This window comes from Rutilus rutilus (assembly GCF_951802725.1).
Source record: "Rutilus rutilus genome assembly, chromosome: 8".
NCBI lineage: Eukaryota > Metazoa > Chordata > Actinopteri > Cypriniformes > Leuciscidae > Rutilus > Rutilus rutilus.
Window position 1 is genome coordinate 15,207,201 of NC_140222.1, and position 72,089 is coordinate 15,279,289.

Sequence of the window (72,089 nt, forward strand, 5' to 3'; positions counted from 1 at the left end):
CCTACGCAAGTATGCGTTTCCCCCAGTGAGCCTTCTTGCGCAGACCTTGCGCAAGATCAGGGAGGACGAGGAGCAGGTCATTTTGGTTGCCCCATATTGGCACAACCGGACCTGGTTCTCCGAACTAGTACTCCCTAGCTCCCTGGCCAATTCCTCTGAGGAAGGACCTCCTTTCTCAGGGACGGGGCACCCTTTGGCACCCTCGTCCCGATCTTTGGAACCTCCACGTGTGGCTCCTGGACGGGACGAGGCAGGTTTGAGTACCCTACCACCTGCGGTGGTGGCTACCATCACTTCCGCTAGAGCATCGTCCATGAGACATGCCTATGCGTTGAAGTGGAACCTCTTCGTCAACTGGTGTTCTTCTAAACATCAAGAACCCACGAAATGCCCGATCAGTGTTGTGCTTTCCTTCCTGCAAGAAGGGTTGGAGCGAAGGCTGTCTCCCTCCACCCTGAAAGTGTATGTTGCCGCCATTGCCGCACATCACGACGCAGTTGATGGTAAGTCTCTGGGAAAGCACGACCTGATCATCAGTTCCTGAGGGGAGCGAGGAGACTGAATCCTCCTCGTCCTCCCCTCGTACCCTCTTGGGACCTCTCAGTGGTTCTAACTGCCCTGCAGAGTGCTCCATTTGAGCCTTTGCAATCAGTAGAGCTTAAGTTCCTGTCTATGTAGACAGCGCTCCTGGTTGCATTGGCCTCCATCAAGAGGGTAGGGGACCTGCAGGCATTTTCGGTTGACGAAGCATGCCTGGAATTCGGGCCGGCTAACTCTCACGTGATCCTGAGACCCCGGCCTGGATATGTTCCCAAGGTTCCTACCACACCCTTTCGAGACCAGGTAGTGAACCTGCAAGCGCTGCCCTTGGAGGAGGCAGACCCAGCCTTGGCACTGCTGTCCAGTACGCGCCCTTCGTGCTTACGTAGACAGAACACAGTGTTTCAGGACCTCAGACCAGCTCTTTGTCTGTTATGGTGGGAAGCTGAAGGGAAAGGCTCTCTCAAAGCAAAGGTTATCTCACTGGATAGTGGATACCATTGCTTTGGCATACCAGCAGCAAGGTCATCAATGCCCCCTTGGTGTGAGAGCCCACTCCACTCGTAGTGTGGCTTCCTCTTGGGCTCTAGCGCATGGCGCCTCGCTAACAGACATTTGTAGAGCTGCAGGCTGGGCGACACCCAACACATTCGCGAGATTCTATAATCTCCGATTAGAGCCAGTTTCTTACCATGTACTCGCTTCAACCAGCCGGTACTAGATTCTGCTCAGGTGTCTTCGCTTGCTCGCCATTCCTCTCCACGGACGGGATACGTGCGATTTTCTTCAGGTGAGTCTGATAAGCTCTGAGTTTCCTCCAGCACCGGTGACGTCAGCGCCTGAGTTATGCCAATCTGCCATAACGCAGCTTTTGCGCTTGACTAGGTGCCTCCATGTGCATGGCCCCCCCTCTGGGCGACCCCCACATGTGTATTTCCACTGTAAAGGGCCCTACACACCGGGACGAATATCGGCGCGCGTTATTCGCCAGCGTTTTTCAACGCGTTTTTTGTGTTCACACCCAAGCGATTTTCGCTGACGATGTGCCGAGTGAACATGCAAATTCATTCCCTGACATTAGATGGCGCTTACTGTAAAACAGAAACCACTCCATAACAGTTCTCTTTTATCAAGATTTTTGTAGTCGCTGTCGCGTTTGTCATATAGTTCTTTATGTTCCGACACCGAGACCAGCAGCTCTACATTCATCTTGCCTTGCATCTTCCTCGTCTTATTTCTTCCCGGCAGTGTAGACGCTACTTGGTGTATATCTTCTTCGCCGTTACGTATGTGTGCTTGGCAAGTCCGTTTTGTGTTTGAGCGCCCTCAAGTTGTGTTTTACTGTAACTTCAGAAGCTTCAGACACGTGAACAAAAGTGCCAATCTCATTGGTCAGATAGTTTTTGACGCGGCGCGTCAAACCAAAAAAACGAACCCGAGGCGTTTTTAAAAAAATGACGCTTTTACGCGTGCCGTTTTTCGCGCCGGTGTGCACACTCACATTGGCGCCCTTTGTTTAGTCACGAGGCGTTAAACGTCGGCGAATATCGCGCGCGAAATTCGTCCCGGTGTGAACAGGCCTTTAGTCTCTTTTGAGCGTGTGTCTTTCCCTTGGCAAGCCACCTTGCCACCCCTGGGGTTTAAATATTCCACCTGCGGCTGGACACCTCAGTGATACTCCATATGCATCCCTCTGGGTCATATGTGTCTCTCAAGTCCCCCCCTTAATGGTTGGGCATAACTGCATATTTCTCCTGAGATATGCTTCCCAGTGTACCTTGGTATTCCTGTGTTAAGTAGGACTCCTTCGTTCGTGCTAGTCTCACAACAGGGAGCTCAGACTTACGCAGGGCACTGGATGACAGCCGAGGTGGCGTGATTAGACTGGAACCCCAATCGTCGTCATCCGACGTAACGTCTCCGTTCCCTACTCAGGGAACGAGGGTTACATACATAACCGAGACGTTTTGTGGTGGTGTAACAGGTTTTTTTATTTTTTTATTTATTTTTTTTTTATATAAAAATGGTTGATCAACGGCAGCTTGCCGGTTAAAATAGTTAAAGGCCGATTTGTTCCAGAAACTTATTATTAGAGTGTTTGTTGTATCATGCATCACATTTGTGTAGAAAGCTGGTGAATTCGGGTTTTGTGGTGGTGTAACAGGTTTTTTTATTTATTTATTTATTTTTTATAATATACAGTGAGGAAAATAAGTATTTGAACACCCTGCTATTTTGCAAGTTCTCCCACTTGGAAATCATGGAGGGGTCTGAAATTGTCATCGTAGCTGCATGTCCACTGTGAGAGACATAATCTAAAAAAAAAAATCCAGAAATCACAATATATGATTTTTTAACTATTTATTTGTATGATAGAGCTGCAAATAAGTATTTGAACACCTGTCTATCAGCTAGAATTCTGACCCTCAAAGACCTGTTAGTCTGCCTTTAAAATGTCCACCTCCACTCCATTTATTATCCTAAATTAGATGCACCTGTTTGAGGTCGTTAGCTGCATAAAGACACCTGTCCACCCCATACAATCAGTAAGAATCCAACTACTAACATGGCCAAGACCAAAGAGCTGTCCAAAGACACTAGAGACAAAATTGTACACCTCCACAAGGCTGGAAAGGGCTACGGGGAAATTGCCAAGCAGCTTGGTGAAAAAAGGTCCACTGTTGGAGCAATCATTAGAAAATGGAAGAAGCTAAACATGACTGTCAATCTCCCCCGGACTGGGGCTCCATGCAAGATCTCACCTTGTGGGGTCTCAATGATCCTAAGAAATGTGAGAAATCAGCCCAGAACTACACGGGAGGAGCTGGTCAATGACCTGAAAAGAGCTGGGACCACCGTTTCCAAGGTTACTGTTGGTAATACACTAAGACGTCATGGTTTGAAATCATGCATGGCACGGAAGGTTCCCCTGCTTAAACCAGCACATGTCAAGGCCCTTCTTAAGTTTGCCAATGACCATTTGGATGATCCAGAGGAATCATGGGAGAAAGTCATGTGGTCAGATGAGACCAAAATATAACTTTTTGGTCATAATTCCACTAAACGTGTTTGGAGGAAGAAGAATGATGAGTACCATCCCAAGAACACCATCCCTACTGTGAAGCATGGGGGTGGTAGCATCATGCTTTGGGGGTGTTTTTCTGCACATGGGACAGGGCGACTGCACTGTATTAAGGAGAGGATGACCAGGGCCATGTATTGCGAGATTTTGGGGAACAACCTCCTTCCCTCAGTTAGAGCATTGAAGATGGGTCGAGGCTAGGTCTTCCAACATGACAATGACCCGAAGCACACAGCCAGGATAACCAAGGAGTGGCTCTGTAAGAAGCATATTGAGGTTCTGGCGTGGCCTAGCTAGTCTCCAGACCTAAACCCAATAGAGAATCTTTGGAGGGAGCTCAAACTCTGTGTTTCTCAGTGACAGCCCAGAAACCTGACTGATCTAGAGAAGATCTGTGTGGAGGAGTGGGCCAAAATCCCTCCTGCAGTGTGTGCAAACCTGGTGAAAAACTACAGGAAACGTTTGACCTCTGTAATTGCAAACAAAGGCTACTGTACCAAATATTAACATTGATTTTCTCAGGTGTTCAAATACTTATTTGCAGCTGTATCATACAAGTAAATAGTTAAAAAATCATACATTGTGATTTCTGGATTTTTTTTTTTTAGATTATGTCTCTCACAGTGGACATGCACCTACGATGACAATTTCAGACCCCTCCATGATTTCTAAGTGGGAGAACTTGCAAAATAACAGGGTGTTCAAATACTTATTTTCCTCACTGTATAAAAATGGTTGATCAAAGGCAGCTTGCCGGTTAAAATAGTTAAAGGCCGATTTGTTCCAGAAACTTTTTTGTTATGCATAGTTCAGTTGAAACCTTGCCCCCTGTTGGCTTGCAGTTAAACTGAATTTACGAGACAAAAACTGTCTGCTTAAATAACACGGATCGAAAGATAAACAGTGCATTCTTACTTCAGTTACGGGTCATTCACACGCATGTCAGAGCAAGTCTAGAGACGTGTAGTTGAACTTACTTTAACTTGAGCTCTGCATTTTTAGAACACTGTCTCATTCACGAGACACTGCCAAAGTATGAACACGGGACTGTCAAACACGTCAGTCTAACACGATTTTTTACATTGAAAAAACAATGGAAAAGTTGCATAGTGAAATGGGAAAAAATGTTCGTGAGGCCTACTACGGTGTTTTCTTTCAAAATTGTCACTTCACAGTAGAAACGTGAAAATGGTAGAATAGTGACCATAAGATAAAAACTCATGAGCGGTTATATAAATTTTAGGCATAAGAGTTTTTTAATAGTTAAGATAGATAGATATTCTTTCTCCTCCACATCACACGTCATCAGTGCGTTACATGCTATGTAGAGTTAGACAGACGTCAGCACCGCAACAGAAACAGCAGCTGCCTTTGATAGTTCCTCCCAAAACAATGAGCTTATGTAGCGTTCACACCATAACTACTGTAGTTTGGAAGAGACAAAAACCCGTGACTCGGAGCGGTCCGCCCTTCGTAGGAGGCGTGGCTTTGGATACGCTCTGAAGGGAGGGTGGGATCTCGTGCTTTCAAAGCTTTTATCTAAGCTTTTTAACGTTTACGATTTTCGTACTTAGCAACATAATATTCGTTTTTTTTCTACTAACAGCAACAATACCAGTAACACTTACAGTATCAGTAGTACATTAGTGCACAAGCTCATTTCTGTGTAGAGCAAGTGTTGCAGCTGTGTTCATCTTGGCAACATATTCATGTAAACAGTCAGTTCTAACTGAATGTCCCCAAATGGGACAAAAGTAGTATTTCAGTGCATTAACAGATCTTAACAGTGCTCGAAGTGGACTGGAATATGCACCGGTATGCAGTACTGTCACTTCTGTGTTTTAATCTGTAGCGTACCCTCACTTCCCCTGGGATATGATTTCAACCGAGAGACTACCAGCACTTTTTTCCCACTTTGAGCACTGGGTCTTATTGTGTAAACGACAAAACAAAACAAAAAAAAAGTCACTTTAGCAGCTTTAACAAACCTCTACAAATGGCTGACCAAACCAACAGGCCAATTTTTATCATACAGATGAATCTGATCGTTTAACCGTCTGTAGACGTTTTTCATACATTTAGCATTATGAATCAGCATAATTATGTAGAGCTGATTAGAGTGTTAGACTTTTGAAAATTATTTGGAGATGGCAAGGGAAGACAAATCTTTTAAATTACTTGTTACCTTTGTTTTGCCCTCATGATGAGAACGTTGATTATCAGATTATGTACAATGTTTATTTTTAGTAGTTTATTATTTTTAGCAAAATACAAAATACTTTTCTTAAGAGGTAAACCTGCACCCCCTGTTTTTTCTCAGTCCCAAGGCCTTCTATGGTGTCTAAATGTAAAATTAAATTAAATAATTAGCCTGTTAAAAAATTTGATCTAACCTTTTTATATTCATATCCAGCTGGGAGAAATATTTATTTTTGGGTATACTGTTTTTTTGGTAAAGATTCTTAGACATCATTGTTTTGGCTCTCTGGGCCCAAGATTCTCATCTTTTTTTTTTTTTTTTTACGGCTGCCTCAATGGAAATCTGTAACTGTTCCTACATAAAAGTCTTGTCCTGACCGCCGCTGGGAAGGAAATATAGAGACCGGACCTCTTGGAACTTTAGTGGAATACCCCTGATCTTTATACTGGAAAAAATTCAACAACTCACTGTTCTATTGCTTGTAAATAGTTTTTTTGTTCCTTGTGTTATTACTGGTATGTGGTTTAATTGTCTTTTTTTTTTTTTTATCCGTGTAACCTAATATTTAATGTTTTAATCTGTTAAAAAAAATTACTATTTTTTGCAGTGTTGAAACTCGTGTTGAGGTGAAACCTCACTGGTATTGGTACCAACTACTAAAATCTTGACATCAAGATACTATTTCTCAGAGCAATTTACAATGAAGAGAGGATAGGAAACAAAAGAAAATCTCTCGTTTCCCATCTTCTCTTCACTTTCCTTCTCAGTTAAAGTATCAGAATAATTATAAATGTTCCATTGATGTCTCACTGGCAGCTTCAGGCTCAACCTCAGTCTGATTCGGGGACAAGCCTTTAACACCATTCACCTGTAAGAAAACAGATTCATAGAAGGTGAAAGAAATTAATTATTCAGTTACACACACAAAAAAAAAAAAAAAAATACTAGAGACTAGAAACAGTAATTGCTGTGCATTTCTTTAGATTTTTGCAGAATGTACATCTGATAAACTGCATTACACTGTCATCTTCTATACTACAATAACACTGTCATGGTCACAAATATTTGCACCCTTACACTTTTTTTTTCAAATCCAAATTAACCCTAAAAATAAGTTGAAATTGAACAAAGTATTTGGTATCTATGACTATCTCCAAAATGTTTGGCCACATCTGTATAGTGTTTGCATTCCGGTGCCTGAAGCATTAAGGTTTACATATCACATTCAGAACGAATTTGGGTGTTTTAAAAAAAAGGCATGAGTCACAAATTGTTACTATTAATTTTGCAGTTGAAGATCCACATTTCATCTGCACATCTAAAATGCTTGAACTATTGTATTGGTAAGTATTAATATGACAGTATTGATACTTTTACTTTCTACAAAAAGTTGCAATTTTTATTTTTATATAATTTAGTTTATTTTAGAGATGTACTGATGCATTGGTCAATAATCGATATATATTATTGTTTAAAAACAGCCAATGATCAGGGCCGATTATATCCTGTCAATCAAAAGGGTGTGGAAATACATGTTTAGACTGCAACTCTTACTGTGTGTGGAGATAATATGTCTTGCGTTTGATTTAAGCGCTGTCAAATTAACGCATAGATCCTACAGCAGGGTCATATAACAGCCTACGGTATATAAATAAAATTGTGATAATATAATCAAATGATTCAAATTATATAAAAATATAAATGTATCCATACTACTGTTTATTATAAAGTAAAATGGTCCAAGAGCAGTGCTGTCCTGAAGAGTCAGTTATTATTGGGTTAATGTAGTGATTTCTGAATCTAACCGAGTAAAACTCTGCAAGCTTGCAGATCTGAAACTGATTTCTGTAGTCAGACAAATTCAGTGAGTATCTTACCTGATCATCGTGCTGCGCCCTGGTGTCTGTTTGAACAATTAAAAAACTCAATTAAACACACATTACTAGGGTTATTTAGAATAATCTATTTTTTTTTTATATATTTACACACAATTTCCATTTTGTTAATTCAACTGCATATAATTTAGTGATGGCCAGTTCATTAACAAATAATTCTTCTGAACCAGTTCTGGATGAGCCAGTTCCCCAAACTGAACTGAATTGTCAGAAACAGTTGTGGCTCAAGTCAGCACTGATGCACAGTTATTACACCGAAACATTTCGTATGTGCCTGACAGTCACTCAGACTCAAGATGAATGAATGTGACGATGATACTGTTTCTTGACCAACATGAAGAGCTTCTCCGGCACCAGAACAATCGTTGATATTGCCATGACTTAAAGGGATAGTTCACCCAAAAATGAAAATTCTGTCATCATTTACTCACCCTCAAGTTGTTTCAAACCTGTATGAATTTCTTTTTTCTGCTGAACACAAAAGAAGATATTTTGAAAAATGTCGGTAACCAAACAGTTGATGGACCCCATTGACTTCCATAGTAGGAAAAAAATATATACTATGGAAGTCAATGGGGTCCATCAACTGTTTGGTTACAGACATTTTTCAAAATATTTTCTTTTGTGTTCAGCAGAAAAAAGAAATTCTTACAAGTTTGAAACAACTTGAGGGTGAGTAAATGATGACAGAATTTTCATTTTTGGGTGAACTATCCCTTTAAAAACTTTATGATGTTTGTACTTTACTTTAAAGGTACAATATGCAAGAATTTTGCATTAAAATATCCCATAATCTCAAGGCCAGTGTTATATATTTTGTTAAGTTGATTACTTACAATATCCCAAATGTTTCCAACTATTTTTAAATCGTGAGAAAATTGCGATTTTAACCAAGGAAACGGGGCGTTAGAGCAGGGGGAGCTGGGAGTCGCCAGTCAATTGCGTCATATCCGCGTTACTCTCGGTTTCCGCTCGTACTGCTTGGAGTCCTGGACAAATGCGGAAGTTGTAGTTGTAGCGTCTATCAAGCAACAAACGTTAGCTTGTTTCTTGCAGTCGTTATGGAACACAATTATTCTTTACTGATTGCAGCTGGTTCTGTCGACAAAGCATGCTTAATTTTATATTTTCCAAATGTAGCATTCGGTAATAGTTATGTTTATGTAAGGGAAGTATTATTGCTTTAGATTTGTGTTTAGTTTATTGACATTGTTTATCACGTCTGGTGTTTATGGCCATGTAAATAAATATAGCATGTGTTATACATAAAGATTAATCAGTATTTTGGCAAATGATGTGGGTATGTTCGAATGTACTTTCACAACAATTGTTTAGAACACATAAAACTGCGAAGCGTTATCACAACAATGAATTCGACATACAGTAACATCTATGATAATCAATATAGTATTAGCTAAACCTTACTTTTCTTGCGGTTAATTCATTTTGATGAAATAAAAGTGTGATGAGGTTCAAGAGTCAGGAAGGAAGAAGACAGGGGTCGGCGTGACTGGGACTCGTACTTTATTAAGATAAAACAAAACAAACAAAAGTCGCACACAACGCGCATTCACCGTGGCAACCGCGACGGCACAAAACAGTTCAAAAATGAGAGCTCGGATCCACCGGTTTTCTTTCTCTGCGTCCAATTTTATCTCCAGTCTCTCTCTCGTTCCAGCGCGCGGCTTATAAGCGGTCTCTCCACCGGATCACGGCAATAAGACACAGGTGTTCGTCATTTGCACTTGACCTACTTGCTCGTCTCTTCTCTCTCCCATTACAGACCGTGCTGAACCACGCCCCCCTCGCCACAAAAAGCATGTCATTATAAAAAAAGAACTTAGCCTCATCCATGAACATGATTTTTCGATTCCCGTCTGACTGATTTACATCCACGGTGGAGTTTAAAACGACAGTTCCCATCATTCCACGCTCCTTCACATCGTCATCAAGCTACGCCGTTGTTGTTGTTTGGAATGTAGCGCCCTCTAGAGGCCAAAAATTCTTGCATATTGTAGCTTTAAGCTACAATCTGTATTTTTTCACTGCCGGGGTCGCTAAGCTCATAAACAATAAGAAAGGCGTAGATTGATGACACAGTATGTAAATGAGCGTTGAATCATTGAACTTGACGTCATCCCGATGGATCTAATAATGTTTATGGATGAGTGAATACATTGATGTTTTTAACATGACTGTGGTATATGATGCAGGGCGCGATTGCTGATGAGAGACAGATATCAGCGCAATACACGAGTCCCACGGATATAAAGGAATGAGGACATTTCATTCTACCGAACTACCCGCAAGTGCTGAATAATACTCACTCAGGTCATTTTATTTGACCTGTTTTGACCTGATTGAATTAAACTTGTGAGGTAACGCAGCGCTGTTTCAGATGGTCTACACCAGTGGTTCTCAAACTTTTTTGGTCACACCCCCTTTAAACCTTTGAAAACATCTGGCTTGACAGTAGCCTTGAATTCTGACACAAGCTTCCTGCTTTCTAACCTTATATCTGTTTTTTTTTTTCACATGTTCTGCTTATTGTACTGACATACACTGATAAATAAAGTATTTATCAGTAGTCTCAAATTCACACATTTTGTTTACAGTGTCTACATTGTAACATGTCTACAATCTATCTGAAATAAACAGTTCACAGATAAGTATCAGACTTCCAATCACTAAAGTAATACTCACTTTTCCTTCTTACTTTACGGTTCCAACAAATCACAGCAGCAACTACAGCAGCCACCAGCAGAACAACAGCAACACTTATTCCCACAACAGCAGCTGAAGACAAACCTGAATCTGGAACAGCTGAAGACAGACAAACATTATTATTCAACAGAGAGTGACTCAATCAATTTTACCACTGTCTTTTTCTCATATTTACACTTTTCTGCTTTGGTCATCAGATGTATGATATTGATTAAATTGACAGATGGCGCCATCTGGTGGGTTTCTGAAGAACAGCAGCTAAAACAGCGTCAGCAGCACAGAAAAGCTGACTTAACGTTTGTTCATGTTAATAACATTAATCTTGTGAACAGCATGTGTTTGTTGCGTCACTTGATGTGAACTCAATTACGAGGTCAAAGCTCACTTTTTCAAACATTCCACAAAGAAAACATTAACTTGGTCGATTTAAAATGTTAAGTTTGCTCAAGGGAACTATTAAAGTGTCCTCACCAGTGACAGAAACACTGAAACTCCTTTTGACGTTGAAGCTGCTGCTACTGATGTCCAGTTCATATTCTCCAGAGTCTGTGTTTGTGGAGTTTATGATGGTCAGAGATCCAGTCTGATGATCCAGCTTCAGTCTGTCTCTGAATCTCCCATCTCTATGAACATCTGTACAGATCTTACGGGGTTCTCCAGTGATTTCAACTATACGAGTGTCATTAAAATACCACGTCATCACATCATTTGGGTGTTTTATTACACCAGAATCTAAAGTAACAGATTCTCCCTCCATCACTGACTTTTTCTTCAATTCATCTCGTTGTGAAGCAGGAACATCTGAAACACAAACCAACAGCTGATTAAAGGATATGTGTGCCAAAAACACACAAAATGTGAAAGAACTAAAGATAAAAGCAACTTTCTATTTTGCACACACTTCATAAACTTTTACATTTTACATTTAATCCTCATCCAAACAGTTGATAAATGAATGTAATCATAGATGTAAAACAAAACTAACCGTTATAACTAAGTGTGTGTATCTGCAGGTTGGAGTAATGGAAAGGTTGGGGCTTGGAGAAAGTTCTTTGTCATTGGTCGTAAAACCTGTCGGTCAGTGTATAATGTAGGATTTGGGGTGTGCAATATATGTAGTCTATGATATTGTACCGGTAATTGTTTTAATGATGTGCAATCTGACATTATGGAGTACGTCCCTAATTTAGCAAAAAACAAACAAAAACGCATCTAGAGAGTACATACACTAAACCTTTTTCGGTTTGGGTTGACTGCAGCACGTGCACATTAAAAGTGCATGTTTTCTACCTGTTTTACTCTTATTTTTTTATTATTTTTTTCACTTAAGGTTTATTGTTGATTTTTAAAATTTTACAACAACAAAGACAACATTTACAACACAGTGTCAGAGGTCATAGTGAATAAAGTTTGTGTATAAAGTCCATTTTTTCCATCTCTCTTCGCAGACTTCTTGCTGTAGTCTTAAAATATATGTTAGTCTTTCCATGTTGTGAATTTCCTGCACAATGTCTCTCCAGTTTTTCAGGGTTGGGGGGTCCTCTTTACACCATTTTCGTGTAATGGCCTTTTTTGATGCTGCCAGAAGGATTTTAATTAAGTATTTGTCTTTATTTTGTACTTTCTTTTCTGTTAGACTTCCAAAGTACAGTACTGAACATGTCTTTGGTAGTTTATATCCAAGTATTTTCCCTGATTCCTCCCAGATACTATCCCAGTATTGGGATCATTTTGTGCACTGCCAAAAAATATGTGCATCATCTTGACTTGATTGAATCAAATCATGCCTATGCTTTGTCTTGATTTGTCTCCGCCTCTATGTAATCCCTCCCCCTTGGAATGTATATAACTACAATGCATACTGTATTAGAGTTAGACTTGGTGACTGCAGCAACTGACAGCTCGTGTTCTCAATAAAGAATCCTGCTGAAGAAACAACCAAGTCTCCTGGTCTTCGATTCTGAGTTTCCAACAAAGGTCTGAAACGACACGAGCGTGAGTAATTAATGACGGAATTTTCATTTTTGGTTGAACTATCCCTTTAAGTGGTCACTGCTGGACTATTTTCAGTGTCTTAAGGAGGAGATTGGAGCTTTAACTTTAATTTCTACGATTCCATTACTGTTTGTTTCTCACCGACATAAGAGATGAGCTGCTATGCAGTAAACTGTACTAACCGTTTCTGCAGGAGTGAGAGCAGGGCCTTGATATCGCGGCTTCACTTCACACTCACTACTGAGCAGACTCTGGCTCCAAGATGTCAGCGCCATATTTGGACTTTGGCGGCTTCACTTCTCTACAATGAAAGAGAGTGAAGGTGCGTCGTCCATCTATTTTATAGTCTATTTAAACAGGTGCATTCATTAAATTACTCACCGTGACCAGTGAGATTGAAGGTCTTTTCAAAGGTATTTCTGCTGCTGAAGATCTTTAGTTTATATTCTCCAGAGTCTGTGGATCTGATGTTTGTGATGGTCAGAGATCCAGTCTGATGATCCAGCTTCAGTCTGTCTCTGAATCTCTCATCACCACCTTTACACTGAACATCTGTACAGACATCATTGAGATCTACAGTGATTTGAGCTATACGAGTGTCCTTAAAATACCATTTAATGTCTTCTTGTTGGTTTGTTTGAACACCAGTGTTTAGAGTGACTGAATCTCCCTCCATCACTGACACTGACACTCTATCAACACCAGACACACCTGAAGAAGAAATGAACAGTTCATTACTACACAACACAAAAATAGGGCTGTGAAAAGGTTGTTTTTTTTCTCCAGATCATAAAGACTGTGATAAGAGAAATATGTCTGAAATATGTCTGGATTCATAATGTAGCACATGCAAACAAACAGCAGAAGAACATCACTGATTTACACATAACTGCTGTAATCTACGGCCTACAAACTCCTGTCTGAGTCTTGAAGTCTTGAAGCGGACTTCTGCTGATGAAACTGCAAATTATCTTCATTAAAACTTTTCTTATTTTTTTTTTTTTTATAATTCTGACTCTGGGGCTTCTTTCAAACATTTGGTCCTTGGGTCCTAAACTGTTAACCCCTAACAGTGGATTCATGCAACCAATTTTCATAGCTTCATAAAAAACATTTCCCATTATGAAAGTTATAGATTAATATTATCCATATTTTATATCAAAATATGATTCAACAATACAAACTCTGTTTTTACTCTGCAAATTTGTTTTCCTTTCAAGTAGGCTATAGCCTATAGCCTACAGTTATCCTGATTTTTGCCCATACTGCCCAGAATAAACTATATTTTGTCCACACAAGATGTTTAAAAACCATGCAAGTAGGTTTTGTGAAGACAGCGCATAAAGGTTCCAGTTCTGTTTAGGCTATTGTAGTTTGTAATGCTTGTTATGTTCCTAAATGTATATAGGCCTAACACATTTAAACATCCATCCATCCATCTATCTATCTATTCTGACTGAGCTTCCTTTGTGAAAAATAGCAGACCACCTTTTTTAAACGGTGGTCTGCTACAGTATATTTCACAAAGGAAGCCCATTTGTGCGGTCGTTGGCGTTAAACGAGAAGGACATTCTGAAAATGAGCCTACTGTAAAATTAGCTGGCTTAAAAATGTGGATTGATCCGTGCAGTTATTCCAGAGTCAGACACCTCCCGGTGCTGTTCGTATTAGAATTGTATAATCACAGATTATGAACAGATGTTTTCAGAGGTGGACAAAGTACACAACTTCCTTACTTGAGTGAAAGTACAGATACTACTGGTCAAATATTACTCCGTTACAAGTAAAAGTTTTAAAGACCGATTTTACTTAAGTAAAAGTACAGAAGTACTTGTTTTTAAAAGTACTTAAGTATCAAAAGTAAATGTCAATTCATTGTTTTATTATTGTTGCATTGTTGTGTGTAATACTTTACAGTACCTTATGCCTCTGAATCTATGCCTGCCTACCTACCCTCGTATCAAAATCACATTTATTTCTAGAACACAGTTCCAGAAGTGGGATTGAATGTGAGATTGAATAAGTCACTCAATAACGTCCACAATGGTTTCGGACACCCAAATGGCTGTTTCCTCAAATACTGCCCTATTTAAAGTTTTTTGGCTTTTAGTATATGTTAACCTTACTGTTATCTATAAGCTAGTGTGCACCAAAACGATGACAAAATTTGCATTTAGAAGACCAAACCCAACGTTGAAAATGAAAATCAGGTTGATGTCAGAATCCAACGCCAGATTGACATTAATCTCCAACAATGGACAGACGTTGTATTGTGGTTGAAAACAAGGATATATTCCCATTGGGTTTTCATGTCTAATAGGAACTTCAGACATAATTATTTTTATACTGTACAAACTGTGTGATCCCCTAACTCTAATGTAACAGTTACCCAGCTAACAGGGAACATTCTCAGAACATTGGCTAACGTTCTCTGAACGTTCTCTAAAAGTTATCAAAAACGTTCTTGCTGTAACGTTATTATAACGTTGTGCCAACGTTAAATGTCATTGATAAACGTTCTAAAAACATTAGCATTAAAACGTTATTCTTACGTTGTTAGTGGAACGTTTTAAAAATGTTATTATGTAAAAAAAAAAAATTAAGTAAAAGTTATTTCAAAGTTACCAAAGTAACGTTGTGCCAACATGTCATTGATAAACGTTTTAAAAATGTTATTATGTTAAAAAAATATATATATTAGTCATTACAAATTAGTTATACAACTTTTTATTCTGCAAATCAACTTCAGAAACATAATTTGTAAATCCAGTGACACAACTAATGACACAATGCACTGACATTTAACTATTTCATTAAAATATTTTTTATGGTCAGAAAAAAAAAAAACAGAATATAAAAGAATTATGTACAGGAAAATAGCAGTATTCATTTCAGTTGAGTGCATTTTGCTTGTTGTATGAATTAGAAACTTTTATCACAATGCTGATTAACTTAGATAAAAGTTCTCTCAAAGTTACCAAAGTAACGTTGTGCCAACATGTCATTGATAAACGTTATTCTTACTTGTTAGTGGAACGCATTAAAAACGTTACTAAATTAAAACAAATATTAGTAATTACAAATTAGTCATACAGCTTTTATCTTCTGCAAATTCAGAAACATAATTTGTATATACAGTGACACAATGCACTGATTTTTTGGGGGGTTAAAATATTTATTAAAATATTTTTATTAGTTTAGACAAAAATCCCAGATATAAAATAATTATTTATTCAACAGGAAATAATTCAAAAACTACAGTCAATTATAAATTTGGTTGTACCTCTAAAAAAAAAAAAAAAAAAAAAAAAAAAAAATACAACTAGCGTTTTTAATAACTTTTGCAATTACAGTCAAAGAGAAAACAGGGAATGTGTTATATCCATAGACTGTAGTTTTATCTGATCATTCCCCACATCCGAACGACCTATTACCTAAGATGGGCGTGGTTTTGCAGCGCACGGCATGACCCGTCAATCAAACACAGCGTCAGCGGGACAGACGTCAGACACGGAGACGACAGCTTTTAGGTAAGTTGGTTGAATTTGGCGTGTTGTATGAATCAAATACTTGTATCAGTGCTAATTAACTTAGTTTTGCAGCAGTTGCTACTGTTTTAATAAAGTTAACTAGATCATCAGTTTGCATGAAATGTCTTGAGTAACGTAAACTGCTCCCGCAGTCCACAGAGCAGTTAACAACACTACACAAATATGTAGTTACTGAAGAATAAACGCGAAATTACATTGATGTCTTTATTTAGATTCACCTTTTCCAGTGTCCTTGTTCGCTTTTTCAATATAGCTAAACTGATTTGAATTTGAACGCGTTCTTGAGATTCAAAAGTTAATCGGCTAACGTTAGCTCAATTAACGTTAGCTTAGCTAACTTATGGCCCGGGTATTTCCACCTCCAGTTATCTGTTTCATGTGTCAAGTTCGTCATATTGAAATCTGTAACTTATTTGTAATTTTATCGTGTAAGTTGTCCACAGTGTTTGCAGTTTTACAGGTTATAACAAGCTCCTATGTGACATTTAAAAAAGGAAGGATATCCCCAGGCTCCTCTTAAATTTGATATTTGGATCGAGCACTTGACAACAGTAATGGACCCTTTTCACAGACTGTAATTACGCGTTTTAACAACCATCAGTATCGTAAATTGTGCTAGTTTATAATATACAGTGTATGGAAGGCCATATTTTCAATTCCTCCAGGCAGCTATTTTTGGGAAAGTGCTATCTATTTGAAAAGTCTCTTTTGACTATGCCATAAAATAAAGGCATTTTTTAATATTCCAGGAGAGTGCCTTGGAGTTTTTCTTTTGTTTAAAATCTACTCTACCTCTTCCAAAGAGCACCTCTACCAAGATAAGTGAGTCCGGGAAGCGCTCCTGATCTACATGTTTTAATGCTATCTATTTGAATTGGATAATTTTGAAATCTCAAAAACTGCGTTAAATAACATATTTCACTGAGAACAACACTGTTTGCCCCTCTTGCTCAAATTGCGTTAAAATTTGTATTTTTGGCTTGGTGCAGTTGTAGGCCGAGTTTCTATGGTAACCGGCGCCTCTGGCGTTGCAGTGATGCAGAGCCATTGAAAGAGACTTGCAACAACTTTGATCTCGTGGTCACGTGGTTCATGTAGCTCTCAAAAGAGAGCCTAAGGTCATGGGACCTTAATTTGGAAAAATATTGTATGGTAGCCAATGGCGAGAGACAACCACTGATCTATATAGATCAGTGGAGACAACAAATATTTTTATCTCGTTTGAATTGTGCCCTGAATTACACATATGATGTTTGTCAATTTAAAAGATAAATTTTAAAGTCAAGAAAGTCGCAGTTTGATGTAAAACTGTTGAGGTATAAGACTGTGAAAATACGTAATTACAAAGACTACAAACCCAAAAGGCGCACATGTGACGTCATACCTTTTCGCTCAATGAATGAAGCTAACTTTACTGAAGCTAATGTCTGTCATTTTTTTCTATAGTCTTACGTTATAATCGTAACGTTACGCCGTCATGCCTGAGTGTTTTGTACCAGACTGCACACATACGAGCAACGGATGGTGACGTACATATAGTGCGAGACGAGAGATGTAGTTCATTGAGCGATTTTCACAATTATCTTTTAAATTGACAAACATCATATGTGTAATTCAGGGCACAGTTCAGACAGAATAAAAAGATAAGTTGTCTCTTGCCATTGACTTCCATACATATTTTTTCCGAAATAAGGTCCCATGAGCCGGAAGCGGAGGGGGACTTAGGCTCTCTATAGTGCGAAACAACTGCGCTCAATGTTTTTAAATGGTTTAAGCAGGATAGACAGCAGTTTCATTATATTCGCAGCAATTTCTGCTAAATATTAACGCATAATATGCATTGATTACTAAGAGGACCACATTAACTGGGGCATTTTATTCTGGGGAGTGATGGAGAGACAACATTAATGTTTTTCTTGAGTTTAACCCTCGTGTTTTCCTATATGATAATTGGGTCACACACTCAAGTGACCAAACACCTTAAGTGTACCTTTTCATCAGTTCAATAAATGTACTATATTTTAGTTCAATAATTATTTAATATTTTAAGCTTTTTTTTGTTACTTAATAATATTTGTGCAATAATTATGATCCATTAATGACCATTTAAAATATTTTTTATTTAAGCAAAGTTATCATTAGATTGCAGTTTTGGGGTGTGGCACAGCTCATTAATGCAATTTAAACTTTAAGAGTGCATTAAAATAGAAACAATACAAAGTCCTTGAGCATGAAAAGCAATATAAATTCAAGACAAGAGCAGAGAGCTTGTCTCGTATCTTCATGTTTTCTCCCAATATTCCAAAGCAGATTAAACTTTTTGTAAATTGTCAGATCTAATTAGATATTCTGCATGAGCAAGTACAGCATCCCAGTGCTTTTATACTAATCTCACCACACTTTAATACAACACTGTTTTATTTTCTCCCTGCAGTGTCTCCAGAGATCCTCTCAGGGTCCAGTCCAGTCCAGTGTGCCGGAAGTTGAAGCTGATATGATTGTGGATAATGTCATTTAAAATGTTATTATTATTTTTTTAGCTTGGTGATAGGTTAGGGTTAAGTAAAGAGGTAGTTTTAGTTTTGTTTCATGTTTAATTATTTTGAAGTTTAATCAGTTTGTTCTATGTTTTAGTCCAGGTTTATTTTCATGTTAATTTCATATTTCGATTTAAAGTCGGTTTCAATTGTATCTGTATCTTGAAATAAACTACACTTTGGTTCACTTCAGCTCGCCTTCAGTGGACTACATTACACATAGACATGATTCATGGGTCTTTTTGATTTTAATTATCTTTCTAGATCTTTTGTCTTAATTTTAAAATCTGAAAGTTCTTAAGGTGCTTTCATAAAATGATTGTCATATATACATTATATGCAAAAACATTAAGAATGTTTAAATGTTTAAACAAGTGAATGGAATGTTTTAAGAACGTTTTTCATAATCTTAGAAAAACATTAAGAGAGCGTTTATATAACGGGAGAATTGAACGTTCTAATAACGTTTGAATAACGTTCTTATAACCAAGGAATAACGTTAATACAACGTTTATGTAACAAGATAATTGAACGTTCTAATAAGGTTTTGAATAATGTTCTCATAACCAAGCAATTACATTAATACAACGTTTTATAACAAGATAATTAAACGTTCTAATAACGTTTTTAATAACGTTCTTATAACTAAGAAATAACGTTAATACAACGTCTAAAAAACTGGACGCTTTGAACGTTCCTAGAACATTCAGAAATAAAGTTTTTATAACTTAATGGGAACGTTATGGTAATGTTCTTATAACCTAAGAATTGAATGTTCCAATAACGTTTGAACAACGTTCTTATAACCAAGCAAGAACGTTAATACAACGTTTATATAACAGGAGAATTGAACGTTCTGATAACGTTTTGAATAACGTTCTTATAACTAAGAAATAACGTTAATACAACGTCTAAAAAACTGGACGCTTTGAACGTTTCTAGAACATTCAGAAATAACGTTTTTATAACTTAATGGGAACGTTACGGAAACGTTCTTATAACCTAAAATTGTTAGCTGGGTATGGGTAGGTCATCTACGGACATCTAATATACGGACATATTATCATGGTACAGTTCAGCTTATTGATTTGTATTTCCACTTCCCTTTTATCCAAAGAGACGGAACTATTTGCACTGTATTTATCAATGGGAAATACATCATGCTAAAATAATCTGTCATATACTGTGGCTAACATTATTGGGTTCGCTTGCAAGTCGCAGCAGCACGTACGTGACCAGCAACATTCTTCTTTAAATATTGTGCGTAGTTAACAGTGACAGGTGGTTTCAGACATTATTTTATTAAAGTGCATTTGTCAGTGCCGCACTCGTAGGCTACTGGCTCTTATTCTGCCGCCCACGTGTGCAAACGAAATACCGAACCCATAAACCGATTTGTAAACCACAAACGAAAAATGAAAATTCGAGCCAAAATCTATTTTTTCGTAAAAAAAAAAAAAAAAAAAAAAAAAACGAATAAACGAGCTGGGTTTCATTTCTCGTTATTCCATTCCAAATAGGAAATTAATTTTTTATGGTTGACTAGAACAGAGATTGTAACATAAAATGTCTTACCATGTGCGAGTAAAAACAACACTGAGCAAAATAAATATTTTGCGTTCATGTTTTCCATGCACAGTTGTTCTCCCGTCACATAGTTTGAAAATGAATGAATGATTGAATGAATGGCACACACGTGTCGTTATTGTTCTTCGTCTTCTTCTTCTTCTTCTATTTTTATCTGGCGGTTGACAACTTGTAGTTGTATTACCGCCACCTCTGGACTGGAGTATACCCACAGCTTATATTTTCTCTATACTTTTAAATTCTTTTTAAAAGCCCTGTATTCTTTAAAAAAGAAAACAAAATTTGACACATCTTATCAGAACTTCTATGTAAAATATTTATATAATTAAATATCATTTCATTGGCTTTTACTTGCTCAATAAACCTTTCCCTCTCATGCTTATATTTCTGACAATAAAACAATACATGCTCTCCAGTTTCTGGGTTATTTCCAAGACAATACTCACAGATACCATCAGCATGCTTTTTCATTAAAAATAATGTACTGTTAAGTCTGGTGTGCCCAATCCTCAGCCTGGACAACACCACTTCTTCATGTCTAGCTCTACCTGACACTGCAATCTTATTTAGGCCTACTTTAGACTGTAAATTAAAAAGATGTCTCCCACTTGATTCATTTTCCCAACAGCGCTGCCATATTTCAAAAGTTCTTGTTTTAATAATACTCTTAACTTCTGCTTTACTGTGTTTTATGTCAACATCAATGATATCTTTATCTGCTGCTTTTTTGGCCCATACATCAGCCAGCTCATTCCCCTCCACCCCTATGTGTGCCGGAACCCATAAGAAGGAAAACATTTTACCCGCCTTTTGCAATCCACTCGCTAACTGCAAAACTTCAAGCAGAATGTCTGGGGGAGGGTAAATAGATAACATGATTCGATACAGAGAATAATGTATATTGAAGGCCTATATGCGCGGGGGCAGACTGGTTGAAAAATTCAGCCCTGGCACTGTAGCCACACCAGCCCACATTACCTCACAGACACGCGCATTCAAATGTGAGGTAGTTAGGGGGGTTCGGGGGTAAATTTGGATTTCTCGGACCTACATATGTGCATTTTAAGGTGTTTGAAGGCCAAACAAATTGGATAACAAATAGCTTTAAAAGCATGTCAGTGGGCAGTAGCATAAATTATTTGTCAAGCAGTTGACAGGTGAAAAACACATTCGAGGACCATACAAATATAAAAAATTCATCAACTCATCAACTTATAAATATATATTTATATGAATTATCAAGCTGACTAAATCACACAACTGCGCAGCAGTTCACATGCACTCACAATAAAAATACAATATAATTTAAACCAAAGACAAGCTCATTATACAAAGGAAAAAATATTACAGATCTAGACAAATTGAGTTGCTTATAGTTAAAAGAATGTCATGAACGATCATTTCAGTTCAGTGAAGAGTGCGCGCCTCGAGCACACGGCTGACACGACAGGAAAGTTCGTTTTTCTTAGTTTTATATTCTAACATACACCGTGACAACATCTTATCTGACAGAGGACTGTGCGGCGCTGCTGACTGCGTTATTTATAAAAAAAAAAAAAAAAAAATGATGTGAGATTGTTCGCTGTTGCGTGCAAATCCTGGAGATATTCTAAGCTGAAATCACTCACGTGGTGCGTCTCTGTGTGAGACAGATTTCAAGAATCACCAGTCAGAGAGCAGCAAAGCCAAAGCACAATGAAAATAAGGCAACTTATGATTTAAATGGTTTACATAGGCTATTGTCCGGTTTCATATTTGTCAGTCAACTTTTCAAAAAACATTCGGGGCTACACTCAAAACATTCGGGGCTGAAGCCCCGGCAAAATCGGCTGGCGCCGCCTCTGTTTACAGCACGTGAATTCATCCACTTCTCCCGAAATACATCCGGTGAACTGGGAGAAGAATAGAGTTAACTTTAAAGTTACTTACACAATGTGTAAAGCGTTACCTCACAAGTTTTATTCGTCTAATAAACTGACCTGTGTGAATAATAATTCAGCAATTGCAGGTAGTTCGGTAGAATTATTTCTTTATATCAGTGGGGCTCACGTGTGGCGCTGATCTGTCTCAGCAATTTAGGTTACTATATTAACTCTTTCCCCACCAGCGTATATAAATAAAAGTTTCCAGCCACCGCCAGCGTGTTTAATCGTTTTCACAAAAACTTATTTAACTTAGTATGATAGCCTATCTGAACATGCATTATATCAAAAGAAAGAACAGACCCTTTGCTTTTAAACAAACTAACAAACGTTCCATTCTAGCTTCATGCTTTTTTGATCAACACTTGAGTGTTCAGTTTTCATAAAAAAAGCAACATTTTGAGCAAAAAGCTGAGAAAATCACGTTTTTGTGAAAGACTAAGATCAGATTCAGAACGATGATCAAAACATAGATGGAGTATCGCTCCATGTACTTTTTGATAGTTTGTTTTTCAATTTGAAATTAAATAAGCAAAAGGGTCAATATCACTATAAAGTGCCTTTGGTGTCCTCATCAGAATCGCTCAGTCATCATGAACATAATGCAAAATAATGAAATTCTGAGGTTTTATTATAAATGGCCAAACACTTACACACATACAAGTACAATGATACGTCTCTTGAAATGTGTTTTTCTGATTTTATACCATTTTCTTTGATTGGATGTATGTGATTTTGGCATGTCCCGCACGCTGCTCAGCTAACTTCAGTGAGTGTAAAAAGTGGTTAAATTACATACAATTATAATACCTTTTTAATGTACTTATTGTCCTCAGCAAGTTATTTAATAAAACAAGTCATTTTGATTATTTATATTTTATTTTCATAATAATATTAAGCAGTTTGCATGTGTCCCTGAAATTGCTGTCCACCCTGCCATTATGGGGTAAACGCCCCTTTAAGAAACCAACTGATGTACTCAGTGACATCCCCTCCCCCATTTGGTCTTTCTTCAGTGGAGGTTAAAACATCTGCAACACACACAGAAAGTATCTACACTTATATTTCCTAACTTTCATCATATTGTGTTTGTAGTTGCGTGTTGTCAAGCTTAACATGTCCACCCTGTCATTGTGAAATATTAATTAATATAAAAACTTTTCAGAAATTCTAAATTTTAAACAGTGCGCAGTCAGCTTCAATAGTGAATCACTTTTCTTACTGCTGCACACCATGTGCTCATTAAATACTAAATTTAGCCAAAAAATGTCCACCCTGTCACATGACAGGGTGGACATGGTTCATGACAGGGTGGACATTTGCAACTCCGTAAAATCAGCCTGAGCCAGGCCCCTCCTTCTTCTATATTAGTTAAGGGTTTCTTGAAGGTCCTGTTGTTTTTAAAATGTTCCCCCGTTCTAGTTCACCCATTAAAGCACTTGTCCACCCTGTCATGCCAAGTTCCACCCTGTCATTTTGTTGTCCACCCTGTCATGTTCAACTTTTATGATGAAAATAAACTAATTATTTTAACAAGTTAACAAAACCTTGTGTGTGATTTCTTAATAAACAAATGAGGGCCAGTTAGTATTGTTTTAAAGTTTGACTAAATATCTTTGTTGTTAGATTTTATTTAGAATAGAATGTGCAACTATCGCATATTTTATTGGGCAATACATATTTAAGCAGTAACTTCATTATTATAAAAATACTTTTAAGAGCAGGCGCGCTCAACTCTTTCTTCAAAATAGTTTATGGGTGCGAGTAATAAAAAACGTTTATCAAAAGTAAAGATGAAAAACCGCACTCTCAGGTTCTATTTTCATACATTTATTATTACCATGTCCTCACAGACGCGTTTCGGCCTAAGCCATCATCAGTGTGTACTATGAAACACCGAAAAGATTGTTTTTTTAAAAAAGAAACACCTCACAGGTGAACCTCATTCCGCAAATCATCAGCACCTTCAGGTGCATCAAGTTACCAGCATTGTGGAAACACCAGGAATAACACAACATACCATATGTAATATCCATGTGACCCTTATGAACAATTTATACAAAATAAAAAAACTCGAATTAATCTATAAAAATACTTTTACCATGAACTAAAATGTTTTGTTGGGAAAGGGACACATTCTCTTTCCTCAGATCTACATTTTATAATCACTATGCAATGAAAATGTATTTATTCTACTATGAGTTTGTCCATGACAGGGTGGACATATTTTATGGTTTGCTCATATATTGTCAGCTTGCAGTTAATTTATAAAAAGTGCTGGAGCTTGACCAATATGCATTTCTAACAGATGTCTCCTTAATACAACACATATGAAGTTAAATGGAAAATCTCAGATTTTTTTGTGGAAATTGTGAAGTCTCAAAGGCACTTTATGGTGATTTTGACCCAAAAACAAGAAAACGCGCCTTTATTCGTTTTTCGGGGTTTTTTTTCCGTTTTTTTTCCCGCTGTCCTACTCTCGCGGCTATGATTACAGTTACAGTAACATTTTCATTTACCATCATCGGTACCCACCACCACAAGCAGTTTTGCATTACAGTATTTGCAATGACCACCCCTTGTCCAAAATTAAGCGTATTGTCTAAAAGAAGAGTTATGACTGCTGTGTATTTACACTTGACTGATCATTGGTCTGTGCTTCACCCGCTCTGCGCTGTCTAGCACACCACACAGATTTAACTCTGCACAGCTAAATAAAACCGGCTGGGTGCAGATTAATATTTAATATTTCTGATATAAATATTTCTGAGAAACACGTTAAGTTGCACAGTTAAAGCTCAATCTACTTGCCCTGTACAGTTTAAGAAGCGGTATGCAGAGCCTTAGGACTATTATTTTGTTGAACAGACCTAGGGAACGTACTCGGTTACTTTCGTAACCTCGGTTCCCTAAGAGATAAGGGAACGAGTCCTGCATTGCAAACGCTATGGGAAAACTCCTTTCTTGAGAATATTGAAGCCTTTATTTTAAAATGCATTGCAGCTGCACAGCAAGATAGCATGACAGCTCGATAGAGCGACAACTGCACGAACCTATGGTGAATCAGCAAAGGTAAACAGTCCAATCGGAGCCCTTGGCACCTTGCCAACCTGAGCGCGCCAAAATAGGCATGGCTGAGGAGTATAAATTCAGAGAAAATTCGCCATATGACAGGTTTAATCGACTGAAGCGAAGCACCTGATATAAGCGAAATAGCACGGCAGGCAACGCAGTACTCATTCCCTTATCTCTTAGGGAACCGAGGTTACGAAAGTAACCGAATACGTTCCCTTACGAGAACGGTTCTCTCGTACTGTGTTGCAAACGCTATGGGAACCCCATTTAAAACGCTGTGCTATTCGCCGGTGACTACTCTGAATGGCCCTTATTTATCAATCTTGCGTAGAAACGGGCGTATATGTTGGCGTAAGATTATGCTTACACTCTTCTCATCGCCTGATTTATGAAGCTGTGCGTACCTTTGAAATCCAGGTGTACGCAATACCTGCCCTTGATAAATGCCGCGGCTGAAAACGAGGGTCATTAGAATAACACGCCCCTATATATTCAAGTCTCCGCTCCCCCCACGCCCTCATTTTACGCCATGGACACACGGAAGACGGCAAAGAAGAGAAACTTCTTTGAGAAAGAGAAAGCGAAACCAGGGAAGTGCAAAGAAACAAAATTGATTTCTAGATTTTTATTATTAATGACGCTTATTGTTATATAGAAGAAGAATGTCGTTATTATTATTATTTGTATTATTTAAAAGAAGAATGTCATTTTTATTATTTTGTCAGTCTGAATTATTTTTTTTGGTCATTGAAAGCCTTTCATTACTAAACCCAGTCCGTGCACACCTGCCGGGCCTAACCCTGGCCTAACCATCGTTTCAAAGAATAGTACAATGGCGAGCGCGTCGAGTATAAACGCCTCGTCCGTTTGGGGAGGTGCGCGCGCAGTCTGCGGAGACTCGCGTTGCGGAGTCAGGCGAAAGTATAAACAAGGCTTGAAACGTCAGGTAAAGCGCACAGGCTCGCAACTTAAGGAATACATATGCCTACAATTCAAATGCTTTGGTAAAGTCACACAAATTAAACATTGAAGTCCATGTTGCACAAAAATAAACACTGAAGTTTATAATTACTATGTTGTTGTTTTTTTTACAGTGGGTCATAATATATCATATCTTTTAGTTTGTCAGTGCGTTTTGTGGTGTTAGGAATTGTTTTTCTGCGCATTCCCGCACTCAAAACGTGCGTACACCGTGGTTTTGGGTGTACGCCAGGTGTACGCTGGAAATTTGGTGTACGCACTTTTGATAAATGAGGGCCAATGTGTCCGGGGAGACTCGGGACTAATAACAGAGTAGTCTAATATATCATAGACCAGAATGACGGGCCTTAAATTATATACACTGTACTGAAGCACAAGGGTCACTAAAGTCACACATAGGTCTGGGTCGGGAGAGCCAGGGCCCTAATTGGAGAGAATTTGTGCCTATAAGGCGGGGACGTCTAGATTATAGAACCTTGAAAATGTGGACGGAGCGGACCAGCTGGCCGCCGCACAAATGTCTTCAATGGGGATCCCGCTGGACCATGCCCACGAGGAGGCAATGCCTCTTGTGGAATGAGCTCTTACACCTATGGGACATGAAAGGCCCAGAGAGGTGTATGCCAGAGGGATGGCATCTACAATCCATCTTGACAGTGTGAGTTTCGTGACTGGAAACCCCTTGGTGCGGCCCCCGAAACAGACAAAGAGCTGTTCAGACTGTCTGAAAGAGGCAATGAGGTCGCTTTTACCCAAGGAAGAGCCAGCCACCGGTGACTGAAAAGCTGCAATAGCTGCCACATACACTTTGAGCGTGGAGGGGGAAGTTCCGCGTCCAACAACCTCCATTATGGTGGTTGTCGTGGACAGCTCCATCAGCTCTGGGAGCCAGACCTGGGTTCGCCAGAGGGGGGCTACGAGAAGGACTGCACACTTGGTGTTCCTGATCCATTCGATGACCTGAGGGAGCATCGAGACCGGAGGAAATGCATAAAGTGGGAGGCTGGGCCAATTGTGAGCCAGCGCGTCCCTGTTCTTTGAAAAGAATATTGGGCAATGAGAGTTGTCTTCTGAGGCGAAAAGGTCCAACTCTGCTTTGTTGAAGATTTCCCACAACCAACGCATCGTCCGGGGATGGAGAGACCATTCTTCTGGGGGAACATTGCCCCTGGACAGCATGTCTGCTCCTGTATTCATCATGCCTGGCACGTGAGATGCTCTGAGTGAGCGCAGGTTGGCATAAGCCCATAACAGAAGCTGTTTGGCTATAGTAAACAGGTTGCGAGACCTGAGGCCACCCTGGCGATTTATGTAGGATTCCACGGCCATGTTGTCCGTACGGACCAAGACGTGGTGTCCCGCCAGATATGGGAGGAAGGTTTTTAGGGCTATAAAAACTGCTGTCATTTTGAGGCAGTTTATGTGTAGGCATTTTTTCCGAGCTCGACCAGAGGCCTGAGGCAGGCCTGCCCTCGTACAGGGCTCCCCAACCGAGGTTGGAAGCGTCTGTTGAGATAACCCTCCTCTCTGAAACCACACCCATGTTCACACCCTGCTGGTACCAGCTGGGCCAGAGCTTTGGTACAGCGCTGGTCTACACTGTAAAGAGGTTGCTGTAAATTTTACAGTAACTTACTGGCAGCTGGATGCCAGTAAGTTACTGTAAAATGTTTTACAGTATTATTACTGTATTTTCACTTACAGTATACTGTACCATTTACTGTAATTGCATTTACAGTATTATTACCGTATTTTAATTTACAGTATTAGTATTGAGTTTTTTTTTTTTTTTAATTTTCATCATTTAAATTTTCTTTTTTTAATTTATGTTTACCCCACCCCCCAAAAAATAACAATAACTCACAAACATTTGTCCTTATAATATTCTTTTTAATCGTTGAACATTTTGTTTTAGAAGTACAAATTACAAATCTTGACCTTTAGGAGCCACTAGCTGAAGAAAAAAAAAGGCAACATCTCCAAAGTCCATAGAATTAATCTCCTGGTGACCATTTGTATCTGTAGCATGGCAAAAACGTACACACACTGAAAAGCAAAACAGGCCTTAAAACAATAAAATACAGTCAAAGTCAGTGTTGTGTTGTTACATTTCAGTAATTTTGCCAGTCAAAGTTGACAAGCTCTCTGATGAGAAACACTGAGGGTTTCAGGCTGATGCTTTTCTTTGGACCTTTCCAGATTTCCATCTGATCTGTGCCTTTGGTGTTTGGTGCCATCAGGGTTGACTCTCAGAATGAACCTGCAAACACAAGCAGGGAAAAATATATAATTTTTTCAGACCGGTGTTGGCAGAATTTTCCCTAACCCTCAAACTTGATGCTGCACGTACTTTGGCGTTAATAAAAGCACTACATCTGATTCTGAATCCACTTACAGTAGTGGTGGGGGAAAAATCGATTCTGTTCAGTGTCGCAATATTTTGCGCACGCAATTATATTGATACAGTAGCGCAAAGTATTCCAATATAGGTTATAAGGCTGTGACGGTGGCAGTTTTTTTTACCACTGCGGTGGTAATGGACCAACTACCTGCAGTGGTTGGGGGATTATTATGAAAATTGAAATAAAAAAATGTTGTTTATTCGAGCAAAAAAGTCTTTATTTGAGCAATTCCGTCAAAGAAGCAACACAAAGCCTGTAAAGCATTCAAATACATATCAGTAAATATTAGAAACTTACATAAAAGTTAAATCTATATATAAAAAAAAACAACTTTCGTTTAATACTTCCACACAAAGACACGTGATTCCACATGAAGCCATACCGCTCTGTGCTTTGAGAGGGATGACACGAGGAGGAAAGAGACCATCGATCTATTTTCTGATATCTTCATGTTTTCTACTTGTTGTAAAAGGTATGAAAAGTGAATTTAATTTTCCACAAGGGCAAGACATTTAAGCTATGTTTGAAATTGCGCTGCCAAAGAGAGCGAAACTAAAAATCAAATAAACTCAAATAAAATGTACATGTCTAATAACAAGCAAAAACTGTGTTGAAATGAATCTGACGTGCAAGTAAAAATGTAGGCTATCTGTCCTACAACGTTTTTCTACTTTACCACAGTAAAGAATGTGAATGTAATAGGCCTAAATAAAAGCGAACCAAGGAAGAAACGTTTATAATCCCCTTCGAAAATCGAGACGTAAGTGAAGATTTTGGGAAAAAAACAAGGTATTACATGCAGGGATGAGTCACAATTTTTGGATATTCGATTAGTTTATTTAATTATAGAATTATAGTATATCGAATAGGTTGTGTAATTATTCTCTAAAATAAAATCTCCATGTTTTTGGTGCTAATGCGGTGGTGACGCGTTCATATAATTACGTTCTGTAATAAGGTCCTGTGTCCTGAATGTTCAAGGACAAAGTTTTTGCACTAGCCTCCAGTAAATGTGTAGAAGATGTTCACAGATTTAATGTGACATTTGAAGTGAGTTGAGCAGTCTTATTTTTTGTAATGTCTTTGAATAATATGGGGGACATGAATCGCAATATATCGCAGAATCGAATCGCAATACTTGCTGTATCGCAATGTTAGGAAGCGCAATAATATTGAATTGTGGCCCAAATATCGCAATACTATCGAATCATCAAATTTTTGCCAATTTCCACCCCTAACCTACAGGGATGGTTACCCCATAATACATTACATTAAAATCATTAAAGCTTCATTCTTTTTCAATACATTCCTGTAGCTTAGATTTCCAGGGAATGGATAATTTAAATTAAACTTAATACAATGTAAGTTGCTTTGGATAAAAGTGACTTCCAAATGCATGCATGTAAATGTAATGTAATGTAAAAAAAAAAATATATATATATACATTTTGGTTTACCTGATTCTGCATTCGACAAAATAGACAGCTAATGCTGAAGAGTCGTCTGTTAGCAGTTGTAACTGGATGATGATTCTGCCCTTCATTGTCAGCATCCATGTTTTTGCTTTGAGAACAGACTCTCCTGAAACAGACAAAGTCACAGCAGCCTTTTAGTGTTATAGTTTACAGAAAAAAACTAAAATACAAAAACAGAACTTATTACTAACAACAATAACATGTGGGGTGAAGATGAGGTAAGATATAATGTTGTATGGTGTTTATAGTTTTTAATCAATTAAACAACATTAAAAATATTAGTTAGCAAAACTTTGCTATATTGATAATGGTATATTGCTAACCCTTTCCTCCTCCTTCTCCTCTTCCTCCTCCTTCTCCTCTTCCTCCTTCTCCTCTTCCTCCTCCAACGTCAACCCGTTTTGTGTATTAGTGGAGAGCGTCAGCAGTGATGTACAGTCCGGAGGGAATGGCCGCTGCAAATTCAAAATAAAGAACAGAAAAGAACATGTTTGCCTGCTTAACTAATGTATACTTCAGCTAATTTAGTTGATGTCATCTTACTCACCTGTAGATGTTATCACCATTACGAAGGCAATCACAAAAAAGACTCCAAAATACACCTCCGACATTTCAGACGACATAATTCAGACCACAAACTTGAAAATAAAACAAAAGATGAAATTAACAATGGTGTTGGATAAAGGGTTAGTTTACTCAAAATTGTAAATTCTGTCACCATTTACTCACCCTCAACTTGTTCATAACTTCCATTAAATTATTTAATGTGCTGTATACAAAAGAAGATATTTTAAAGAACATGAGCAACCAAACAGTTACTGGTCCCCATTGACATCCAAAGTATTTTTTCTATTATAGAAGTCCATGCGGACCAGCCACTATTTACCAACATTATTCAAAATATCTTATTTTATGTTCAGACGAAAGAACTTCATGCAGGTTTAGAACACGTTGTGGGCGAGTAAATGATGACATACATAATTTTCTGTTTAAGGTGTAACTTACTACGTTATCCCTTTAACTTAGTTTTACTCAGTATTTACGTTGTACATCTGCCAAAAAGTTGTGAAAGAGGAGACAGAACATACCAAAGTTATTATGCTTCTCTGTTTAATAAGTTTACTTCGGCTAATTTAGGTGAAGTTGACCATAACGTTACATACCAGTTGATGTTATCACAATGAAAAGGCTCCAACACACTCCATCGTTGCAGATGGCATTATCCAGATCACAAACCTGAAAATAAATCATATAGGCCTACGTGAAAATATTGTTTAAAACCCGCACTTTAACAAGGGTTTCGTCTATCTCACTTTACCTCAGTATTTCACGTTGAGTTCGCTGTTAGCTCGGTTAACGTTACCGACGACTCCGCCCGCCTGATGAGCTAACTTGCGTTAAAGAGGCAGAGGAACACACAACCATTATTTTTTATAGTTTTAACTAAAGAATATTTCGGCTAATATAGGTGAACTTAACTTACTCACCAGTTAATATTATCACCGTGACAGCGACCCGGCCGACAGTCAGGAAAAAAGACAGTAATAAAGGCACCAAAAAACCATTCTGACTATGAAGGACTAAAAATGACAAAAGGAAAAATAAATAAATAAATAAATAAAAGTAGAAATAAATAAATAAATGCATACATTTTGGTAATATAAATGGCTATTTCTGTATTTTTGCATGTATTTATTTATTTATTTATTTATGCATTTCTATGTGTATTTATTTATGTATTTATACATTTATTTATTTATATATATATTTATTTATTTACACATTTATTTATTTCTACATTTATTTATTTCTGTATTTCCACATTTCTACATTTATTTATTTCTGTATTTCCACATTTCTACATTTATTTTTCCCTGCACCTGTATGCTAATTGAGTGGGGTGTGCCAACATCAGTCTGAAGAAGGATTGGTTAGCTGGAGACCGCATCGATAATCAGACAGAAGCAAATGGTCCATCTATCAGGCTACCTATTAATGCTGCGGTAACATGGCGGTCGGGTCAGGAACTTTCCCATTTTAGAGGTAACAGTACACTCAAATATATTTCTGAAAAGATTTAAGTCGAGAAATAGACAATCCAGCAACATAATCTTGATTCATATTTGATCAACATTGCCTAGTTTTACAGTTTGTTGTGACCCTGGTGCTTTGCTTTGGACAGGTCCATCATGCACTGCGCAGTCAGATCTACTGATTGATTGGTGACATCCATCAGCGGATCCCGTGTATCTCCAGCATTTTATGCATGTGGGATCTCCAGCTGGAGAGACAAAATGGCTACAAGTGGGAGGCCGTTGGCGGACCTGTTGCGCGATGTGGCTGACCAGCTCGAAAGAAGTGAGTTTCTAACTTACTGTAACTTCCTTTAAGATCGACCCCAACACCCAGTGCAACCACATAAAGTGATTTTACGTTAGCAAACGTTAACAGACGCATTTTAATGACGTTAACTACCTAACTTATAATATCGGCAAATGTATTAACTTTAATCAAATTTACCAACCATGTGGCGTTCACTAAGTTCACATTGCATATCTTTTTGTGCAGCATCGGGTGGTTCATCTAATTCATCACCTCAGCCGCCAGATAGGCCTAATGTTAACGTTACACCCAACGTTACACCCAGACACCCAGTGGACGGTAGGTTTCTGCAAGAACATTTTACTTAATTTCAGACTTTAATGCACCCACACTGAAGAATTTGTCCATTGAATATAATGTTAGAAAAATTAAACCATACACTGTCAACTAATGATCTGTAGACCATCGTTCTTTTGTTACTCAGTGTAGTTTTTATTAGGGAATGGGGATCGAGACCCGTTTCTGAAAGGACCCAAACTTTCTCTGAAATCAATAAGGTCCCAGCTTATCGGATACTGCTATCAGTGTTTCTAATGATGGCACCGAAACTCCGTATTAAACGGGCCCGCGACTGTTTATTATCAGGCTGCATTTTCCGCCTCCATTCTGTCGTGCACACAGCGCCCTGCAGAGACGCAGACGCCGCTTCATCGCTGTGGAGACGGGGAAGATAAGTTTGCTCCAAACTACTCAATTTGCCGAAAGCTACGCTCCTTATGTGCAATAAAACCTTCGTGAGTAAAAATACTTTTTTCAGTACACCTGTGTGTAAGGTAAACATGTAGAAAGGATTAATTATCTCTGTCCCCAGTCTCTCATCCTGTATGTTATTTACAAGCACAGCTAACGCTAGCTTGCCAATTAGCCAAACGTTAACAAATAGAAAGCTGTCTGTAGTCTTAAAAACTCAGCTGCTGGCTGAGACAAACCTGGTAACATTACCTGCAGCCAGTGAATAACAGCAGAGAGGAGGGAGGGACTGATACAGACTGATTTCTAAATGTCACTCAGTATTGTGATGTCAGATATTAAGTGACTTTGCTGTTGTAAACATGAATGTGCTGCTCTAGAAACAACATTTAGCTGTATTTAAAACATTAGTCTAACAAGTCTAATCCTATAATTAATTTAAAAACAACCAGGCAGCTAATATGCACACTTCAATACATGTTTATTTATTGCAAGTTATATGTCATCTCAATATATAACAATGTTATCGCACATTGAGTATTTTCCTCATAGCGTTTTGGGTCTGGTCTTACCAAATAACTGTCACCAAATAAGAGTAAAGTATCGATAGTGGGATCGAAAAAGACTCTCGTTAAGCAGTCTCATTAAGAGTATCATTATCAATAAAAATTAACGATCCCCATCCCTAGTTATTATTATTTCCTACCATTCTTTTATAAATGTCGGTCTCATCTTTTGAATCACAGCCGAGGTTTCAAGACTGTTTGGCCCATACGCACGTGGAGGGAGAAGGTTGACAATGCGGCGATCCACTGCTGCACCCGTACAACTTCACTCATACACCCATTTATTCTGTTGTCTTGACGATAAAAACGTGGAGTTAGTCCCCAATCGATGTGTTAAACAGAGGCTCGCTGCTGCAGGGTTAGGGGAGAAACGTCTTACATTTCAAGGTAAATAAGACATCATGACTACAGTGTAGACTCTGTTTAAGTGGATGTCTTTATAATGTATATGAATTTAAAAAGTCACCTTGAAAACCTGAATTACTTTTTATGTGAGAAATTTCAGTTGTTATAGTATGCCTTCTCTTTTCAGGTATTCAGACAAATCCAGAAGAGTTCAGAGAATTCCTTTTAGCGGCATATCCTAAGCTCAGACAGGGGGGTGGATTTGAACTGCTAAAAATATCTGGAACAACTCGGAGTCGTGAACTGGTCCTCATCCCCTGTCCCAATGATGGCTACCATGTCCGATATCTAAAGGAACCACAAAATCAGATTGGTCATGCAACAATTTTTATCCGACCACTTCAGAGGAATCTGAATCTGGATCCTGTAATTTTCCACTACTGTTCTCTTATTAAAAACGCAGACTATGAATGACGGTCACATTATTATTATTATTATTATTATTATTATTATTATTATTTTGTGGAATTTTAAAATGATCTTTCCTACAGATATGTGGACCAGAATGCAGCAGTGAGCTGGTTGGGCCAGTCCAGAAATGTGTGACTTGTGGAGAAGAATTCTCTTTTTCAAGTATTAAGGCTCATAGTGATGAATGCATGAGGTACGTATCAGTTTATGCATATTGCATGTGTAGCCAGACATCAGACAAGGGGCACGAGGTCCACCATCAGCCAACAGTTGAAAAGCATCGTGTGTTTGTGTGTGGATCAGGGTTTCCGTTGTCCGGAAAAAAAATGAAATGTCCGACAAAATTTAATCTCTCCGGTCAAATTGTCAGATTAAAATAGCCTAATAATCCCGCCCCCTTACACAATCTGAATTTGAGAATAAGCCTAAAATGTATAAAGCAAAAATACACCGACCTTTGGCTATGTTATAAAGGAACAGGCTCTACCGTTTGAAAGTTATTAAACATTATTACATGGCTTGGTTGAATTCCAATGTGGAATGCGGTCTGTTATTTCCAACGCTATCAGACCGCTGCGAAGCACTTGCGGTGCCAGGATTTTGTTTGTAGGTGGGCCTCCAGAAAACTGGATGGGCCAGTTAAAATAAGCCAAAAATTGTAATAAAAAAATAAAAACGGGTTCCCCTTCATCTCCGTTTCAGCGCTTTTCTGGGCATTGAGGACAGCGACTCAGTAGCCTACCTGAATTTAATGTGTAATTAGCATAGCAAAAAAAACCACAACTTAAACAGGATTTTTTTTGTTGCTTTTTTAATACAATTACAATTACAATTTCATTTAATTCATTGTTTAATAAAATTATAGGCCTATTATTTTTGTTTATTAACAGCAACAACAGCTGTAAAGATGAAGTTGACGATCACCATCTCCTTAGTGAACGCGCCTATAGAGAGAAATGCATATCATGGATTACATAATCAGAGAGTAGCCTATTTCTTTTCGTTTTAAATTGTTAAAAAGACATTTCAAGCTTTCTTAAAATATATTTCATGTCTGTGAGGCCTACGCTGAGTTTCGTTAAATTAGGATGAGATGCGCTCCCGTTCACGAGCAATGCAAGTGACCGCGCGGGCGCCTGCATGATTAGGCCTATCGTCTGCTATATTTTGCTGCTTATTTATTAAATACAGGCAATTGATTGGTAAAAAAAATATTAAAATTAAGATACAATTTATACAAAATGAAATTCACTTCAAAAAAGTATACAAAACCAAACTTAATTAAGTGGTCAAAATCATGTCTGACCCGCTCCATGTCTCTCGATACTGTGTATCCTACTCGTGCGGTTCACTTTTCATAATCAACATAAATTAAAAAATAACATTATAATATTTTAACAAATATTAAACTAAATGAGCTTATTTAATGGCTACAACACGTATAGTAGACCTAGACTCTCTATTTGTACAAATTGCTGCACATTCATTTTATTCTGAATTTTGCACACATAAGTTGAAAGGCATTTGTTTGTGCATGCATAGCAAAACATATCTGCAACATTTATCAAGTTCACTAATAATTATGCGCGCATTTATTAATTATTATCTTAATGAATAATGAAACAAGGACGAAGCATATAAACTGCGTTGTTTGTTTAGAATGGAATGGATCGCAAATAGATCCGAATGAAGAAACGTACAAAACCATAGTAGAAAATGGGTCTCGAGTGTTCCTACAGAGAGGGGGTTCTCGCTGCAGAATCGGATCAAGACAAAGCAGCGAAGTCGCCTTGCGGAGAACAAGGTTACGCGGCTTATGCGCATTGCAAGTTGTGGAGAGACACTGGGAAGTTCGCTTGAGTAAAAACATAGGCTTCAGGTATTTTATGTGGGGAAGGGGGATTGGTTTGTTAAACTATGAATGTGAAACCATAGTAAAAACAATTGGCGTTGATTGACGCCAATCGGACGGTCATGTTTTTTTTTCGTTTTTTTATTTGAAAGTTAGGCTAATACACATGTTGCATTCGGCCTGATTATGTCATTTTTTTTAAGTTGCATAGCCTTCCTCCAGTTTTCCTCAACCTGACTAATTAAGAGGCGATATTTGACCGGCACCTCTGCCGGTCACTTTGACCGGCACCATTTTTTTCTAGCGGAAAATCTGGTGTGGATGTTGAATCAACCTTGTAGTGCAAAATGTTAGCCTGGGTGCCAGCCCGAACCCCGCCCACAACATTTTTTGGTCGGGAAGTTCGGTCTGGACTCGATCCATTGAGGAGTAATTATGCTCGGCTCCTAGAAGGCCGAGCCAATCAAATTGCCAGGGCGGGCTTTAATCGATGATGGACAGATGGTCTGCGGTTACGTCACCAAAGAGCGCTTGATTTGAATTAGTTTACAACAAAGACGACTGCAGCTGGAGAATTGAGATTTCACGAGTTCACATTTACAAATAAGTCAGATAGAATAAATGCGTAGGCTATATGAGATGTCATGAGTTCACACAAATAAGTAAGATAGAATAAATGCGTATATGACGTGCTGTCCGAGAGGGCTGTGGGCTCGGTAGCCATACTCCCCCCGTGTTCCTGGTTGTGAGAGAACAAGACAAGAGTGAGGATTCGGGGTGGTGGAGGGACCGAGGGATGCTGAAAAACTGTCAAGGAGTGTTAGGTAAGTTGACAGAGTGAATATGCTTCCGCGGTAACGTTAGACATGGTATTGTTTGATGACAAGTTGATATTGGATTGAGTACGTGCTCCTCCCGAACTTTGTTTATGAAACATCATGTGTAGATTCCGCCATCGCGTCTGTTATAGAAGATATCGACAGCGCATTCATTTTAAAAGAGGAACAGAGAGTCGCGCCCGCGACATTTTGTTGGTTGAAAATATGAATGAAGGACATGCGTCATTTACTCCGTTGCTCTGATTGGTTGTAGGTCTATCCAATTGAGTGCAGAGGTTTTTTTTTTCCTAGTTCGGTTGAGACACGCCCCATAATCAAATCTCTATGGAGCGGTATCAGACTCACATTCTGACTAGAATATGAGTATGACGAAGTCAGGCTAGCAAAATGTATAACAAAAGAAGAGGGCAAATGTTATGACAAACAGCATCTATGTGATGTTCTAAATATGAGCCCATAAGTTCCTCTTTGTATTCCAAAATGCCAAAAGTGTCTGCATGTCATGAATATTGTTCAATTTAAAGGTCCAGTGTGTAACAATTAAAAGGCTTTATTTACAGAACATGGCAGAAATAGAATAAAATCATCATAACTATGTTTTCATCCGTGTGTGATCACCTGAAAATATGTTACCTTAGAATGACCCTTTGTTTCGAAAAGAAAACGCAGTAGTGTGGCTGGGGCCTAAATGGATGTTAAAGGAGAACTCCGGTCAATTTTAACATTGAGCTCATTTTTTTGTAAATTTGGAGTGCTGTCAATACAGAGAACAACGACAAAAATCGGTGTTGCCTACACCGTGTTATCCTCTTTTTAAAATTTGCACCCTATTGACTTCAATGGGGCAAGTTTTAAACCTGCTTTTAGCCTCTTAACATCCTTGATGTGTCATTACAAGTGCACAGCCATGTGAGTGATTCCTTTAGAGTTAACACGGGTGAATCTGACTGCAGTAGATGTGAAAGATATGGATAAAAGTGATGTTATTTCAGCCAGCGCTCATACCTGTATTTACATCCTGTTTTCGGTCGAAGTCCACAGTAGTCGATTGTCGAGTTCACGCTCGTGATCATAGGTAAATAAGCAACAGTAGCAGGATGTAAATACAGGTATGAGCGCTGGCTGAAATAACATCACTTTTATTAATATCTTTCACATCTACTGCAGTCAGATTCACTCGTGTTCACTCAGAAGGAATCACTCACATTTTCTGTGCACTTGTAATGACACATCAAGGATGTTAAGAGGCTAAAAGCAGGTTTAAAACTTGCCCCATTGAAATCAACAGGGTGCAAATTTTAAAGAGGATAACACGGTGTAGGCAACACCGATTTTCGTCATTGTTCTCTGTATTGACAGCACTCCAAATTTACCAAAAAATGTTCGGAGTTCTCCTTTAAAACACTGACAGACAATTATGTGGCGGTCAGGCTTGTGCAAAATTCAGAATTTCAGAATTGGCCTCCATTCAATTCATGAATTGGAATTTGAATTGAATTTACTCCGCCCTACATGACGTCGAATTGAATTTGAATTGGAATGACAGGAAGTGGAATTAAATTCAAGAATTGAATTGGAATTAAGGAGTCACTCTCAATTCAGTTCTGAATTGTGCACAAGCCTGGTGGCGGTGGTGCAATTGATAAGACTATGCCTTTGGTGTGAGAGACCCGGGTTCAATCCACCATTGTGTCCCTGAGCAAAACACTTAACCCCTAGGGGTTACACTGATAGATGCCACTAAATCCTACACACCTGTCCTTTTCAACGTTTTATTTTAATATGACCTTCCTTTTCAACTTGTAATAGCACAGTGCAGTCTTTATTTAAATTTGTCCTGCAATATAAAAAGTACACTAACCAAAACCCCCTCTATTTATACAAGACTGTTGCAGAGCAGTGTTGAGGTACCAATGGAGGTAGAAAGCGACCCCCCAGTCCCCCAAAGTGAAGGTAGATCTGTGAGCACATTGACAAGACCACAGGAGAGTCAGACAGCAAGGGCCAGCAACTCAGGGCCACATCAGGGAAATATGCCAGCCTCGGTACCACGTCAGGGACATGTGCCTACTCCTCAGACCTATGATCTACTTTCCTTTGAGGAAGGAGGCTTTGCTGGTCTGTTAACTTAAAATGACACATTGCATGATTTATTTTTGTAATTTGTTGTTCTCAACATATATGGATTAAATACTCGTATCAAGAGAGAGAAAATTATATATATTGTGTTAGTGTGTATATATAATTGATGTTGTTGTTTTTTTAACCACGTTAGATTGGGAAATTGAGCCAGATCCTGCAAAGGCAGCAAAGATGTTCGAAGACAACATTTTGAATCTGCATGCAACTGGAAAACCTCTAAGTCTTGCCATGGATCTTAGAGACAGTGCAGAGGATAGGGAAATAGCAATCCTTTCTTTTTATAAGAAGGCTCAGGTTGAGTGGGCTTCCCCTTTGACATGCACACTGAAGGGTAAGTGTGTGGGGTGTGGGTGGGGGTGGGGGTAAACAAGCTAAAAGATTCATTTTTTTTGTTTATTAAACCTACATTTATACAGGGCAGGATAGCAAAGCATACATATTCTTTTATAGCAATTTTGTGTTTGCAGTTAAATCACAAGGAAGATAATAAAGCTAGACAAACACGTGCAATGTGCAAGCTCAGTGAAAGCAGTCAAAAGCATGTGTAGAACAGTTATTGGGAATGTTCTTTAAGTTATGGACAGGTAGAGATGTATCTTTAGTTGACATAGTGATTTCTGCACTAAAGCAAACTACATTTAAATTTTTGTTTACTGACATATATGCTGTGTGTTTTGTCTGCTCAGGAGATCCAGCAATTGGTGATGGCGTGACTCGCCATTTCTTTGCAACAATCATGTCCAAACTTCAGCATGGTTTTGATGTCAGTTTTGGTAAGCAAACATTTATTTTTATTTGATCCATTTATTTCACACTTTTTATGATCCATTCCTTCACTGTAAATCTGATGGTGCTTGTTTATCAGAACTGCCTGATACCAAAGAGGTACATGTGAATATAGCCATTGCTTTCTTAATAGACTGCAAGATAAAGTTACCTTTAGTATCCAGTGGCTAGTACCAATGCTGTACATAGCATGATATCCTTATTCTTTACATTACCTTCTATGTGGTGTGACTTTTCTTTTTCATTGTAAGGGCCAGGGGGAACTCTTCTGTTTGAGGGTGAAAAAGATCATTTGATTCCCTCCACTTCCCACTTCCTTCTGGAGAGCGACTTTTTTGTTGTTGCTGGCCGAATGATTGGTCATTCATTCTTACATGATGGGCCATGTCTCGGTGGGCTGAGCCTGGCAATCCTACATGTGCTCTTTAATGGATCCCCAGAAGAAGCCACAATAGATATTAAGGACTGTGCTGATCTTGATATCTGTGAGACAATTAAGTTGGTATGATTACTTTTTTTCCAAAACATTTTAATGATATGTGAGATAGCTAAAATACTATCTATGGTGGCCCTGTTTTTATTTAACCTTTATTTTAACAGAAAAAGTCCCATTGTGACACCATATTTTTTACAAGGAGGTCCTGAGAGCTCAATGCACTGCAACTTAAAGGTATACTTCACCATTTTTTTGTATTAAACTGTTATTTCCTTAACTAAGACTAGTTGATACATACCTATCTCGTCTCAGTGCGTGCACTTAATCGCTCTGGCGCGTGGTGACACTTTGATAGCGCTTAGCCCAGTTCATTCAATGGAGGCCTGAAAAATCCTCTCCCCCTGTAGGAAATGTGGAGGTCTTTGGTCGCTTCTAAATTCATTGCTGTTAGATACCATTGAATATACTGGGGTAAGCTAAGTGCTATCAAAGTGTCGCCGTGCGCCAGTGCGATTAAGTGCACGCACTGAGATGAGAGAGGTATGTATCAACTCGTCTCAGTTAAGGGAATAACATAGTTTAATATGAAAAAACAGTGGAGTATCCCTTTAAGGAATCGTCCAAATACTGTATAACAGAAACAAAATTAGGAAAGCCTCTTAACATCATGACAACACATGGGCAGTATTTAAAAAAACACCCTGCAAGACAACACATTTCAGAAATGCTCTGCAAATAGCGAAAATGACAATATACGTGTTTCCAGAGGACACTGAATATGCCTGGACTTGCTTGTTGCTATGTGTTTGTGGCCTTTGTGACTAATAAAATCACAAGAGGTCTGTGTAACATCTGTTATGTGTTGAAAGCAAAGTGACAGCATGGAACTCACAGGACCTTGCAGAGCTAAAAAGTGGAATTCTATCAAGTCATTTTAATTTCTGAGGAGATTTATTTGAACTTTGCTATGTTTTGGTCATGTGTATAAAGTAAAAAACATTTCAAGGGTGAAAACTAAGTCGTCTTAAGAAATCAAGTATTAATTCCAACTTTCATTATTAGCTTGATGGCACAGCAGAACTGTCATCTGAAGAAAAGCACACCATCAATGAGCTGGCAGTGTCCTGGGATTTGCCTCGAGTCACATCAGAGAACAGGAGGTGGCTGCTTGACAAACTGCTACTCCATGCTGTGAGTATTCTATACTTAACAGATCATGTACATCCCACTGACTGATCAGAAATGGTGTTTTGATGGACTGGATTTTGTCTTTTGTTCCTTTGAGATACATTACATATTAGATACTGTAACAAGAGCTATGAGTTGAAGGCTACTGGCTTTTTAACAAATATTTTGCAGGTCCTTGGAAGAACCTCCAGACAAGTAAAACAATTACGACGTGGTTTAAAAGAGACATTGATCTGGCCTTTGGTAACAGAGAGGAAAGACACAATTCCAATTATCTTTCCAAGAATGTCTGATGCACAGTGCACACCACAGGTAAATGTCAAGTCAAAAACACTCTTAACCTATGGTCGTTTCAGTACATAACCACAATTAAAGGAGAACTCCGGTCAATTTTAACATTGAGCTCATTTTTTTGTAAATTTGGAGTGCTGTCAGTACAGAGAACAACGACAAAAATCGGTGTTGCCTACACCGTGTTATCCTCTTTTTAAAATTTGCACCCTGTTGACTTCAATGGGGCAAGTTTTAAACCTGCTTTTAGCCTCTTAACATCCTTGATGTGTCATTACAAGTGCACAGGTCATGTGAGTGATTCCTTCAGCGTGAACACAAGTGAATCTGACTGCAGTGGTTGTGAAAGATATGAATAAAAGTTATGTTAATTCAGCCAGCGCTCATACCTGTATTTACATCCTGTTTTCGGTCGAAGTCCACAGTAATCGATTGTCGAGTTCTCTACTGTTGCTTATTTACCTACGAGCGTGAACTCGACAATCGATTACTGTGGACTTCGACCGAAAACAGGATGTAAATACAGGTATGAGCGCTGGCTGAAATAACATTTTTATTCATATCTTTCACATCTACTGCAGTCAGATTCACCCGTGATCACTCTGAAGGAATCACTCACATGACCTGTGCACTTGTAATGACACATCAAGGATGTTAAGAGGCTAAAAGCAGGTTTAAAACTTGCCCCATTGAAGTCAACAGGGTGCAAATTTTAAAGAGGATAACACGGTGTAGGCAACACCGATTTTCGTCATTGTTCTCTGTATTGACAGCACTCCAAATTTACCAAAAAATGTTCGGAGTTCTCCTTTAAAACACTGACAGACAATTATGTGGCGGTCAGGCTTGTGCAAAATTCAGAATTTCAGAATTGGCCTCCATTCAATTCATGAATTGGAATTTGAATTGAATTTACTCCGCCCTACATGACGTCGAATTGAATTTGAATTGGAATGGTAAGTTAAAGTGTACTTAAAGGGATAGTTCACTTTAAAATGAAAATTCTGTCATCATATACTCACCCTCATGTTGTTTCAAACCTGTATGAATTTCTTTCTTCTGCTGAACAGAAAGTAAGATATTTAGAAGAACGTTAGTAACCAGGCAGTTTCTGGGTCCCATTGACTTCCATAGTAGGAAAAAAATATTCTATGGAAGTCAATGGGACCCAGAAACTGCCTGGTTACTGACATTCTTCTAAATATCTTACTTTCTGTTCAGCAGAAGAAAGAAATTCATACAGGTTTGAAACAACATGAGGGTGAGTATATGATGACAGAATTTTCATTTTAAAGTGAACTATCCCTTTAATGTAATAGTCCCTCACAGGTTATTTAACTGGAGCTTTGTAATGGGACAGAGAAATAACTGAAGCTGACACAAGAATGTGCTTCCTCTATTTTAATCTTTCAGTGTGAGTCTTACAGTAACAAACCAAAGCACATATTTGATAATAAAATGATAATAGTGAACCTTTTGGTTTTTGCATTAGATAGACAGCCATTATCAACAATAACAGAAAAATGCCCTTTTTTCTCTCCTGTGGTAGCCTCTCCAAACATACTTGGAAAACTTGTGCAGTTCTGGGTGGGCTGGAATGTGCTTCCCAAAGAGTTGGATGTTGAAGTGGTGGACAGCCGCTTCCCAAAGTCTTCCACCTGCTTCAACCTGCTTAAACTCCCAGGACATTACAAAGAATATAGTGTCTTTGAAAGAGAAGTCCATGCTGCTATTTTGAGTGTTGATACTGGTTTTGGAATGGTCTAAGGACATTCATCATATATAATGTGTGCACCATAACATTTTGTTATATTGTTGCCTTTGATTTTTTCAAAAATGAGTACAGTAAAACTGTACTGAACAGTGAATGAGTTCAGAGTTAAAGAATTAAAAGCATTTGCATGTAGCACCTAGTAAAACTGCAAGTAAAGGCTGCAGGCTTGTCATGTGTTGAGGCATAATTTTATTAAGTACTTTATGTAAAGCATTTCTGTGTTTGGTTCAATAACACTAGTCAATTGGTATAATTAATTGAATACATTAAAGAATGCTGCATTGTTTATTAAAGAGTTCCAACATTCTGGTAATGTTAATGCAGTCTCAATGACATTGCATGTCATAGCATTATTATTTACAGCTGTGCTTTTCCTGCATTAAGTTGTTCAGTCAAAAGATATGTGTGCATTGTTAAAAAGGAAGACAAATTGGAGTTCCCTTTTTTTCTTCATGTTTTTCTGAAACAACCAGTACTTGATCATTGTGATTTACATAATGTCTGTCTTTCATTTCATTTAAGCTAAATGCTTCAAAACGACATATTAACCACAATGGGACAGTTATGTCCAAGGATGTCCAACAGGTTTGAATTGTTTAGGATGAATTTGTTCATGAGTATGTTGTACAATGCATTAAGTATTTTATATGAAGACTGCTGTCAAATAAAGACAATGACTTCTCTCAGAATTGTCTTTAATTGTGATTTTAACAACAAAATCGGAATCTTACAGGAAATCACCATTAGTATCACAGCTGTTATAAAGTACAGCATTAACTACTACTTGCTTCTTATTTAGGTTAAACCTTCTGCATCTTACAGCTTTTGAATCTGGAATTTACAGGAACATTTCTGATAACTGGCTCACAGTTTGTATGTAGACATCCAACACATTGGACAGAGGGCCATCAGGTTTTGGTAGTCTTTGTATTTCCTGCTCTGTCAGCGAGCGCTGTAGCTGAACTTCAGGGACCACAACATCAGGCTGACGATAACCATTTGGTCCAGTCCAGTCAACTCCATAGTCCATGACAACCTTTTAATGCAAAAAGAGTGATTAAGTCATTGTGGTAATTATCAAATTAGTTTGTGGATGAGAGAGCTATAATGTTTATTTACCACAAAGTACTGCTCCTTGTTTAATCCCAACTTTATAGCAAGAACAAAAAATTGAATTCTCCATTTAGTTCCTAGATATCAATCTAACTTACAATATTCTTCTGATAAAGGTGTGCAGTACAGGACTTGTGAATGGTCTGTACCTGGATTAGCAATTGAAACACTGTAGTTGTACAATATCAGATGAGGTGGTTAGAATGTAGACATAAAATGTAGGACATAGAAAAATAATAAATTCAAACCTGCATGGGGTCCTGCTGTGCCTCATGTTCATGGCGAGACCACAGCTGAAGTGGGGACTGATTTCCCTCAGTGCTCAGTCGGTGGCAGTTCCAGCCACGCTGGAAAACCTCAAGGTGCTTCTGAACGTGAGGCAGAAAGCACCAATGTAGAGCAAACACATGAACTTCGCTGTCAGGATTTAGAAGCCCTTCTCTCTCAAGGTTGTTAAAGATGCTGTAGAAGAGATCAAGCACTCCGGTGTAAACATCTCTCCAGAGCCTCTCTATTCTTATGGGAAAAAGGAAAACTGCATTTCATTATGAATTTGGTGCAGATTTCTGTATTAGACTTTCTGTATGTAATTGTGTGGCATAGAACTTTCATCTTTGCAACTTGAAAATGTACCACCAGAAGAGATATAGGCTGTTTTGCAAAAAGAGGAATTTGTTTTTTTGGTTCGTCTTACATTTGTGAGTCACAAGTGATGATTGAGAGGCATTGAGTTTGTGTGAGTCTACACATTGTCTTTGTTTTTTTAATGATTGCATAGTAGGCTAGGCTATGCATTTAAGATACTTTTGGGAAATGAAGCCCAGAAATTTAGGAAATTAAATGTTTATTTTGTGTTCTGTATGACTGTTAACTCCTTCAATGTGCACATTATTAGGTAAATCATAATAATTAGTAATTAAAAGTGATTCCAATTTATGTATTTGTAGGTAAGTGATCTGTTGCAAGCTGGAGGATGTTTGAGCTCAGAACACAAGCCTATCCATATAAAATGTGGTATCTGGTATGCCTACCTGATACAGCCCCACTTTACTATCACTTTTAAAGTGATCATTTACTTCATGTAATATAAGGCAAATAACAGTAATTTGCAGGATAAAACTTCAGCCTTAAAAGTGAAGCAGTTTGTGTTGCCATCTTTTATAAGTACAATGTTACCTTTGATTATGGACACTCCTGCCAGCAATGTGCGAATTCCTGTCAAGTCCTCTGTTTGCCACCATGTAGCGTGCAACTTCAACATTTTCCCCTCCTTTATCCGACCTCACACGAGATGGCACACCATAGACATCAACGGCTTCCAGAAAGCTTCTCAGGACTGTTGCTGCACGATTGTTGGTGGCAGCACTCAGGTACACAATGAGACGACTAAAGCCATCAATACCACCATGTACAACAATTCGCCATCTGAAACATATATGGACATATTAAGAGCAATTACACCACCTGTATTATGCACCTCTGTGTGTAAGCTAAGGCAAGTGTTACACAGAAGTCTAACTTAATCAAGCTTTTAAAATTGCATTTATAATAGCCTATCTTTAATAGACACACAAAAAACATGGTTCCTGAATGATGAATAATGTTCATAATTTATGTTGTTATATACACTCACAACTAAACAAGTGGATTTATTTAATGTATGGTTCTGTGAAGTATTTTGATTTAAAGTAGTCCTTTAATCCATCCACCATGGACAAATCAAAATCTCAATATACATAAAAAGTAGGCCTATCGAGTTTTCAATACTAGGATAATTCACTGTATGGAGGTTGCTATGAAATTTTGTAAAAGTAGTTGATATTATTCATGTTTTTCTGATACCTTATCAACTTGTGATTTCCGTCGATGTGCCACAAACTGTTTGGCGCTGGTACAGAGTACCTCCTGCGCCTTCGTGGGTTCAGCTGAAGGGTGCGCATCAAAACTCCCTGAGAATCCACACGCCGCATGGATTCCTGCACACGTTGTCCTATAATATGCAAAATAGGACAGAGAATTAGTTGTACTCAAAAAACAAGTTGACCCTTTCCCAATCTCACCGTACATTAACAAGTAGCCCAAAATCCAGCCTGACAGTAAATAAAAGAAAATAATTTTCAACCTGAGCAAGTAGCTCAAATCCCAAACTGTTAGTAAACTTCCCCCAGAGCCAGTGAATGGTAATACAGTCACTTACTCTGTATGCGGATGCCTTGTGCACTGAGGTGCCCCAACATCATTTTGTAACCACAGTTGGGATGATGCTGCAGAATTTGGATCACAGTTTCATCCAGATCGTTGTCGTTCAGTGGAGTTAATAGATTGTGGACTCTGATCATCCAAAACATACAGTGTACATGATCAGTAATTCAGTTCAGATCAGTATCATTTGCTTAGCTGTCAGTTATCTGCAAAAACACTTAGTCTTTTAAGCCTCATTGCAAACTAATCTAAGAGAGACTTACATCAAGTAAAGTTAATTTGATTTGATTTGTATATTCCAATATCTGTGCCTCAAAGACCTTTACAATTTGTACAGCAATAGAACATCTTCTATCCTTACATCCCTGATGGACAAACATGTTAGGAAGAGCAACATAGGAGGGATATCATCCAGGACGGACATTTAATAGGCTAGATATTCTGAACGGAATAGACCAAGATGAGGTCATAGAGTTAAGTATAAAGTAGTGAATAGACGAAGGCAGAGAAAGAGGCATTTTTTCACTTGTTTTCTATAGACAGTAAGCGCTTTGCTGTGCGCCCTGCGCGCCTCGCGTTTTGGCACGACCTGCCATCATCCAGGCAAGGCTGGTGGGCCAGCTGGTGGTAACTAACGTTACTCCAGGTGATTTCTCCTTTTTCAGAAGGTCTAATGTGTGTCTCTGTTTTTTCCTATGTCAGAAGTCTATCAGAGATCAGCCTCTCACCCTCAATAACAGCCAGAGCAAGTGTCCCTTGTAATAAAAGGACGGTGTAAAAACGTAAAATGACCTTATGCCATATTGTGTCATCCTTCGACGAACTGTTCTCTCGCACACTCCGAACAACTGCGCAATTTCTCCAGCAGTGTGCCCCAAAAGGAGGTGAGCTTCAATTATATCAGGTGGTAAAAGATACGATGGCCGTCCAGTTGTCGCTTCCTCTGTCTCAGAGAGAATGTGAAGTTGGCGGAGGATTTCTTGAAGACTCTCTAGCACTGCTACCTCAACTTCGACATCCATATCAGCACTGATCTGAACTAAATCCTCCATTACTCTGCACAAACGAAACTGGAGATAGTCATTGGACGCATTGTTCTCACAATCCTGCGCTAATGATCTTAAATCGTTAGCAATTGCTTGAACAAAAGTCTCCATCCAGGCTACATAAAACTGAAAACAGCTTCTATTAACTCAAGCAGCATGTAGGCTTCCTTGTACCAGCGAAATCAAGGCAGTAGTAGTAGATTCGATCACATCGCTCTAACCAATCCTTCTTCAGACTGATGTTGGCACCCCCCACTCAATTAGCATACAGGCGCAGGGAAAAATAAATGTAGAAATGTGGAAATACAGAAATAAATAAATGTAGAAATGTGGAAATACAGAAATAAATAAATGTAGAAATGTGGAAATACAGAAATAAATAAATAAATGTATAAATAAATAAATGTATAAATAAATAAATAAATAAATGTATAAATACATAAATATATAAATAAATGTATAAATACATAAATAAATACATATAGAAATGCATAAATAAATAAATAAATGTATATATACATAAATAAATACACATAGAAATGCATAAATAAATAAATAAATACATGCAAAAATACAGAAATAGCCATTTATATTACCAAAATGTATTTATTTTCACTATTATTTATGCATTTATTTATTTATTTCTACTTTTATTTATTTATTTATTTATTTTTCCTTTTGTCATTTTTAGTCCTTCATATCTGACGACAGTCAGGAAAAAAAGGCACTAAAACCATTCAGACGAAAACAAAACGATACATCATGTTAGTTTGCTGTTAACATAAGTAAAAACATTTGAAAATGTTTGTTTTACATAAAATAGAAATTATATACGAACCTTTTTGGTGAGTTACATGATCTTTTGTCCGTGCATTAACTGCCACTTCACCCCTCAAAAAAACACTTGAAAAGAAATCCCTCTTGCCATTGGTCAGTTTTTCGCGGGCAAGTTCACTACTGTAAATTGATTTACAGTAGTGAAGAATTACAGTAGTTACCCTATATTTTCCCATAATCCTTTGCTGTTTACAGTAACATACTGTATACATATTTTACAGTATCTTACTGTACATATTACAGTAAAATACTGTTCAAATTACAGAAATCCGTTACAGTGTACCCTTATGTTCATGCGGCCCGAACGTCACGCATGGGCTGGAATTTGCGGCCTTAGTCATAGCTGAAGGGGGCGCATACGCAGTAGACCTAATTGGAGTACTGAAGATGCCGAAGCCATAAGGCCCAAAACCCTTTGAAACGTTCTGAGGGGTACATAGGAGCCCTCTTTGAACGACGTGGCAAGCCGCTGTATTGTTAGAGCCTGGCCCGGCGTGGGCCATGCTCTCATATGAACAGAGTCGAAAACTGTTCTCAGGAACGTGATTCGTTGGCTGGGGGACAGCAAACTTTTGGCAAAGTTTACCCTGGCCCAAGGCTTTCCAGATGGCCAAGGAGCCAGGCTTTGTGAGTGTGGGAGTCAGTATGAGCCAGTCGTCGAGGTAGTTTAGGATGCGCATTAGGGCTGCATGATTAATCGCAATTTCCATGTAATCGCACTTAAATCGAGATCGCTTATCGCGATTTTAAAATCGCAAAGGCTGCGATTATTTTTTATGCGCAGTTTGTCATTGATGTACGGCTCTGTAAACGCTGCTCCATCTGAAAGCACTGTGAGTTTGAGTCACTTATAACGTGCATTTGAAAAAAACAACACGAGTCAAATATCTTTCCAAACACGAGAATCATTTATGAACCTCGTTTTAATAACATGCAACATTTAATAACATGCATTTACTCCAAACTCACTTCATAAGGACAGTTGAGCTCCTCCTTCTGTGAGATGATGAGCTTCTGACACAGAATAAGGCAGTCGTGCATTTATAAGTCATGTTTAATCAAAGCGTTTCAATCTTCTGACTATTCAGCTACAGCGACAGGGATTTCCTGGAATGATGCGCCGTTATTGTACTTCTGCGGCGGGGCATATTTAGCGTTTTTGCGTGAGAGCGCCCTCTGGTGTTCAAATGGGGCAGTGTTTACTACCAATCAGCCGCACTCCACTGACAAGCTGCGCTTAAAATAATCGCAGCCTTTGCCAAATCGCGTGCGGTTTTATTGCGATTAATCGTGCAGCCCTAATGCGCATTCCCCGCTGTCTCAGGGGGGAGAGAGCCGCATCCATGCACTTCTTGAATGTACGAGGTGCTAGAGCCAGTCCAAATGGTAGGACTGTGTACTGATATATCTGCCCCTCGAAGGCGAATCTTAAGAATGGCCTGTGACGGTGGCTGACTTGGATGTGAAAGTAAGCGTCTTTTAAATCTACTGAAAAGAACCAATCTCTGGGGCGGATCTGCGCCAGGATGTGTTTGGTCGTGAGTATCCTGAATGGCCATACCATGAGGGCCTTGTTCAGGTGTCTGAGATCTAAAATGGGTCTTAGACCGCCGTCTTTCTTCGGAATGAGAAAGTAACAGGTGTAAAAGCCCGACTCGCTTAGTGACGCGGGAACTTCCTCGATCACCCCTTTCGCTAGCCGACTCGTTACTTCGGAGCAGAGGACATGAGACATAGTGCTCCCTACCGAAGTGTAAGTTATAGCGCGAAAGCGTGGGGGTCTGCGGGCGAACTGAAGTGAGTACCCGTTCACTATGGTATTCATCACCCAATCTGACACATAGGGGATGGCTCGCCAAGCCAGAGCCCGATAAGCCAGAGGCTGAATCATCTCTGAAGACGAAGCGTCCGGGTGCGAGGGCTCGACCTGACAGAGGTTTATGTGAGGGAAAATGCTCGATTTGTGCTCTGTGTGGGTCGCTGTTAAAACAGCGTTTGTGTGCAGGGTTGCGTGACAAATGACGGGCCCATGTTCTGCATTTAACATGACTCCAGCCGCCTGAACTGAAGAGGAAGCTGTGAGATGCACTCTAGCGATCTTCGGGGTGGTCCGGCTTCTTAGGCTCATAGTCCAGCGTGAGCTTAGGCCGGGGACCAGGGCTGGACTGGGACAAAAAATCGGCCCGGGCATTTTGGCCCAGACCGGCCCACTATATGATCATAAACACCACCCATCTTTGCACGCCCTTAATTATATGCATACCAACTCCTATTCATAAAACCACTAATGCCATGTAATGAGTGAGTATAGGAACGAGTGAGAGTTTACAGATGAAATAAGTACAAATTTGACATTTATTAATACAGTCGAACTATACTCCACAGTGGTGAATCCTAAAACAAGCTATAAGCGGCTCTGGCATAGCAATACAAGTGTTTCTTACAGGTTTCTTTGTTAAAACTGTGGTGGGTGGACCTTGGTTCTTCTAGGGGGGTTCGGGGGCATGCCCCCCCGTGAGAAAATTTTGTGCATTTTAATGTTAAATTCATCAATCTGGTGCACTTTGAGAGTTCAAAATTAAAAGCTCCAACCCATATTCAGTGTGCAAATTAAACAAAGAAAAATTCAAACCTCTTTTAGTTACAGTGTCTATTTACATTACACCTACTATATAATAGTTATAATATTAATCCAATGACAGTAATAGCCATATTTTGTAAAACAAATGCACTAAAAAATAAAGGACACTTTCATAATTAGTTTTGTAACAATTTCTATACTTGAAAGAGATAAGCACATGATCTTTTATTTTGACGCAAACTGCATCAAGCTTTTATTTTGGCGGAAAACATGGTTTACAAACGCCTGTCATTAAATTTGTAGTGAATTGCGGTAATCGTCAACTATGCAGATGTGGATCTGGAAACTGGGTTATGAGTTCCTACACTCCATCATGACATAGCCTAAGTGTTTTGAAAGTAGTTCTGCTTACCGCAGGCTCTACACTCTCTCATCTCTCTCCTGATCCTCCGTCCTCACTATCATCATCTGCCACAGGAGCTGACGAAGGTCAGAAAACATATATTTTGACACATAAAGCGTCTGCTTTAAGGGCCTGGTTCTATTTTTTCACGCTATTTATCTGCACATTCCTTGCGTTTCTTCTCCATCTCGCAGACTATTCTGGCAGATATTACACACTGACACTGCTGCACGCTCGCTCACTCGTTTAAAGTTGTGATTGGGCCAGCCCAGTGTCAATCAAGGAAAGAACCAATGGGCCGCTGATCTACGTGTTTCATGGGCTGGTCTGTCAGAAAAAAAACTAACACTGACTTTTTTTGACCAATGCATTACACCGGCACAAACCCAAAACGCAAGCAAAACAAAACAAAACGAATGGCCCGCCGATGTACACATTTTATGGGCCGTTAAAAAAAAAAATAATAATAAAAAAAAAAAGTATTTATGAGATGTATCGGCCCAAAAAGCACGTCGGCCCACCGGGCATTTGCCCGGTATGCCCAATGGCCAGTCCAGCCGTGCCGGGGACCCTGGCGCTTGGGGAGCGGGTACTCGCAGGAGCGTTTTGCAGGCTTGTAGCGTGGGCCGGTCTCAGCCGCTGGCCGTGACCGGTGGACGCAGGGCGCCGTGAAGCCCGAACTCGAGCGCTTAGGCAAGAAGTGTTTCGTAGCACTGGAAGCTTTCTGAGCCTCTGTGAAGCGTTCTGTGAAGCCGCTGACAGAAGGGCCGAATAGACCTGTTGTGGACACTGATGAGTTGAGGAAGGCGGTTTTGTCAGCGTCCCTGATCTCAGTTAAATTTAGCCACAAGAGGCGCTCCAGAACAACCAGGCTGGCCATGTTACGGCTGATGGAACATTAGAACATTAGGCAGTTTCAATTTGTATAGCCTGTTTAATGTTGATATTACATATGTATAGACTGTTTAATGTTGATATTGCGTTATTTTACATATGCATATGATTACATATAAGATTACATGTGTTTTGATCAGGAGATTCTGTACTCTTTCAGAAGATCTGAAATAGTGCCCCCTACAGTTTAACAGTGAAAACACAGAAAGACGGAAAATAACAAAAATAAACAGTGATTTTTTAAAATTATTATTATTATTTTTATTTTATTTTTACCTTTCTTGATTTGACCCTTTTATTTTAATTGGTGTCTCACTGTATACCACTGATTGTTTAAAGGGAAGGATGGAAAAATGGAAATGAATGATTGTGGTGATTATGGCACAAATTGCTGTTGATTTTAACTTGAACCTGGAATTCCTTTAATTACAGTATTTTCATATTTGTATTTTCAAAAATATTTGTTAATTTTATAGTTTCAAACACACTATCTGACCATCAATACGCTACACCGAAAACAAGATTTTTTAGATTTATCATTATTTCAGTTTATTCTGTCTTGTTTTCTAGCTACTCTGCCCGTTCCTAACATTACCAGAGATTGTTCTTCATCATCATCATCATCATGTTCATTGGTGTGTTCATCAGTGTTGAATGTGTGTGATGCGACTCTGTCCTGGTACGCAGGAATCAGTGTATTGTCCAGCATCAGTGTGTGTGATCTCAGCATCAGTCTCTCTCTACCTCTGGAGGTGGAATATCAGGATAAAAACACCTACAGCTGTGTGCTGAACAATCCCATCAGCAACCAGACCACACATCTGGACATCAACACACTCTGTCACAAATGTGCAGGTACAATAATGATGAATATTTTCGATTATTTACTGATCTGTTTTTGAAATAAACTGAGTTCTCAGTCTGGTTTGAGGTCAGACTAACAGACTAATTTTTTCCATTACAGATCAAGGTCTATTGTATGGTTAATTGTACACAGTGTTGATCTTTGCCGCTGCTGCTGGATCTCTGATGATTGTTGTTATAGTCGTGATCTTCTGCATCTGTAAGAAATGTAGAAAAACAGGTCAGGAATTCAGTTATTACCTACAAATATTAATTAATGCATTTGAGTCAGATACACAGATTTTTATATAAGATTACAAGCCCTGTTGTTTCAACATGTCTGTATTATTGTTAATGCAGTTCAGACCCAGGAGGAAGACAGAACTGCTTCATCATTATGTAAACCAACAACATGTAAAAAGGTAAGAAGTTGTTGCAGTCAGTTAGTGTGACTGATGTTCTGACGGTCATTGAACAGATGTGAGTGGTCAGCCTTGATCATTATTACCTTCATTATCAGTCTTTAGTCTGATCAACAGTCTGTCATTAGTCTTTATGGGGGGGTTGGGTGGGTAAACTGTCACATTCATGTGTTCCTGATTGAGTTTGTTTCATTACAGAAATCAAAGGCGGATGCTGTGTATGAAAATGTCCCCAAAAAACGATGACCAAATACTGTATTTATTTACTGGAATTGATGTTAGAGCTCATACGGGACAGTACCTCAGACTTTTGTTTGTGTTCCCATTTATTCTCGGACAAGATATATCTGTTTTGTTTCTACTTTTTTGTATCAGATCTTTTGGTGTCATTGTGATGTCTGAAATTGTTTTAATTTAGTGGTTCATCAGTAGCTAACACACTGAAACTCAACTTAAAAGTTCTATTTTTAGTTTAAGACACAGAAATGTACCCAATATTCATTATTAAATATTAATCATTCAGTGTGCAGTCATGCCATTGTCTGTCCTTTTTTTTTTTTTTTTGGCTGAAACAAGCTTCCATACTCATCAGATTAACATACACAAGTCTTACTTAATTAAACAGCATATAACTGTATCGATGTGGCAGGCAAAGGAGCAGGAAGCAAATCCTGGTGCAGTGAGATTTATTAAAATAATCCACAAGGCCAATAAAAACAAGGTAAATGGAGCAAACAGCGATACATGGGACAGGAGGAAGCACAATAATCCAGAGACTTGACACACAAACTAATGACATGCAGGGCTATAAATTCTGAGCAGAGCAAACAAGGGAACAGTGGCTGTTTGCATAAACAGCTTAAACTGGTCTTAAAGGGGTCATATAATGCAATTTTTGTACAAGCTAATATGATCCTTTAGGGTCTAAATTAAAAGTTTGTAATATACTTTAATAAAAAATTCTTATTAGTATTTTAAGAAAACACTAATTTTACCTGGTCAAAAACAGCTCTGTTTTCAGCACGCCATTTCAGTGCATCTTTAAATGATAATAAGGTTTGCTCACCCCGCCCCTCTGTTCTGTGCATACACCATTTGTAACACAATAACACAATAACCATAACGCATTGTTCATTATAAACGTGGGATTATGAATTATATTGAGAACGTCGTACATAGAAAACATGCCATAATGTACCCTGAGTATAAACCTTAGCCGCATTCATCGTGAAGCGTGCAAGCGATTTTCAAAGATTAATATAAATATTAATATAAAGGTTAATAAAACGTTACACTCACTTCTTCTTCTGGAGGTGCAGCAGGAACACGAATAGTTGGTACCGATCCTTTTTTCAGGAGCAGCTTCTTAGCAAAACCAGCTTTATACTGACACTCGTTTGTAAAGCAGTCTGGTGTGTGAAATGATTTGCGCAAACATGAAAGCATTGCTGTTGATCGTGGGGAATATTCCCTTCGAAAACAAACTCAGCCACTGCGTCTTCAGCGGTTCGGATTTAGGAACATCAAAATGACTGCTGTGTTCCTTATTACACCCAAGAACAGAACACCACAATCGCTTAGCCATTCTGCTAGCCATTCTGCAGAGTCCTACGTACTCTGGTCCGCGCGGACAATAATTGACAGCTCGCTCACGAGCGAGGGCGGGTCTGTGTTGAAACGCTGCTGTCAATCAACAATCATGGGAGGGGCGTCGATTTTGTGACGTCACAAAATCGAACGGCTTGATTTAAGACAGGGGAAAACATATAAGAAGATTTAAAAAAAAAACACACTGGATGGATTTTTATCATTATTAGTCGAGTCCCAAAATAGATAAATAGCCCTGGATAAGATGCAGTAGGCATTTTTGAGGAAAAGTACTTCAAGTATTGTTTCTATATGATTTTTAGGTGCTGAATCCATTTCTGCCGTATAACAAGTTGTAAACATCACTGTTTTTGCATAAACAATAAAAACAAAATGGCTGCCAAAAAAAAACAAAAAAAAACTTTTTAATGCATTTATTGCAGTTTAAACATTAAACATTATAACTAAACTATGCATTCTCAGAATATTTAAACATGTAAACAATGAAAAAACAACATTAACATGAAAGGGACAGTTTTTAATGGCTGCTGGAATTATGCCAAGGTACCAAGGTACACTGGGAAGCATATATCAGTGGAAAATGGAAATATGCAATTATGCCCAGCCCGAAGGGGGGAACTTGGAATACACATGACCCCAGGGGGCTGCATATTGAGAATCACTGGGGTGTCCAGCCGCAGGTGGAATATTTCAAACCCAGGGGTGGCAAGGTGGCTTGCCGAGGGAAAGACACATGCTCAGAGAGGCTTACAGTGGACTACACACGTGAGGGTCACCCAGAGGCCGTGTTAGGTGTCGCCCAGCCTGCAGCTCTACAGATGTCTGTTAGCGAGGCGCCATGCGCTAGAGCCCAAGAGGATGCCACACTCCGGGTGGAGTGGGCCGTCACACCAAGGGGGCATGGTCGACCTTGCTGCTGGTAAGCCAAAGCAATGGCGTCCACTATCCAGTGAGACAACCTTTGCTTGGAGAGAGCCTTTCCCTTCAGCTTCCCACCATGACAGACAAAGAGCTGGTCTGAAGTCCTGAAACACTGCGTTCTGTCTACGTAAGCATGGAGGGTGCGTACTGGACAGAGCAGTGCCAAGGCTGGGTCTGCCTCCTCCGAGGGCAGCGCTTGCAGGTTCACCACCTGGTCTCGAAAGGGTGTGGTGGGAACCTTGGGCACATATCCAGGCCGGGGTCTCAGGATCACGTAAGAGTTAGCCGGTCCAAATTCCAGGCACGCTTCGTCAACCGAAAATGCCTGCAGGTCCCCTACCCTCTTGATGGAGGCCAATGCAACCAGGAGCACTGTCTTCATTGACAGGAACTTAAGCCCCACTGATTGCAGAGGCTCAAAGGGAGCACTCTGCAGAGCAGTTAAAACCACTGAGAGGTCCCAAGAGGGAACGAGAGGAGGGCGATTCCTCGCTCCTCTCAGGAAACTGATGATCAGGTCGTGCTTTCCAATGGACTTACCATCAACTGCATCATGATGTGTGGCAATGGCGGCACCATACACTTTCAGGGTGGAGGGAGACAGCCTTCGCTCCAACCCTTCTTGCAGGAAGGAAAGCACGACACTGATCGGGCCTTTCGTGGGTTCTTGAAGTTTAGAAGAACACCAGTTGACGAAGAGGTTCCACTTCAACGCATAGGCATGTCTCGTGGACGATGCTCTAGCTGAAGTGATGGTAGCCACCACCGCTGGTGGTAGGGTACTCAAACCTGCCTCGCGGCCAGCTGTGCGCCAGTGCATCCGTGCCGAGCGTGCCCTCGGTCAGAGAATAAAACAGGTCGCAGTGGGACGAGTCGTGGGAGGCAAACAGATCTACCTGTGCGTCCCCGAACTGATCCCAAATCAGCTGAACCGACTGGGGATGGAGTCTCCATTCTCCAGCGAGAGGCCGAAACCGAGACAGATCGGCTGCACGGTTCAGGTCTCCCGGGATATAAATTGCTCGAAGCGACCTCAGATGCTTCTGACCCAATATGAGGAGGTGGCGGGCGAGTTGCGACATACGACGGGAGCGCAGACCACCTTGTCGGTTGATGTACGCTACTGTGGCGGTATTGTCTGATCGGACTAATACGTGCTGACTGCTGACCCCTGAGCAACGCACAGAAGCGGTGCAGGGCGAGACGTACTGCAAGACGTACCTGCAACTCGAGGCAATTGACATGCCAAAGGCGCTGGGGTCTTGTCCAGGAGCCCGCGGCAGCATGTCCATTGCACATGGCGCCCCAGCCCATTGTGGAGGCATCTCGTTCTATGGGCACTCCAGCCCATAGCAAACTGAGGTTCGTCCACGGGGTGAAGGTCTGACGGCAGGTCGAAGTCACTGGGACTCGGAGCGTGCCGTGTTGCCATGCCCACCTCGGGACTTGATCGCGAAGCGGTCTCATATGAAGCAAACCGAGCGACGTTACTGCGGCTGCGGATGCCATATGCCCCGGGAGCCTCTGAAATAGTTTCAGTGGAACCGCACTCTTGCCCTCGAACTGACGAAGGCAAGTTAGCAGTGACTGCGCGCGCTCGCTCGTAAGCTGCGCGCACATGGCGACCGAGTCGATTTCCATACCGAGAAAAGAGATCCTCTGCACGGAGCAGAGTTTGCTCTTCTCCTAGTTGACCCGAAGGCCCAGACAAGCTAGGTGCCGGAGCACTAGGTCCCTGTGTTCGCAAACCTTGTCTCGAGAGTGAGCTAGGATCAGCCAGTCGTCGAGAGGAACAAGGGCTGCCTCGACAACCTTCGTGAAGACGCGAGGAGACAGGGCTAGCCCGAAAGGGAGAACCGCGTACTGGTATGCCTGCCCCTCGAATTATATATATATATACTGGTATGCCTCATTTGCATATGTAAACATGACATTTCAGAAAACTTGTAATACAAAAAATGTCTGTCTCTATGTAAGTGAAAAACTGGAAAGGTTTTATGGTGATATCTATAACTTAACATTTTTACCCTATCCACCTGTAGTGTTTCGGCTGTGATAATGCACCTATTGTTTCAATAACAATTACAAGAAAATGGGACCCTTATTTCAATGTTATACGGTGGATCCTTATTCAGGAGACATTGAACTTTCTAAAAATGTGGTATAACAACTTTTCCTCAAAAATGCCTACAGGGTTACACAATCTTGAAGAATCTTCACAATCTTGGACCTGACTATATATGATGGTTGTGTACAAGCACTGCCAACACACATTTCAGTACAATCAACTTGTAAAAGTGCATGTACCATTATATGACCCCTTTAAAAGTTAGTCATCTCAATTTTTTCATCAATACTGCCCCTAACTTTTTTCTGAAGTCAGTTACATAAGAAAGTAGATTGATCTAATTAGAATTGGGATAGTAAGACTGATTAACTTTGACTGCTAATTGGTCAAACTAGTTTTAACATAGTGGCTTTATGCAACATGGCCCCAGAGCAGCAGGGAAACATGTGGTGAAAAAAGCAACAATGAAAACACAGAACTTCAAAATAAGAGTTCATGACAACAGACATGAAACACAGGCAGGGATTGTGACAATAACCCACATCTTGATTCATATAACCCCCTCCTTATGTGTCCACACTGTAAAAAATAATTCTGTGGCTTAGTAAATATTACAGAAATTTTTAACTTTATTAACTTAATAAAATCTCTGAATATCGTTTATTTGATTGTTTGAGTTAAACATACCAAAATAATTGAGTAAAAATCCAACAGTTAATTTTATCTAAAATTTACAGATATATTTAAGTTTTTTTCAATAAAATGATTTAGTATTTGACCAACCAATTATTTCTTTATAATATACTTAATATATTTGTGAAATTTCTATCAAAATATTCGAGAATGTTGAATTAAACTGATCTGTTTCAAGAAACAAAAAAATTACTTAATTCAAATCAATATTATTAATATATTTAACACACTCTTAAAATTGAGTAAATTTACTCAATTAAAACAACGCACCCCTCCCCCGCCCTCTGACCTGAGGACAGCTCGACGGTTGGTTTGCTGTTTGAACTCTCCAGTCTCCAGACAACAGCTCTCTTCTCAGCGTCGCAGATTTGGTGCATTTCCTCTGTGAAATTCAGGTTGGTGTATGTTTTATTTTATCTATAAAATCTTTACTGTGCATATTTAATGCAAAACAACATACAGAGGCGTAATTTGACACCTAAACGAGAGTCGCGCCTGTGATTGAAACGCTTTGCATAAACACACGACTTCATTCCTAATGATGATGAATATAATTATTATCATTTTGATGATAAAATGTCCTCAGAACTGTCACTGTTTGTTTATTGGCAGGTTGTGTCAGTCGCTCGCAGTATCTTTCGGCTGTGACTGAGTGAAACGCAGGACGGCGGTATGAAGTTCGAAGTTCACCCGCAGAGGCGAGTCCGTCTCCGGCGCGAGGACCAGCGCAGATTCGGTGGATATTGGATAACAGACTGGTTGATGATTACACTTGAATTAGGCTACCTGAATGTTTAAATATTTCATTTTTACTTGTTAAATAAGTTTAAATGCAGGCAAATACATGTTAAAAACAGTCTAAAATGTGCTGTATTGCTGTAATCATTGAAAATAAAGGCCAATGTCATGTATAGGCTACTGCTGGTTGTCTGGAGTACTATTTTACAAAGGTTTAGAAAAAAAAAAAAAAAATTATATTAGGCTACTCATTAATAAAAACAGTTAATATTACTCATAAATATTGTTTTTTAAATGTTAAATTATTTCTACTCAATTTTATTTGTTAATGTACCAGATGCAGTTACTCAGATTTACTTAATTTTTGTACTTGCATTTACTCAATTCATACAGTATATTTCATTGATTTCACAGCTTTAAAATTTACTCAATTTTTTTGAGTGTAAAAATGTTTCACCAATAAAATTGAGTAAATAATAGTTAAACTTTTTACAGTGCAATACATATTTCCCTAGATCCCTGATCAAGGGGGTATTGATTAAATGCTATTGCATGCGTTTATTCAAAATTGACTTTTAGTGTTTATTGACTCTCCATGATTATATGAATCGGATTAGCTTGTATACATCAATGATAATAAAGTATAGCTCATCTCAATAATAAAAGGCTGTTTTTTTGTTTTTTTCACTGGGTGGAAATTTTAAACAGATATTGTCAGGGTTCTGTCACTTCAGTCTGTTTTCCTTGGTTTGAGCTCTTGACACTCCAACCTTCTTGTCTGTGTGTGAGCATGTGTAACAGAGACCTCACTTCTCTGATCTCAAGAGGCGCTCTAGCGTTTGACACTAGAGATTGCTCTTTAGCCTCCTTGTTAGAGCGCCCGCCTCCCCCACCGGAAGACTCGAGAACACAGAGCAGGGCCTTTATTATCAGAGGTAAAATAGCATAGTTGTTTGCAAACTAACTGTAACATCTTGGTTTATACCAACTTATATACATATGATCTACCAAGGCATGACTAATACATTCTATACATGTCACTATTATTTATCATAGTTTACAATTTTGTTCTGTGACTAATCTATTGTTATTAAAAAGTGAACAGGAGGGACCTCACATATTTCCTCTAGTGTCGAAAACACAGGAAACTGAGCTTACCATATGAGCTTATTCCATTCCTACACAGGCCTCTGCATACTGTCAGATACATGCTTCATCATCAGAAATAATCGTAGAATAAAATGTCTATATTTACATTGATTATACTTGATTCTTTTATATTCTGATTAATAAAAAAGATTCCACACACGCTGTGCCTGTCACGGCCAAGGAGGCCGTACTCTCTTGCTAACTTTACTCCTGAACTGTAAAATAAATCCCAGTAAATTTACGGAAAAAAAAAACAAAACAAAAAAACAGCAGCTGTGGATGCCAGAAATGTACCGTCAAAATACAGTAGCAACATTTTAGGGTTTACAAACTTTAATTTACAGTAAAAAAATATACATATTCCATTATCTGAAATATAATAAATACCTGTTTTGTACTATTGTAATACTCTGACAACTACCAATCACAGTGGTGATGAGAGTCACATGATGAATTAAAGCTCCTCACAAGCAGTTTTTGCATATGAAAGTTAATTCTATTATACGGAAGCTGTGCACAGTGTCATTCACAAAAACACTAAACACCATAATGGTAACACACATGAAAAAAAAAAAAAACGAAAAAAATAAATAAATAATTTATCAACATTAAATGTAACATAAAACCATTATGTACATAACTGATTATATTAAACAAATTAAGATAGTTAATTAAACATAAATACATCAAAAGTGTCACGCAGGGAAATGTGAGTAGTGTACAGTATACTACAGTCTTTTACTGTTAAAATCACGATAATTTTTTATAGTGTTCTTCCCTGAGCCACTTGCTCTCGCAGTCACGGCCACGAAGGCCATCCCAGAGCCACCCAAGCTCAATACTCTTCCCAGGCCTTCTAGTAATCCTTAGACATTAGCCGCGTTTCCACTGTCGGGCCAAAAGCGGGAGTGCTAGTGCGTGTCCACTGTCACTTCCGGTGCTTGATCGGGCCTCATCGGGGCTTCCAGGGGTTTTTTGGCGCGCCGAAAAACTTGGTCCAAAGCGGTCCAGTTTGGGCTAGAGGAGTGATCCTGAACAGAGGCGGAGTTTACCTGAGTCGGGAGACGGCAACGCCGCATGATTTCATATAGGACTACCAGCTAAAATCATTATTAAAAACTTTTTTAATCATTTTAGCTCAAAACTCACTTTCTCTTTTTGTGATCTGAAGGGGATTCTGATCATCGTATAAGGCAGAAATATTTAAACGTGGTGCAAAAAGTATCCAATGATGTTTTTATTTTATCTGTCAGTAGCCTATGTCTCGTCTCATACCGGACTGTCTGATATCCATATTTAGCTCCTAATATGTCATCAAATAAAGCATCCGGTTTTTCGAGAGCTGAAACCAGTGGTAAAACATTGATGCTTGGGTTTTAAATCTTTAAGTAAACAACAAAATGCCAGCAAACAGTTGCTTTTATCATGTTTGTTTTGCGATCTCGCTAATTTCTTTTTAGTTTTCTGATTAAACTTCCATTTGTTGGTTGAAATGATGGGTTTGTGTGATGCTGTTCCAGAGAGGGGTGTTATGGGCCTGTTTTAGTGAAGCGCTGCGGAGCTTCTGGCCAGACAGAGGAAACACAGCGTGGTTTTGGGCTCAGTGCTACAGGTCTGAGGCTGTTACGTCTGTTTCACACATACTCGTGCGTATATTTTCCATACCCATTTTAACAGGTTAGAGCTTGCTTTGACACTGCACGCGGATGCGGTCCATCAATGCGTTCCAGGTGCGATGTGTATACGGAGTCTATTTTTGCTGTGCTGCACACGCTGAATTAAAGTGACAGCTAGCACATCGGACGTGGTAAACGAACACAGAATGTCATGAAAATGTAGTAATTTCACCATAAATCCATTTAATTAAATATTAGCCTATATTTTTCAGTCATCTTTTTACTTTAAGCACAGGGTAAAGCAAGGAAACCTACACAGTACCTCAACAAGGCGACATAATGGATGGCACTCTCTGTTGGAGGTGGAAAAACAAGTTCTTTGTGACCGCAATATTTAGTGTAGGCGGTATAAATGTAAATGCAAAAGAAAAGAGACGAGAGCCGGCTATTTTTGCCAATAGAGGGTTTTCACAACACGTCATCAATCCGGAAGTCGGCCATATTTGAGGCACTGAGCGTAATATCCGAATATTTTTGTATCCGATTGGAATCCAAATGTCCACACTGTGTATCGCAACTTCAGATCGATTTGTGTGTCCATGCAGCTCTTTCATTTCCGGAATATCTGCATTGGTTTCTAAAGCAATGAGTAATGGAATGGAAATAATAGTTTCTACTTCTAGGACTACTGCGTCTTGAGCCTGCTGCAGAACTGTAGGAGGCTGGTATGCACAGCTTTTTTCCGCGCTCTTGTCTCCACCGGTTTCAAAATTCAAAATTTATATTTTTCTGCTCGTCCGGCACTTTGCAACAACACAGCCTTGTTTCAGGCAGCGACTTTCAACTTATTTCCTATAACAACATCTGACGTTCACATTTTACGTGGCGTGAGAAAGTCGCATAAACCACGTGCAATCCGATCAGAGCGTTCAGACTGAAGCGGATTTCCTGAATAGGATTTCAAACCACATATGGATATAGCTTGAAACAGATTTCGTGTTTTTTTTTTTTTTTTTTTTTTTTATGTTAGCTAATTCTGATCAGATTTCAATCGTATATCAACAAAAATCGGATTTGGACTGACAGTCTGAACGTTGCCTATGTCGGGATAAGAAATAGAAGGAAGAATTGTCGGGTCGTCAGTTCATGACTAAGAAGCTAGCTCGTTCGGATCTTTACAACATATTAACTTTAAAAAAAACTTAAATGTCGCACTCTTTCCTACGAAGTCTCGGATCTATATGATTTAATAGCTTCCACATGTTTTTTTCCCGTGGTTTAGACATCATAAATTAGTGTAACAATGTGTTCAGTAGTACATCCGAGTATCTCCAATATGGCTGCGCATCCGGGTAACTGACCAAACGATGACGTAGCTGCAAACACTCTATATTATGTTTTAATTTTAAATGTTTGCGATGTTAACATAAGTAGGCCTAAGTGTTTAAATGTTTTTCCACTTGCTTGATCAACTTAATATATATATAGCCTATAGAAGTAATGGATTGAATAATAGCCTAAGTTTTTTTTTAAGTGTAGCCTGAGTACGTGAATACGTCTGTGTAAGAGTGTAGACCTTTGTGTACAAATAGAATCGAAATGCTGACACTTTTTTATATTATTTAATAAAAGACGCAGATAATAAAAATAGTGATTTGAAATAAAAAATAGAGAATACATGTTGTGTTTGTGGTAGCCTACAACCGTAGATCAGTTGCGCACTGCAAATGCAGCATATGAGAAAGCAGAATAGCACATGCTGCTGCTGCACCGCATACAGCCTGGCTCGCACTGGCCCGACAGTTGAAACGCGGCCATTGATCATTAGCTTGCTCAGGTGTGTTTGATTAGGGTCCAAGTTTGCCCATCCCTGCTCTAGAGTCATGCCCTGCGTCTCAATGTCCATACTATCCATCCTAAACAGCATGTGAGGTTAAAATAAGTGTGTCCAAAAGCACAGTAGGCTATGTTGAAAAGAGTATGCCAGAAGTCCCCGGATGGTCTACTATTTCTGGTGGATTTTCAAAGTGTGGATCCGTGCTCACTCTAAACGCTAATATTGCACCACAACCCATTGTGCTTTGGAGGAAGAACTACAAACACGAGTAAAAAGTGTTAAACTACAAAACATGGTGGATATGCGCGACCGACGGTGAGAGGTTTAGATAAAGGTTTGAGTGACTAATCAAAGTTTAACCTGATATTGAAAAAATATTGATTTATTGTTATCCGTGTTATATTTCACCTGCAATAACAATGTGGACTTTTATAAAGATCCGTTTGGCCATTAACTTTTAAATACATCAATATGCATTATTAATATGAAGATAATTCTCTGCATGAAAGACCCACGACTGGCAGATCAAAGTGCTTATGGATTTCTCTCCGATACGATAGGAAATTAAATGTGGAGGATTTTATCTTTGACAAGATGATTGACAGGTCAGTTTGCGTGACAGGATGTGTGAGAGCAACCGTTAAAGACGCAATTGTATGACGTGATGGTAGGGTAGACTGGTGCTGCGTTCCAGTCCACTGTTAGACACGCACTTGCGAACTTCCCTAAGCACTTCCCCTTGGGGGAATCCCTGCCGCCATTTTGAAGTGCGTTCCACTTCGTGAAGTGGACGAGGGAAGTTTATATGGACAGACCCTCGTTCCCTCGATTTTGACCGAGGGAGCGAGTCTGCTTCAAATGTACACTTCAGGCACCTATATGTCCCACAATGCAGTACGATTGTGACATCACTACATAGCTCGTCTAATCACCACCACACAGACAACTCTATGATATATTAATTATAATTTTTTTTTTAATTTAAAACAACCCAAACACACCTATAAACATTTGGATGCTGCATTAAACAAATTATTAAAGGGAAAAAAATGTAAGTAATACATCAACTCCACAGCTGATTCCAAGTGATCAAGGGCTTAGGACGTTCCAGTTCAGACCATTGCAGTTTCCGCCAGTAGTGGGCACTTGCAATGACGTACATCCGAGTGAACGAGACGGAGGGAAGTTAGCAAGTGAAGGGCATGACAATTTTGTGCTGCGTTCCAGTCCACTTTTAGACACGCACTTGCGAACTTCCCTAAGCACTTCCCCTCGGGGGAATCCCTGCCGCCATTTTGAAGTGCGTTCCACTTCGTGGAGTGGACGAGGGAAGTTTAGATGGACAGACCCTCGTTCCCTCGATTTGGACCGAGGGAGCGAGTCTACTTCATATGTACACTTCAGGCACCTATATGTCCCACAATGCAGTATCCACAATCCACAGTGATCAAAAATAACTAGTTCAGGCTGGGTTACACCTTGGAATATCTGAGTGGCTCAGCTGAGTGCTTTGTTTTGATCACATGATTCATTCAGCGCACTTTAATGCCTATTAGCTTGCTTGCTGCCGCAAAGTCGACAGAATAGTGCTAAGTTAGAAAATGCAGATGAACCTATGTCTACTACTCTCGGGAAAAGAACACAATCATTTGCTAAGTGAAGTTTATACACTTACCCTAATGAAAATGCCTGGAACACACTTTCAATGATCTTGGGATGTTTGCGAATGTATGTCCGTGCGTCTTATGGCGGATATCCAGGCCACCCATCTCCGCTTGGTCACATCGGACACAGGACTCCCTTCATTCTGTTTCCAGGCCGGGAAACAATATAAAAAAATCCGCTAAAACAACTAAAACTTCCTCGGCGCGTCAAAAGCATAGGTCAAAAGTGGCCTCACAAAATGGCGATTTTTCCCATCAGCCACCGCGGCGCTAGAGCCGTGACGTCACGTCGCCAAGCCCTGACATAGGTACAGTTGAGACACCTTAAAGAACTTGCGTGCGCAGCAAGCACAAGTTGTGATTTTTGCTGTGCACATGCGTATTAGTGTCCTCTTTGATCGTGGGAAATTTGAAGAACGGACGCGTCTCCGATCCGAAGATATCGGCAAAAGTGTTTTTTCTAAGGTAAGACGTTCACTTCACCATGCACACTCCACAATGAATAGCTTATTATCCTTATGTGACTGTTAAACGTAACTGGTATAATCACAAGCGTTATTCTGTGCCCTTTTTCACTTTTCATTCCGGGCATTTTTCATGGTATTGTACATGCATGGTCATTGCAAAATCTAGAGAAATGCGCGAGGTGGCCAGCGGGGTACAGTTGAGACACACTGTCTCAACTGTACTCGCGATAGAGTTCTATTACGTCACACACTGTTTAGTTGTTCAGTGCTATGATAACAGGTTAAATGTCATATAGCTAGCATAGGACGCAAATGAAAACAAAATTGTATATTTGTGATATTTCAGCTGTGTATTATTAATGAAAATATTTTCTAACATGAATGTTAGAAGGATAACCTAGCATGTTGTCAAATAGGCAAGGTGGTAAAACGGGTACAGTTGATTTTTAAGATGTGTGCAACAGTCACATAGTTAATTTAAAGTGTGTGTGGGTGGTTGTGTGCGTGTGTGTGTGTGTGTGCTATGCTGTTTATGTTGTGTATACATAGCCTGTATGAGGAGTTTTTGTTTATGTTTATGTTACACCTGTTGCAGGATGCCCCACTACAGAGCAAGGACAACGAATAGGGGAGTGCCAGGATACCTATTAGAGAGGGCCTCAAAAGAGGTAGAGGAGGGCAGATCAATTAGGAAGGTAGCTGAGAATTTACAGATTCCTGTTGCTCCACTGGCCCGATATGTGAAGAAAAGGCGAGAGCTTGCTGATGAGGGCCCAGGCCTGCTGCCCTCAGTAGGGTACAAGAGCTTCAATGCAGTTCTAACTTATGACCAGGAGCTCAGCCTGGTGTGTTATATCAGGACAGCGGCAGCCTTATATTATGGGCTACCCCCTAAAGAGGTAGGAATGCACTAAAAACCAACAATAGTCCGATGCCGCCCTCACACCACCTGGGCCGTCCGACGCCGCCCTCACACCACCTGGGCCGCCCGACGCCGCCCTCACACTACCTGGGCCGTCCGACGCCGCCCTCACACCACCTGGGCCGCCCGACGCCGCCCTCACACCACCTGGGCCTTCTGCCGATGATGCACTTGTTGCTCTTACAGGGCCAACAATGACTATAAATTCTGAGGGTCTTCATGAAATAACCCTGACTTTATTTCCTCTTTCATTACAAGAGGAGGAAATCATCACGGAAGTAAGAGAAATTGATTTAATTTCAAGCAATGTATTATACATACAATTCTGAAAATGAAATATTCATACCTGTGTGTGTGTGTGTGTGTGTGTGTGTGTGTGTGTGTGTGTGTGTGTGTGTGTGTGTGTGTGTGTGTGTATGTGTTTATGTTCACCAGGTCCAGCATGTTCCAAAGTTTAGTCCTGAACTAATCAGGCCTCATCCAAAAGCTGGCCCCAGAAAGGCCAATGGTCAACGTCGGAGGAAAAGGACCACTGAAATTCTCACTGATACCCCTGTAAAGGAGACCCTTGAAGAGGAGAAAAGAAGATCCTCCATGAAGGTGAAGAGGAAGATCATGACAGAGAAAAGGGAAGGAGGAAAAAGAAGAAAGAAAAGCACAGAAGACACAAAATGCCTGGTGTGTGACGAATGGTTCTCAAGTTCACGGTCGGGACAGAAATGGGTGTCCTGCTCTAGGTGTAGCATGTGGTCACACGTAGAGTGTACCCTTGGCGGAGACAGCTACACATGCCATCATTGTGAAAGTGACACATGAATCAATTTTTTCCTTTGTTGGTTGTTTACTGTTACTTTTGACATTGTTATTGTTAGTGTTGTTATTGGAATGTTTCCATTTGTACTGTTGCAGTATCTTTTCATGAAATATCTTGTTCCTGTTTTATACATTTTTACCAGTGCTAATTTAAATAAAATGAATTAATTTAAATGGATGAATAAACAAACATGTTGCCCAAATGTTATTTTCTTTATTTGTCTTTATTTATTATATTTGCAATGAACGGTTAGTTACCTTTACTTCATTAAAAATGGGTGTCTCAACTGTACCATGCACTGTCTCAACTGTACCACATATGGGTACAGTAAACTTGAGACAAAAAGCACCGTAATTTTATGAGCTAATTGTGGAAAATATAAACTACTTATGGGTAATATTGATTGATAATATCAGTCTACAAGCTAATGAAATGTCATGTGGCATGTCATGTGGAAATTCACTTCTTTTCAGTATCTATTTTTGTGTGAAAAATCAAACCGCAAAAAGTGTCTCAACTGTACCCAGTCTACCCTGCTATGTCCCATAGCTTTGTCTACTTTTCTGCTAGGCCCTTCTGCTGTCTTGTATTGTCATGTTGGTGTGTTGGTCTTGTGTTGTTATGTTTGTTTAACCCTCTGGGCTTCTTCGTAAAATAGTCACACTTAGCTTCCTCCCGCCCGAAAAAGGGCGAAGCCTTAAAATTTTACTTTACTTTTTCCCAGGATAACCAATCAAATATATTTTTGTTCTATAATGTTTTCTGATTATTATTTAGAATTTTTTGAATTTTTTATGATACTTTGCATTAATTATATAATTTTTATGAGCTATTTTTTCCATTAGAATTAATATATATATATTTATTTTATTTTATTTTTTAATAAATGCAACATTTCACATCAAAATAGAGTGCAGGCCTAAAAAATTGTATTAATTTGTGTCATGTCCTATAACCGCCTATAGGCGGCCTATAGCTTTTTTATTTATTTATTTGATTTATTCCCATTCGGAAAGAATTTTTTTTTTATTACTAAGCAACCACTGAATGGAACAACACAAATTATATATCATGTTAAAGCTTAGAATCTCAGCTTTTTAATGCATATAATTACATTTATTAACTCCTAACGAGTGCTGAGCAATCCCTCTAAAACCGAGTGTACCGCCAGCAGGCGCGACCTAGCTGCGAAAATATTCTTTACCATATTTTTAAAAAATCTTGCCTTGATTAACACAAAGTTGATGTCATTTGAAAGCTTAGAGTCTGAACTTTACAGTGAATGTATCCACTTTGAAAAACTCTTAAGTATTGCTGAGTTATTTGCTGATAAATAGAATTTCTTTTTTTTTCATAATCTATAAAATAATGTACTGCAATGTGTCAAAAACATCATACAGCTCATGAAACATTCTCAGATAATTCAAAATGGCACTTCATTTTTTACAGCATATTATTACAATTAAAATGAGCCCAAAATTAACATAATCTATTGCTTTTATGACAAGATATTCCTCATGGAGAAAAAATTGCCCATGAGGGGGTGTCAAAGATGTTTTAGAGTGTCACCCCTTCATTGCTGTACACTTTTTTTCAGCACAGTGGCTGATCTGTAGCTTGTACCACCAAAAGTTTCTCTGAGTTTTCCTATTTTTTCGTATTTCCCATTCATTTCCTATGTCGCCCGTTTTCGGGCGGGAGGAAGCTAAGTGTGACTTTTTTTTTACAACCCTTTAACATATCAGAGTCATCTCCTTGATTTTTTTGTGTGTTCATATAGGTAATAAAACAAGTCACCAAGTTTCACCCCCATCCGATGAAGCAAAAAAATTAAACAATTCGAAACGTTCAAGTTTTCGCCCGTTTTCGGGCGAAGAAGCCCAGAGGGTTAATGTGGTTTTATATTTGAATAAAGAGCCCATTACTCTGCATACTTGAGTCCACATCTCTTCACCCAAACCTTAACACATATATTCTAAACTTTTAAATATAATCCTTTTCTTGTTATCTCTTTCCCTGCTGTGTCAGACACCGTTTCTCATCATGTTTTTGTTTTGTTTTTTTGTTTTTTCTTAGATAAAAGGGTCTTAAAAGCTGTTCACAGCAGCAGGGCAGGAAGACACTCTTCACCTACAAACACTATGATCTCACTGCCCATTCTCTGATGCACAAGATGTTTGTCCACCCAACAGAACAAACCGCGTCTCTGAAGAAAAATTACCGCAGAGGGTTTCAGTTTGACTCAGAAACCAAACTTAAAAAACTGGTTCTGTGAGATCATGATGCTATGCAGTTTAAACTTTTTACTTTGATTTTTCCATACACTAAAATTGAGAACTGAATAAATATAGGCCTACACAACAATTTTAAAATCACTAGAGTTACACTATTTTACCATGACATGAAGTTCATCCCAAATTCACAGAATATTCTTCTAATAGCTGTGTAACAGTCAGATCTTACAAAAATAATGTTAAATGATAAAAATAAAGAATATTTTCACCCATTAAGAACAGTTAAAGTCTTAATAAAGGCAAGATGAACTGTAACATTATGTGCAAATGCAGCGAGTAAAACTAGGAGGGTCAAACTCTGTCGTGGGAGGATTCACATAGACATGTTTTTCAGCAGATAGTTTTATTAGATCAGACACTGAACTACTGAAGAAAATGTTTCACATGTTTGTTTTGGTCTATTTTTGCTGGTGGAGTCTGACTGGTAAGTTATAAAAACATTTTTACGGTTTAATTTCTTTACGGAGTAATAAAGCTCTTACTACTGTTCAAGTTACATCCGCTATTGTTTGTACCAAATAAAAATCATTATTGTTGTGAGATTTACTTTGGATTCAGCTCTCTGTTTGAAATTGACATTTTAAATGTTCAAGTCTTGAATGTAAGTGTACATAAAGAATTTTTATTTTTTATTTTTTAAAATGTTAAATGTCAAGGGAAATAATGGAAATGTCTGTAGTGAATGTTTAAATTGAAGGCATCTTATTTTATTAAATTTTAATTTGTAATTAAGGATTACAAGTAAAAATCTTCCCTAGCAATCTATAAGACATTTATATACATGCATATATATATATGTATGTGCAGTAATCATAAACATTTACACAAGTCATGTTGCACATTAAGGGATCAGATGCAGTGAGCATCCTGTTTTATCTAATGATGTCATTTATTTAAAACATTTTTTTTAAATATCCATCAGATTTAAACCTGTACTTTCAAGCTGTAATTATTATCATGTATATATTGTTTAAATCTATTATTGCTCTACAGCAGATAAGCTTAAAACACATTTAAGATTAAATAATTACTTCACATACATTGGTCTTTCATTTGCTATCTCATTTGTTTTTGTATCTCTGCTTGTTTTTTTTCCGTTCACATTTAAAGTTACAAACTGATTTCAGACTTTGTAAACTGTCATAATTTGTCCTTGTATGTTCATCAGGAGTGTTTGGTGATTCTGTGTCAGTGATGGAGGGAGATTCTGTTACTCTAAACACTGATGTT

The 72,089-nt window shown here is 39.0% G+C and overlaps 2 protein-coding genes and 2 long non-coding RNA genes across 7 annotated transcripts; 1 reads left to right on the top strand and 3 right to left on the bottom strand.

Annotated features, from left to right (window-relative positions):
• Positions 1-6,056: 6,056 nt before the first annotated feature.
• LOC311294593 (uncharacterized protein) lies at positions 6,057-20,267 on the bottom strand. Its single transcript, XM_084415545.1, has 6 exons — positions 20,100-20,267; positions 12,818-13,147; positions 10,913-11,242; positions 10,421-10,540; positions 7,700-7,725; positions 6,057-6,690 (listed from the first exon to the last, which is right to left on the bottom strand). The coding sequence occupies exons 1-6, from the start codon at positions 20,155-20,157 to the stop codon at positions 6,607-6,609; spliced, it is 948 nt and encodes a 315-aa protein (XP_084271671.1). The 5' UTR covers positions 20,158-20,267; the 3' UTR covers positions 6,057-6,606.
• Positions 20,268-27,949: 7,682 nt separating this feature from the next.
• Positions 27,950-31,536, bottom strand: LOC311296064. Of its 2 annotated transcripts, none has more exons than XR_014628474.1 (7): positions 31,453-31,536; positions 31,284-31,352; positions 31,129-31,201; positions 30,513-30,603; positions 30,289-30,420; positions 29,948-30,071; positions 27,950-28,349 (listed from the first exon to the last, which is right to left on the bottom strand). It is a non-coding gene; the product is annotated as an uncharacterized lncRNA (long non-coding RNA). The 2 variants fall into 2 exon arrangements; XR_014628475.1 differs by having other exon boundaries at positions 31,284-31,356.
• A 9,999-nt stretch (positions 31,537-41,535) lies between these two features.
• LOC311294735 lies at positions 41,536-44,414 on the top strand. Its single transcript, XR_014628109.1, has 3 exons — positions 41,536-41,665; positions 41,834-41,974; positions 43,503-44,414. It is a non-coding gene; the product is annotated as an uncharacterized lncRNA (long non-coding RNA).
• LOC311295843 (uncharacterized protein) lies at positions 44,408-52,128 on the bottom strand. Of its 3 annotated transcripts, none has more exons than XM_084417366.1 (6): positions 51,919-52,128; positions 47,038-47,171; positions 46,683-46,830; positions 46,017-46,265; positions 45,089-45,356; positions 44,408-44,763 (listed from the first exon to the last, which is right to left on the bottom strand). In XM_084417366.1, the coding sequence occupies exons 2-6, from the start codon at positions 47,078-47,080 to the stop codon at positions 44,566-44,568; spliced, it is 906 nt and encodes a 301-aa protein (XP_084273492.1). In that variant the 5' UTR covers positions 47,081-47,171; positions 51,919-52,128; the 3' UTR covers positions 44,408-44,565. The 3 variants fall into 3 exon arrangements, with proteins under 3 accessions (XP_084273492.1, XP_084273494.1, XP_084273493.1); XM_084417368.1 differs by lacking the exon at positions 51,919-52,128 and adding an exon at positions 47,835-48,306 and having other exon boundaries at positions 45,089-45,302; XM_084417367.1 differs by lacking the exon at positions 51,919-52,128 and adding an exon at positions 47,835-48,287.
• Between the last annotated feature and the right edge of the window lie 19,961 nt (positions 52,129-72,089).

What these genes read in the sequence shown, in the direction of transcription:
- LOC311294593 (XM_084415545.1), bottom strand. Translation starts at nt 20,157, where the DNA reads ATGGAAAACATGAACGCAAAATATTTATTTTGCTCAGTGTTGTTTTTA. An exon ending in CTTCAATCTCACTGGTCACG is followed by an intron (nt 11,243 to 12,817) that starts GTGAGTAATTTA and finishes TTTGTGTTTCAG; the next exon opens with ATGTTCCTGCTTCACAACGA. An exon ending in GGGCGCAGCACGATGATCAG is followed by an intron (nt 6,691 to 7,699) that starts GTAAGATACTCA and finishes GTTTTCTTACAG; the next exon opens with GTGAATGGTGTTAAAGGCTT.
- LOC311295843 (XM_084417367.1), bottom strand. Translation starts at nt 48,199, where the DNA reads ATGGAGACTTTTGTTCAAGCAATTGCTAACGATTTAAGATCATTAGCG. An exon ending in ATGACACAATATGGCATAAG is followed by an intron (nt 47,172 to 47,834) that starts GTCATTTTACGT and finishes TTGGATGATCAG; the next exon opens with AGTCCACAATCTATTAACTC. An exon ending in ACAAGGCATCCGCATACAGA is followed by an intron (nt 46,831 to 47,037) that starts GTAAGTGACTGT and finishes TGCATATTATAG; the next exon opens with GACAACGTGTGCAGGAATCC.